The 72089-nt window shown below is 35.9% G+C and overlaps 3 protein-coding genes and 2 long non-coding RNA genes across 13 annotated transcripts in view; 4 read left to right on the top strand and 1 right to left on the bottom strand.

The window, feature by feature from the left end:
* The window catches only part of LOC107770330 (uncharacterized), a 4607-nt gene extending 3334 nt beyond the window's left edge, over positions 1–1273 (top strand). Inside the window, exon 2 of one of the 2 annotated variants that reach the window (XR_012695843.1) lies at positions 980–1273. This is a non-coding gene — a long non-coding RNA (uncharacterized LOC107770330). Of the gene's footprint in view, positions 1–976 lie in introns of both variants that reach the window. The other variant, XR_001644581.2, reaches the window with a different exon arrangement.
* Positions 1274–34352: 33079 nt separating this feature from the next.
* Positions 34353–38101, top strand: LOC107770331 (SNF1-related protein kinase regulatory subunit beta-2-like). Of its 4 annotated transcripts, none has more exons than XM_016589627.2 (5): positions 34353–34561; positions 34802–34986; positions 36339–36523; positions 36623–36791; positions 37589–38101. In XM_016589627.2, exons 2-5 carry the CDS (start codon positions 34804–34806, stop codon positions 37922–37924), a joined length of 873 nt encoding a protein of 290 aa, XP_016445113.2. In that variant the 5' UTR covers positions 34353–34561; positions 34802–34803; the 3' UTR covers positions 37925–38101. The 4 variants fall into 4 exon arrangements, with proteins under 4 accessions (XP_016445113.2, XP_016445111.2, XP_016445112.2 ...); XM_016589625.2 differs by having other exon boundaries at positions 34353–34635; XM_016589626.2 differs by having other exon boundaries at positions 34353–34676.
* A 2429-nt stretch (positions 38102–40530) lies between these two features.
* LOC142164800 (uncharacterized) lies at positions 40531–44257 on the bottom strand. The gene is made up of 2 exons (XR_012695842.1): positions 44132–44257; positions 40531–40751 (listed from the first exon to the last, which is right to left on the bottom strand). It is a non-coding gene; the product is annotated as an uncharacterized LOC142164800 (long non-coding RNA).
* LOC107770332 (mediator of RNA polymerase II transcription subunit 11-like) lies at positions 43973–46889 on the top strand. Of its 5 annotated transcripts, none has more exons than XM_075223441.1 (5): positions 43973–44263; positions 45031–45156; positions 45277–45471; positions 45629–45745; positions 46136–46889. In XM_075223441.1, exons 3-5 carry the CDS (start codon positions 45418–45420, stop codon positions 46331–46333), a joined length of 369 nt encoding a protein of 122 aa, XP_075079542.1. In that variant the 5' UTR covers positions 43973–44263; positions 45031–45156; positions 45277–45417; the 3' UTR covers positions 46334–46889. The 5 variants fall into 5 exon arrangements, with proteins under 5 accessions (XP_075079542.1, XP_016445115.1, XP_016445116.1 ...); XM_016589629.2 differs by having other exon boundaries at positions 44959–45156; XM_016589630.2 differs by lacking the exon at positions 45031–45156 and having other exon boundaries at positions 43973–44223.
* A 2078-nt stretch (positions 46890–48967) lies between these two features.
* Positions 48968–50953, top strand: LOC107770333 (alpha-1,6-mannosyl-glycoprotein 2-beta-N-acetylglucosaminyltransferase-like). Its single transcript, XM_016589631.2, has one exon. It carries the CDS (start codon positions 49483–49485, stop codon positions 50770–50772), a length of 1290 nt encoding a protein of 429 aa, XP_016445117.1. The 5' UTR covers positions 48968–49482; the 3' UTR covers positions 50773–50953.
* Positions 50954–72089: the final 21136 nt, after the last annotated feature.

Genomic DNA, 72089 nt, shown 5'->3' with positions numbered 1-72089 from the left:
GAGGCGCGCCATACTAATTAAAAAATAACGAAATCTTGGCCCTCGCTTTTAGTCAAAGTGTCGTTTAATCCTTAGAATTTGAGGTGTGCCATTTAGTAAATTTCATGGCCCTCGTAACTTGCAAACGTGTTAGTATCTTTAGGCGATTTTAATAATATTACTTTCCTAAACTTGGGTGCGCATTTATGCGACCTAAATCCAAATCTCAACGGAGTCGAAACGTATTAACAACCACGGGTGCATTGATTGTGACGTGGTTCGAGATGCGTTTTTACGACGTTGCAATTCTATTAAAAATAATAATAAAAGCGGTTTAAACTTAATAAAAGCACACAAGATATAACGTGTATAAAAATCAGATATTTAGCCATTACAACAATGTAAGCGACCGTGCTAGAACCACGGGATTCGGGGGTGCCTAACACCTTCCCTCGGGTCAACAGAATTCCTTACTTAGAATTTCTGGTTCGCAGACTTCATTCGGAAAGTCGAATATTTTCCCCGAATTGGGATTCAAGATAAACCGGTGACTTGGGACACTAAAAGCCAAACCTTTCCCAAGTGGCGACTCTGAAAAAAATAAATAATCTCATTTTAGAATAATGTCACTTAAATTGGAAAAACTCCCTTATATCACTCTCGGGTGTGTAAAAAGGAGGTTTCACAGTAACTACACTTGCCCAGGTTTGTGTATTTTTATTCTCCATTGGCAAACTTCCATTTCCTACTACCTTTTGAGTATCTTTCTTCTCCTTGTTGTTAGATTTGTTATTGTCAGAACCACTACTCTGAGTTTGCACATCTTTTACCCCAGAGGTACCCCCTGCTTGGCAATTAGTACTATCACTATTGTTAGCCTTCCTGCATGTGCTTGATTCATCCATATCCACAATTGATTTCCCCTTCCCAGCTATCGGCGTGACCAGTTCCTATTTGCTCGATTGATTTTCCTTATCCATTGTTGTATGCTTTGCAGCAGATCCATGGAGATTCCCTCCAGCTGGTGATTTTCCACTTCCTGTTCCGATCTTCAGTTCCTCGAGCAGCTTGGGATCCGTAAGCAGTACCTTATTCACCCGCTTCCGTGGTCTTCCTCGCCCTCCCATTCCGGTGAGCAGCGCACGTTAGTAGATTCACCTAATCGAGCGCTGAGAGAAACGGTTATAGAGAGAGAAAGTGAAATTTTTTTTTGCTATGTATAAATCAGATACAAAATATAAAAAAGACATATTGTATAAATTTTATATAAAATTTTGATTTAAGTTGTATGTTATTGTAGTTGTATTTAACTGGGGAGAAATAATGTGTGAAAGTTGTAGATAAGTTGTAGATAAGTTGTATAATATATAATTAGTTGTGTGAAATTTATTTTTACTATGTATAAATCAGATACAAAATATACAAAAAATATATTGTATAAAATTTATATAAATGCAAAAGACATTGTATAAATTTTGTATAAAATACAACTACATAAGTGGATAGCTGAATGTAACCTTGTAAGCGTCAGCCAATCTGCAAAAATCAAAACTGAGTACATGTAATATAGGTGTTTGCTTCTGTTATTTCAGGTATTAGAACTACAAGTGTGCAAGTTGTCAAAGGATTTTGCTTATTGTGCAAGTTTATTAGGATTTTTTTATGGGTGGCCGAATTTGTTCGTTTCTATGCAGTTTTATTCACTTTTAGAGTTCTTTTGTCATTTAATTAAGGTAATAATATACCTTTCGGCCACACAATGACAAGAGTGGAGTGTTATTTAATTTAGCTAATGTTCAGCGTCGGTATAATCATTACTTCGTTAATTCTTTTTGTTGTGTACCTCTGCAAGTATTTTTGGAGTATTCAACAGCTTTTATAGTGAAGTTAGTAAATTTACATCTGTTTTGTTTCGAAAACAGAAATTTTTTTTGGACAAAAAGAAATATGAATTGGTGTAAATGTACACTATGGGTGAAGTTGTTAATAATACTCATACCGAATAATCAGTATGGTAAGTTACGTTGAATAATCAGTAAAATTTCCCGGTAGTTGCTTTTCATCATATACCTGCAATACACAAAACAAGATAGATAGTTAATTAGCAAAAGAAACAAAAGGAAGAGACGACGATATATATCATAGTAAAATATACAAACAAAGAAAATCAACAGACAAAATATTAAAGAGGTAAAAAATGATTACAGTATCAGCAGGTATCAGCGGATTTAGTTGGGAAATTGTTTACTCGAGATATGGGGAGAAAGACAGAATCTGAAGAGAAGAGGGGAGAGAGGAGAGAAAAAAGGAAAAGGGTGTAACTAAATCCCGTGATTGAAGGCACAAATAATGGATTGAGAAACTTTTAAGGTGGATTGTATATATTTTGTAACAAAACTTATTTATACCGAGTAATTAGCTAAACATAGACATTAAAAATAATAAAGTTTCAAATAGTGTATTGGATTGAAAAAATCCCAAGTAATTTGGTGTGAGTCTATCGTAAAATATGTAAGGTTTTGTCTTCTGATGTTTAATTTTTCCTTTTTTCATCTAACAAAAGATAATCATATGCTAATGAAATTAACCACTCGCTAACATTAATTAGGAAATTCTTAAAAAAGGTTTTGGCTCATAAATATAACTCGTAATTAAAATTGACGTTCGTCTCCAATATTTCAAGAGCATTTTTGGTCTTTTTTCCGTTTTATTTACTCAAATTGTTCTTTTATTATATTATTTCTATAATAATTGTATGACTAATCTATTCTGACCTGGGGACTAATCAATCCTAAAGTAATTGACAATTGGTGCTATGGCCTATGCGCCTTTATAATAAAACTCTCTGTAAAATTTCCCTTTTGGTTGTTCCCCAAAAGAGAAGCAAGAAAACTGAGTCTTCTTTAATATGCCATTTTAAAAGCAGTGATGGGGAAAAAAACTGACTATTTGATTAAATACTACTAAGAAATATTAGGTACTGAACTTTCCTTTTCGGGATTCTTTCAGCTTTTAATATATTTTCGAGTGTGGGGTAGTTAGTAGTTACATATATATAGAACAAATATATATAAACAAAAAGTAGTGACCTGAAATTATTAATTAAACAGATTCACATGCATTGTAACCCTAGATATGGCCCATTTCATTTGAATTAAATATAAAACTTTACCATAAATCAACCTTTGATTGCGCAACAAATTTTTGTACTACTACCCCCTCTGGCCCCAACAATGCCATTTTTCTGTATTTTGTACGACTTAGATTAAGACAATGTATAATATTTGGAAAGAAACTATGAAATCTCTTCTTAAATGAGTAGGTCACACACACGCGGTACACATAGAGGAAAGGGTGGGGTGGGGTGGGGTGGGGATGATATTCAAAGGAATATACCTAGCATATATTAAATTTAAGTGCTTATACATAAATTTTATTTGGAAAAAATATTGAAGGTTTGAGTATCAAAATTATTTCTCCTATTTCATATGAGATTTTCTTTTACAAGTTATTCATCAGTATTTTAAATATTGAAGTTAGTTAACTGTAACACTCCTATCCGCTAGTGATATTATCAGTTGTAAAATGTGTCACTAGAGGTTAAGGCTGGTTTACAATTATATACCCAGATCGTTGAAGTTTGCCACATCGCTGTTCAAGGTTGCACGCGGAATGACTTCTCTACCATATGTAACAGCCCAGCCAACTAGTGATATTGTCCGTTTCGGGCCTAGGCTCGCACAAATTTAGAATGGGAGAAATTCAAAAATAGCTAGATTTACAAGTGGTCATTCAAAAATAGTCACAGTTTCAAAAGTAATCGAATTTTAACCACTTTTTATGTAAAGATAAATATGAACGAAAACATTGTTCAAAATCCGAAAAATACTCCAGCATATTATAATGGAGTTCTCGCATAAGTATACTGGAACTCCAGCATAATATACTGGAGTTCCAGTACAATATACCGGTCCAGCATAATATGCTGGAAGTTCATACACATGTGCTTCAATCTCCAGTATATTATGCTGGAACTTTCCGTGTGTTAAAGTTCCAGCATAATATGCTGGAAGTTCATACACAGATGCATCGATCTCCAGTATATTATGCTTGATCGATCCCTGTTACAGCAAAATAGTGGCTATTTTTCATTGACTTTGCAAATGCTGGCTATTTTTGAATGATCAGTCCGAAAACTGGCTAGCCCATGCTATGCGTCACTAGAGTCTAAGGCTTGTTTACTTGTATATCCAGTTTCTCTTTCGTGTTTCATCGATGTGAGATTTGATTGAGATATCACATTAATATTTACAATCAAATGAATATATAGAAATATTGAACTATTATTTATGGCCAAAAATTATTTTAAGTACTAAACACACCCTTGGTCCAATTTCATAATTATAACAAGAATATAAAATCAAGACAAATTAGTCCAAACTCATGAACAGTTTCACCCGAGTTAACTTGATAGACTTGAATGCTTTAAAGTTCCTAGTACATCAAATCTTGACATCAATAATATACAACAATAATTTTTTTTAGATGCTTGATTTGAAAGAACTTGCATGGTTACGTTGTATCCGAACCTAGAACTCAAATTCCTTTTGAAATTTTATATTAGTAGTTTATCTTATAAAAAAGAATAGGTAGGTCCTTCTTTTTTAGTCAAATTTCTTTATAATAGTAATTCCTATAATAGCATTTTATTATAACAACCAAGTTTTTTTTAAATTAATATTTTATATCATGTTATAATATTTGTTCTAACAGTCAAAAATATCCTAAACAAAGGAGCATATTATAGATATATTTAATTATATTTTTAAAGTAAGTGGAATCGAAGTTGGGGCTGGCCCCCAATGATTGACGTTGATCATATTCACTGAAATACTTTTGCCTCAGAAGAAATGATTCCCATAAAACAATAATTGGGAAAATGCATAAATACCCCTTATCTATATCCGAATTTTCAATTACACATTTTTTCTTTGCGGAAATCGTATTACCCCCTTAAACTTATTTTAAATGGAATTATTTGCACCCTTAACGCTGACGTGACAGAGTATGTGTATTTCACTCTTTCAAAGGAGAGTGAGAAGCAAGAAAAAACGATTTTCAGATTATTTTTTATTCTTTTTTACTATTTTTTTTCTTTTTCTTTTTCTTTTTCTTTTCCTTTTCCTTTTTCTTTGTCTTTTTTCTTTTACTTTTTTTTCGTTTTTTCTCTAATTTCGGCGAATATTCATTCACTGGCGATTTTGTCTAACTGTTTTTCTTCCAATTTTCTTTTCACACACAAATTAAACTCTCAAAAAGATCTATTCATAAGCAAAGCAAAATACACTCAGATTTGGGGGAAAAAATTAATCATCGGAAAACCTTCCCACGCGGGAAAAAAATGATGTATTGAAATTTTAACTGGAAAAAATTTTCTCAGCTTATATTCGTTTTTAATTCTTTTGCTCTTCCTCCCACTCATTAATTACACTTTCAAAAAAAAATCTATATATATAAAACAAAACACACTTAGATAGGGATAAAAATCTGTCGCCGGAGAAAAAAATTCGCCGGAAAAAATGATATTTGTAAAATTCTGACGACCACCATTTTATGTCGCCGGTGACCAAAACAAAACAAAAGAGAATGAAATAACCAAAAAAACGAGAATAATAAGAAATAATTAAGAAAAAGGATAAGAAAAAGAAGAAAGAATAAAAAAAGTACTAAAATACATGTGGGGACACGTGTAGTTCACCACTTGCCAAGAGTTTGGTTGTCTAGTTTTAGGTGAAAATAATTCCATTTAAAATAAGTTTAGGGGGGTAATAGGATTCTCTCAAAGAAAAAGTGTGTAGTTGGAAATTCGGGTATAGGTCAAGGTTATACTTATGTTTTTTCCCAACAACAATTCAATGATGCGAAATATTCTCTGTCTTAATTTACCCTTGTCTTCAACTAATTAATTAAATTAACTATTATTGTACTGCAATCTCAAATAAATTGAAATTGATTACTAGCATGTTTGAACAAACTTCTAAAATCAGCTTATTTTGATAAGTGTTCTTCTCAAAAGTACTTTTAAAAAAGTTCTTATAATGAGTTTGTGTTTGGCTAATTAATTTAAAAAGCACTTTTGAGCAGTAATTAGTGTTTGGCCAAACTTTTGAAAACTGCTTCTAAGTGTATTTTTCTCAAAATTGTTTCTCAGAAAAGTGCTTTTAGAGAGAAGCTATTTTTTTCTACTTCTCAAAAACGGTTTTTGTTTCTCCTCAAAAACATTTTTTTTTTCCTTCCAAAGCTTAGCCAAACACCTCATTTTTGGCCAAATATACTTTCGGCTAAAAAAGCACTTTTAACCCAAAAAAACTTGAACAAACAAGCTATACATATATCATGGGAAAGGATTGCGATAAATTAATATTAGTGCTAATTAATTTATGATGAATTCTCATTATACTGAATATTTTTCGTCTCCGACCAACAAAAGAACATACCATTACTCTGCATTCATTTCCCAAAAAGGGATATGATAGATTGGTAAGTGTTTGCAATAAATTATATTTGCACAGAAAAATAGAACTGCAACTACAAATAATTATAAAAAAAGATTTTATTAATAAATATTCTAGGTTATAACTTTATTTATCCCTTGACTATTGCCTCTGGTTTATTCTACCTGATTGGAGGGCTTTAGCGGCGTATTTATGCAAGACATATTTGACATGCATTTGATCTCTTAATGAATATTCCAAAAGTTTTATGAAATTTCGGAGATCTCATATTTGATCTCTTTGTGCATATTCCGAGAGTTTATAGAATTGCTGAGATCGCCTTTGAAGGACATATGTGACCTTATTTATAGGTATGAATTAGGGTTTGGGTGGAGTAGCCACCAAATAACCCTAATAGACTCCTAATATTTTAAGAGTAGTCTTAAATTTAGGATTTATCATGATCTGTTAAAATTTCAATGTCTACAGTAAGTACTTTTAACAAGAGATTTCAGATTCGAGCCTTGAGTATGGATGATGAGTTTTCAATGTCTTTGCCTTATGTTTTGATGATCTAACCAACTTATTGTCGAGAACCAAATAAGGAACCTGACACACTTGATACACATTACAAATGAACGAAGTCCAGCCTAAACTCCAGCTAATGTGAACTGCTGCAAATAAAGAGAAAAGAGGAACAAGACAGGGACCTAATCCCTAGGTGTTCTCTGACAGAAGTACAAGTCAACTATACAGCTGGAAAACAACTGCAGAAAGTAACTGCCTGCAACTGTGCACGCGACAGTGCAGCAGAAAGTGCAACAGTCACTTCCCATTGGGAAGAGGCATGCACCAACCAAGAATTGACATTATCCTTGGGATGTCTTTGGTAGTATAACAACATGGTGCAAGGCACAAGATATTCACGTGAGCATTTAGTGATATTCTCTCAAGAAATTAAAGATTTGATCTAGCATTAAAGTCACAAGTGTGTCAAGAACAAAAAGACAACTCCACTAAGGATTAGTTCCACAATGAGTCTATGTGTATCCGTAGTTGAGTTGTAATCTTGTTGTTTGTTCTTCATTGTAACTCCTATCTTGCTTTCTTAGAAGCTTTGTTTTAGGAAACTCAAAATCATAAACCTTCGGAATTTGTGTTGTGACAAGAGTTAGTCATAAGTTAAAGTCTTTGTAACTAGTGAGTGACAGGGTGACTTGTGATAAGTGTATTACAAGTTAGTTGAGTTGAAGTTTTTATAATAGAGTGAGTAGCCTCTATTAAGGAGTGTTTTGCTCCTTAATGCAGGACTTCTCGATATGAACTCGAATTTAGTCGGGCTCCGCAAGTACCGAACACGGACAAGAAAATCCTCCGCATTCACGTCAAATTTTAAATTGGGGACATACTTTTTATCATATTTTTATTTTGCCCATTGGAATATTAACTCGTTGCCATCAATGGTGGGGCTATGAAAGCAGACTAAAAAAAGATTCTCCTCCCACTGTCACAATTCCCCACTTTCTATATGCCGATGCAAACGTCTAACTACCAACTTATTTTTCAATTCTTTTATTAAAGCAAAAATTAATTTTACAGTTTTTTGGATTTACTACTTGTTTTTTAACAATTGTCCTTTCTTCTTGCCAATGCTCTTCTAATTTAATTTTATCTTTGTTCTTGGCATTGAGGAGCCGTAGAGCAATGGTTAATTTGTTTTTGTGTGATATATAGGTCATAATTTCGAACCGTGATTACTGATGCTTGCATTAAGGTAGACTGTCTACATCACAACCTTTTTGGGGTCAGGGGCAGATGCACTGTGGCAGTTATGTGTTCAATTGAATTCATAACCTTCGATGTGGAGTAAAAGATTATGTGTAAAAATTTATTAAAATTACAAAAATGATAGATATGAACCCATAACTTTAAAAATATAATGGGTTCAATATTAAAAAAATTTAAAATTAAATTTATAGAATTTAAATCCTGGATCCGCCTCAGCTTGGGGTGCACCGGACCCTAGGTGAAGGCATGATGCTCTGTGCACCGAGTTTTTTTTGGTATTGAGGAATTGAAAATATAAATAAATTCATATTCTATCTGTATCTTTTTTGCATCAAATTTAGATTACGTACGTCTCATGTGCGCACTTCTATATTAGAAGTCAGATTTTAATAGATATAATTTTAAAAAAAAATATGCAAAACAAGGAACGTAAAGTTACAATGCAGTTTATCGAAAGAATTACAAAAAAATACACATGACTTCACACCATAACAAAAAATGGCTCATGTTTTTAAGTTTTATTCGACCTAGCTTATATTATACATATTTAAAAGTACTAGTAAATTCAAAATTTGTGTTCTTACTAACCATTGCTTCTAAAAGCTATGGAGTTAAATATGTGTTTTCACAATCATTGATTCCACTCTCTCTTCCTCTCATCTTCTGCATATGCTTCAAGGGGTCGTATATTTTCTACTTCTCCTCTTATGTCACCTGGTTGCAATGTAAGAAAATTGAAGAGTAGAAGTCCACCATTGAAGACTATTCAAAGTTTTCCTTTCGAAAATGTGTTTTCTTGAGTTTGTTAGTTGTTTAAATTGGGTGTTGTTCTAATTGATTGAAAATATCAAAAGGAGTTCAAAATTTAAATTTGAAGTGATTTGGAGTAGATTTGAGCAAGATTTGAGTTAAATTTCAGAAAAGACGTAAGGAAGAAGATGAAGTTAGTTTTTTGTATAATTATGTACAATCTTGTATAATAGTGTATATGAGTGTAGAAACACACCTTATACACTATTATATATTTTTATTCACTTTTATACAAGCGTCTGCAGACGAACTTCGTCCACGATTTTTAGTTGCAATTCTTGTTCAAAATCAGTCCAAATCTCCATTAAATGACTTCAAATTTTATATACAACCTCCTTATACTATTTCTAACAAGTCTAAATAACACTCACTCCAAATTTCTCACAAAATCAGATTTGAAATTTAAACCCACATATTTAAGTTTGTTAAAAATCCACCCAAATGAATTTGGTTTGTTGAACTAATATTTGAGTCACAATTAGCGATTCGAATATTAACTTAAAAGCTTGAAGAATCTTTTTTAAAAATTAAATAGTAATTTTGAGAACCTATTGGAGTTGGATATTGAATCTTACTCTATTATTTTTGGGCTAATTAATTATAAATTGAAATGTGAGTTATAAAATTGAAAAGTATGAAGCTCAGTTGTTCTAATGTGAAATTTTCCCTTGAATTATTTAGATGTGTATAAGTAAAACAATTTGATTTTGCTAATTTAAGGGTTCAAAGAACAGCTTTGTCAAATGTCATTTAAGGCCAGAGGAAGAGGATGGCAGGCAAGTTGTGGTCACAACCTTAAAGCCCCGTCCTATTTTGCACATTGTTTTAGGCTCCAGCCCTAGGAGGTTTAGCTTGTTCTATTTTAAAATTAATGGATTTAACTTTGCAGTGTATTTATTGTGTTGCTAAAATTGTAGATCCAAATATAATATTAATTAGAAGTTAATAAGTCTGTATATATATATTTATATTTCATATAAAAAATTCTAAACTTATTACCAAAAGGCTATATTCGTCTTTGTTCATACCCTTTGGTGCGATAAAATAGGAATAACCTGAGTTAGCTAACTATGGTTAAAGTTAGTGGTTATATTGTTGTTAGGCAATTAGTAAGGTAATTAATTATAGTTAATAGTAGTCAGTAGTTTGGTTAGAGACTGAGAGCTGTCATTAGCTGTATTATTACAGTGTAAGTGTATAGTAACACAAAGATAGTGGAATAGAAAAGTAGTGTTCATTTTACACGTCCAGCTCCAGTTCTTCTTCTCTCATCTATGCTCTTCTACACTCATTCCTCCATTGATGAATGCTCGACCTAAAGTTGTTAACAACATTAACTTGATCCACTAATTTTGATATGGTATCAGAGCCACACGGCCAATAGTATGGTCTTATCATCTTCATTTCGTTTCCTCGAAGCTATTTTGGAAGCTCAGCAATGGCGGCCCTCGACAATACTGAATCGGAGAAGTTAGGTCACAATCATCCACTTTTTCTGAATTCAAATGATAATTCAAGAGCTATATTGATCTCTTTGCAATTGAAAGGACCGGAAAATTACTTCGCATGGAGCCGGGGAATGAGAATTGCAATCCTAGGCCGGAATAAGCTAGGGTTCATTGACGGCACATGCAAACGGGAGAATTACGGACCGAATCTCGTTGATCTCTAGGAGCGTTATAATGCAATCGTTTTGTCTTGGTTGATGAATTGTGTTTCACCGAAATTATTGAGTGGAATAGTGTATTCATCTAATGCTAATGTTGTTTGGGACGATCTGAAGGAACACTTTGATAAGGTAGATTGTTCTAGAATTTTTCAGATTCACAGAGAAATTTCCACTGCCAGGCAGGGCACTAGCTCAATTTCAGCCTATTTCTCAAAACTGAGAGTGATTTGGGCCTCGTAAATTTGCTGAGCGTCAAAAGCTTCTGCAATTTCTGATAGGACTCAATGAATTGTATGTGCAAGCTAGGAGTCGATTACTCATGATGGTGCTCGTGCCTACTGTTAACAAAGCATATTATATGCTTATGGAAAGGGAGAGCCAAAGGAACATGACAAACACTACATCTGCAACAGATAATGTAGATATTACAACACTTATGATGGCAAAAGGAGGTTTTAATCAGAAGCCTAAGAGAAACTACAATGTGTTTTGTGACTATTGCAAAATGAAAGGTCACACTCGTGAAGGTTGCTACAAAATCATAGAATACCCTGCTGATTTCAAGTATAAGAAGAGGTAGAATTTTGTTGCCGCTCATAATGCTTTTGCTAGAGATGACAGAAAACATGATGCAAAGGAGGGAAAACAGAGCAATCGTGATGAAAATGGAACAGAACAATTGATAGATCCTTGTTTCACACCTGAGCAGTACTCTCAGATCCTGAAGCTACTCAAACAGGACAACACTGGAGAATCATCAACTAACATGGCAGGTATTAATGAAGTATCAGCGAACAGGGCAGGTAATGATAATAACTTTTTAGTAGATATGCAAAAGAAGGATTGGATTGTTGACTCTGGAGCCACAAATCATATGATCTCAGACTTAAATGTGCTAGAAAACAAAACTAAACTAGAACCTCAGGAGCAACAAAGGGTACATTTACCAAATGGAGGAACCACTATTGTAACACACATTGGTTCATGTAGTTTCAATGGCATAGCGATTTTAGATAATGTCCTATATATACCAGACTTCAAATACAATTTGTTGTCTGTTCTAAGCTCACAAAGGCATTACAATGCTCAGTCACCTTGTTTTCACATTTTTGCATGTTCCAGGACCTTTACAGCGGGAAGGTCAAAGGGATTGGTAGAGAAAGATGTGACCTCTACTTATTTCCTCAAAACTATACTAAAAGGACCAATGCTGAAAGTAAAAGCTTGGCTGCAGTAAAGAAGAAAGTAGACATTGATATTTGGCATAGAAGATTGGGATATGCATCAGTTGGAGCAATAAAGCAAATGTTGGGACTGCCTCAAGAACAGTGTAAAAAGGCATTAGAAAATTGTGTAATCTGTCCATTAGCAAGACATGTTAGATTGCCTTTCAATAATAGCACAAGTAGAACTTCTGAAGTTTTTCATTTGTTGCACATTGATGTATGGGTCCCTACAGTATTCAAACTTACAATGGAGATAAATTTTTTCTAACAATTAGATGATCATTCTAGAATCACTTGGTTATATCTACTCAAGTTTAAGAGTGATGTGGTTGTGATTTTAAGGAATTTCTTTAATATGATAGAAACACAATTTAGGATATCTGTGAAAATAATTAGATCAGACAATGGTGGAGAGTTTGTTAATGCAAATTGCTCTCAGATCTTTCAAAATTCGGGGATCATACATCAAAGAACTTGTGTGCACACCCCCACAGCAAAATGAGGTGGCTGAAAGAAAACATAAATACATCCTGGAGATAGCCAGAGGAATTAGATTTAAGGGAGCAATTCTCTTAAGGTTTTGGGGATATCGTGTCATAGCAGCATCATATCTGATAAATAGAATGCCATTAGTGGCTTTACAGGGGAAGTCACCTTATGAAGTCTTTCACAAGAGCAAACCAAATCTAGAACATTTAAGGACAATAGGATGCTTATGTTTTGCAAAGAGAATGAATAATCATGATAAATTTGCTGCTAGAGCAATTGCAACTGTCATGATGGGATACTGAGAGTCTACAGAAGGATATATTTTGTATGATTTGGCTGCTCACACCTTCTTCATCAACAGAGATGTCAGTTTCAAAGAAACTTTATTTCCTTTCAAATTCAAGAAGGGTAGACCCTTCACCACTGTTTTCTGATGCTGGTTTGAGTTGTCCCATATTGCCTGATCATAATTTAGATGAAATGGAAGGAGAAATTGGCTTAGATGATTTGGAGATTGCTCAATTGGAGAATGATACTTCACCAGTTCAATCAGCTGGAGTTGATCATGAAGCAGATATACGTATCATTGCAGATGTTCCACTTACTTTTGAACCAAGCACAGAAGTAGTAATGGAAGATTCATCTGTGATTAAATTTGCACATAAGGAAGTCACTGAATCCACATATTTGAGAAGGTCATTTCGAAGAAAAGGGGCACCAGGTTGGTTAAAGGACTTTGTCACACCAGCCTCCAACTCTGCCTCACATGTATTATATCCTATTCAGAAATCAGTTGATTACACCAACATCAGTCCTGTATATAAACACTTCCTTACTACCTTTACTTCTCTAGCTGAACCAGGGTCCTTCAAGGAAGCTTCTATTGATCTAACGTGGATGGAGGCTATGAAGAATGAAATTGCAGCTTTGGAGGAGAACAAAACTTGGGAATTAGTACCTTTGCGTAAAGGAAAGATTCCCATTGGTTGCAAATGGGTATTCAAAGTGAAGTATAAAGCTAATGGAGACATTGAAAGTTTAAAGCATGCTTGGTTGCCAAAGGATACAATCAGCAAAAAGGTCTTAACTACATTGAAACATTCTCCCCAGTAGTTAAAATAGCAACTGTGAGAACAGTGGTATCTATAACTGCAGCAGAAGGTTGGCATATCCACCAAATGAATGTGTACAATGCTTTTTTACAAGGTGATCTTCATGATGAAGTATATATGCAACTACTTGAGCGCTTTGCAAGCCAGATGGAGCATCTTGTATACAGGCTTGTCAAATCCCTTTATGGATTGACGCACGCAATGGAATGTTAAATTGACTGAAGCTCTATTGGCTCAGGGGTTTACTCAAAACAGTCTAGATCATTCATTATTTACTCAAAAATAGGATAACAACATTATTGTTATCCTGGTATATGTGGATGACATGTTGATCACTGGAAACAGTCCAAAGTTGATAGAAACTACCAAAAATCAACTGAACAAAATGTTCAAAATGAAGGATCTTGGAGAGTTGAAATACTTTCTGGGGATTGAATTCAACAAATCCACCAAAGGTATTCTGATGAACCAGAGAAAGTATGTATTAGAATTAATTGATGATATAGGATTAAGTGCTGAAAACTTGTTTGGACTCCACTTGAATACAATCAGAAGTTCACTAGCAAAGAATTGGATGATATTACAAGGGTGCAAGATGATAATGAACTGGAAGACAAAGGGAAATATCAGAGACTCATTGGGAAGCTGTTGTACTTAACATTAACTAGACTTGATATAGCCTTTGTTGTTCAAACTCTCAGCCAATTCATGCAGCAGCCTAAAAGAAGTCATTGGGAAGCAGCCTTAAGAGTAGTAAGGTACATCAAGAGAGAACCTGGACTTGGAATATTGATGAGCAGCAGAAAAGGAAATTTCTTGAGTGCCTATTGTGATGCTGATTGGGCATCATGTCCTAATAAAAGGAAATCAGTCACTGGTTTTCTAGTTAACTATGGAGACTCACTCATCTCCTGGAAATCTAAGAAGCAAAACACATTATCAAGGAGTTCAACAGAAGATGAATACAGAAGCATGTCATGCACTGTAGTAGAATTGATATGGCTGGCAGGATTATTCAAAGAGCTAGGAGCAGATTTGAAGAAACCAATTGAGCTGTTTTGTGACAATAAGGCAGCACAACAAGTTGCAGCAAACCTAGTTTACCATCAGAGGACAAAGCATATAGAGATTGATTGTCACTTTATAAGAAAGAAGATTCAACAAGGATTAATCAAAACATGTCATGTTAGTTCTAAAGAGCAACAAGCAGACATTTTGACCAAGGCTCTTCTGAGGTCGCAACATGAATATCTACTATCCAAACTGGGAGTGATCAATATTTTTGCACTTACCAGTTTGAGGGGGAGTGATAAAATGGGAATAACCTGAGTTAGCTAATTATGGTTAAAGTTAGTGGTTATATTATTGTTAGGCAGTTAGTAAGGTAGTTAATTATTGTTAATAGCAGTCAGTAGTTTGGTTAGAGAATGACAGTTGTCATTAGCTATATTATTACAGTGTAAATATATATTAATACAAAGATAGTGGAATAGAAAAGTGGCGTTCATTTTACACATCCAGCTCCAGTTCTTCTTCTCTCATCTATGCTCTTCTACACCCTTTCCTCCATTGATGAATGCTCGACCTAAAGTTGTTAATAACATTAACTTGATCTACTGATTTGGACAAGGTGCATATAGTCGATATCGATAGTAAGTGATAGATTATGTGTTTATGTGCATTTATATGTGAAAATTATGAATTATGGATTATAATAGTGTTTGGATATGTTAGATTATGTGTTTATGTGCATTTATATATGAAAATTGTGAATTATGGATTATAATGGTGTTTGGATATGTCGGTTTGAGTGTTAAATAATACTCCCTTCGGTCTACTTTAAGTGATTTTTTTTGTTCTTTTCACATATATTAAGAAATTTACATTTTAGTATTAATTAATAATGAAGTTGACCATATTAACCTTAATTTGCTCATCGAAAATATAACAAACTCCTCTTAGGCTCTTTATTCCAAGGGTAACTTTGAAAAAAAAAAGTTAATTCCTTCTTGATTTCTGAAAAAATTAAATATTATAGATTACAAAAAAAAAAAATCAAAAAATCACTTAAAGTGGAGCGGAGGAAGTATTTGAAACTTCTTGGAAATGGTTTGCATTGGTTTTGAATTGAGCAAATTAGGCTCGAACATTGATGAAAAATTAGAAAATTTTGGTGCAGGAACTGCGATATTGATCTTAAGTCGAGAGTTTATTAAAAATAGTTTCTCCATCACACATGAGGTAAGAGTAAAGTTTATATATATTTATCCTTCTCTTACCGCACTTATAAAATCACATTAAGTATATTGTTGTTATTGAACAACGATAATAGTCAAAGGCAGCTTAGTCAAGTAAGTAACTTTAGAGGGATTAAAAAACATAATTTCCACCGTAACAAGTTTTAGATTCTTAGGTCATATAATTAGGCCCCATTAATAATGTGCATATGGACATGTGTAACCTTACTCTATGACTTTCTAGCATCTGATATTTGCTTCTTTTTTTTGAGCTTCTTGTTATGCTATGATTGGACTAGAAAAAGGAAGAGATTCCTCAACAACAAAAAAATTCCCTTAAGTTGCTTTATCTGTTTATAGGTTTCTTCGTGCAATTGGCACTTAAAAAACCTTTATAAGAAGTGGTAGATACGGATCGAAAAAGTATTAAAAAGAGGTGATTATGCCGAATATGACTCACCTTCAGTTTATCGAAAATATAACTCTGGGCAGGAGGGCACGGAGGTTGTGAATTAGGGTTATAGGTTAGGAGGTAGTCGAACGTTGAAGGGCGGAACTAAAATATGGACTACGGATTTAACCGAATTCAATAACTTTGATCCAAACTCTAAATTTATTTTTAATAAATTAAATATGTTGAATAAACTTCAAATACTGACTCCGTCTCTACCACTAACCCCTTCCTTTTCTTTTCTTGAGTTATATAGTAAATATTCTTTTAACACGCAACTTTTTTAACATGTAGTTATTGTTTGCACACATGTTTCAACCCATGTTGCATCAATTAATTATGATATCTTCCAATTCGATTTAGTTTTGAAACTTATTTTTGTCGTGATTATTTATGCAAATTTACATTACCATACTTGCAAGGTGCCAAAGTCTTATATCTTCCCAATCTTATCATTCACAGGCACATCTCTATTTCAAAAACATTCCAACATAAAAGAATCTACTAATTATATCTATAATTATTTTATTATTGGGTCTTTTCATCTTGTACTCATGAAACACAAGATATACACATAGCTAGGCTAGACAAAGTGGAGGGCAAATCGCATGAATAGAGGGATTTTGAGCAGTAATTTATCCAAGAGAGGGGGACATGGTAAATTTGGCGGTGATGCTAATTGAAAATATGTAGTGCCCATTTGGACATAAAATTTGATGGAAGATTTTTCTAAAAAAAATTCACTTTTTTTTCGAAATCAGCGTTTGTTCATAAAATTTTCAATTTTCACTTGAAGATATATTTTGGAAATTTTCGAAAATTTGAAAAACTACAAAAAGTTATTTTTCAAAATTTTCACTCAAATCACTCACAAAACTTCAAAAACAACCCAAACTGAAATTTATGTCCAAACAGAACTCTAATTTCAAATACCATTTTCACTTGAAAAAAATTTTCATATTTTTTTCGAATTTTACAATTCTTATGTCCAAACGCCTACATAGTGTATTAAAAAATCGGAGGCAGAATTTGAGTTTTATAGGTTTGGGTTCGGAATTCTACAATATCATATTTAATATATTAGGTTTGAAATCTATTATTGGTACACTTACATATCTAGTGAAAAACTTTCTCGTATACAAGGTTGAAGCCAAAGCGTTATTGGGTTCGTTCAAACTCATAATTCCGAAGCTAAATCAACTTCTAAGGGGTCGTTTGGTAGGGTGCATAAGAATAATGCTGAATATGGTGTATTAGTAATGTTGGTATTAGTTATGCCTGCATTAGTTATGCTGGTATTAATTATGTTGACATATTTCTTATCCATTGTTTGGTTTGATATATTAAAGTATTGCACAATTTCTAAAAGAATTGTTTGTTTACAAAAATACCCTCAAAACCAATCCATCACTCTAAAACTTTTTAAAAGAAACATATGTTGAGAAATATTTTATATGAAAAAGTTTAAAAAAATTATTTGATTTGTCTACCTATATTGTAATATAGAACTAAATATTTATTTATAAAAAAGGAAATATGCTAAGTATTTATTTATTTACTAGAGATATAATTTTATTTATCACTATTTGAATTATTTTAAACTTGCATTAATATAATAACTAGCATATTTTAATCAAGCAAAAATTTTGAAGGACAATTTTGTCTTCAACTAAGCTAATGCATGCATTAAAACTCATTGCATTGCTAATACCATGGTTTTCTATGCATTAGTTATGCATAGGATGATACCAAATAGGATGTATAATTAATGCTTGCATAACTAATGCATAAGTTCAAAATGTCTACCAAACAAGGTATTATTAATATACAAAGCTAATGCAAGCATTATTTTATCTAATGCATTCTACCAAATGACCCCTAAGTGTATTAATCTCTAACTAGAAGTTGATAAAAGAGTATCAAGATGTGTGGCTGCACGGTTAGAATTCTTGAATCCTTAATCAGATATTTCATGTTCTGAGCATTGAGTAGTGAAAAACTTGTTGGGGTTGAAGTGTGATAGCGTGAATGGGAAATGAGGAAAGAAGGTGAAAAGCAACTTTGACTTTTGCACTTTGCCCTCATTGGTTAAAGACAAGTATTTTGTTGGGTTTAAATATAGAAGCACTTCCTTAAGCTCTTAAAAAGAGCTAAGAGGAAGGGGCATCGCGCCATCGTCGTCGCTTGGCTCGGCTTCATATGATTGATTGACTTAATTTTTTGGACCAACAAAATGAAATTAATTAATTAAAAATTAATATTTTATATTAATATTTTGAGTGACCGTTATTTGTAACGATAAATTAATTAATTTTCGTATTTAATTTTATTTAATATTCCCGCGTTAAACAGCCACCAGAGAGGCTATTTCACGAATAGCCACCTGCAGTGTGAACAACCACTTTCACACCCTTTCAATCTAGAAATTCGTTGGCTATAAATAAGCAGTCATTCCTTCAGAATTTTTTATCCTGAAATCTTCTGCTTCATCTCCTTCTTCTTTCTGCATCATTACTTTCAAAACAAAGTAAGTCGATCGTGTGATTTACACCATTATTTTGAGTTCGCTGATAACTTAGTGGTTTGAAATGCCGCTACCGCTAAGTTGAAAGTTCTGTTCTATCCTGGGAAGAATTTATCCGTGAACCTTGGGCAACAATGAGGGGATAAGATTCTTTAAGGACATACAAGGAATTTGTGGGCTCGGGACATAATACTGCCAATTTCTGTTCATTTATTTTTCCTGTTTTAGTCACTTATAAATTCAGAATATCTAACTAACAAGCTGAAAGAATTTTATTTATATATATATCCTTGCTGTTCTGATTTTCAAAGTGACTGAGGAGACTAAAACCTTCGTGGTTTTCTACTCCTAATCAGTTTGAAGAATAATCTCTTCACTGTGTTAAAATTGGGTTGAATGATTAAACACTTCACCATTTACTGAATCTGTTTGTGTCATATTGACAGAAATGACTAACGGAGAGGAACAAATTGATCCTGCTGTGACTGTTACTGCTAACACAGTTTTGGGGATGCCTATCTGTCCTACTGCACCTGCAACGGCTATGCCACCAGCGGAAAAGCCGGGGAAATTTTCTGGCGTTGACTTTAAGAGATGGCAGCAAAAGATGTTCTTTTATCTGACCACTCTAAGTCTGCAAAGGTTCATTCAAAAGGATGTTCCAGTCGTGCCTGAAGGAACCCCTGACAATAAGCGCTTCCTTGTTACTGAGGCTTTGAAGCACTCTGATTTTCAGTGCAAAAATTACATTTAAGTGGACTGGAAGATGGCTTGTACAACGTTTATAGCGTCATAAAAACATCAAGAGAATTATGAAATGCTCTTGAAAAGAAGTACAAGACTGAATATGTTGGACTAAAGAAGTTTGTGGCCGCCAAATTTCTGGATTTCAAAATGATTGACGGTAAATCTGTCATAGCGCAAGTCCAAGAATTGCAAGTTATTGTTCATGACCTCATTGCTGAAGATATGCACCGAGTCAATATTTTTATTCAAGAAATAAATAATTGTACTAATTATAAATTTATGATTGAAGGTATGGCCATAAATGAAGCGTTTCAAGTTGCGACATTTATTGAAAAGCTGCCTCCGTTGTGGAAGGATTTTAAGAATTACTTGAAACATAAGCGCAAGGAGATGACGCTTGAAGATCTTATTGTTCGTCTACGGATTGAAGAGGACAACAAGGCTGCTGAGAAGAAATCTCGTGGAATTTCAACAATAATGGGTGCAAATATTGTTGAGGAAGCTTCAACGAGTAAAAAGAGAAAGAAGCCATCTGGATCAAAGAATTATCCAAGCAAGAAGAGGTTTAAAGGTAATTGCCACAACTGTGGAAAGGATGGACACAAAGCTACTGAATGTCGTGCACCAAAGAAGGGCAAGAAGAAAAGTCAAGCAAATATGATTGAGAAGAATGATGAAATAAACGACCTATGTGCCATGTTTTCAGAATGCAACCTAGTCGAAAATCCTAGAGAATGGTGGATTGATTCAGGAGAAACTCGACATGTTTGTGCTAACAAGGAGTTGTTTACTTTTTATGCTCCCGCTGGACCCAACGAGACAATGTTTATGGCAAACTCCGCTACTGCAAAATTTGAATGAACGGGCAAGGTGACTTTGAAGATGACTTCGGGAAAGATTGTGACTCTAAAAGATATTCTTCATGTTCCTGAAATGCGGAAGAATTTAGTCTCGATATCACTTCTAGTCAAGAATGGCTTTAAGTGTGTTTTTGTTTCCGACAAGGTTGTAGTTAGTAAGAATGAAATGTATGTAGGAAAAGGTTACCTGACTGAGGGCCTTTTTAAACTCAATGTAATTCCCATTGATATGATAAAATTTAAGCTTCTTCTTATTTGCTTGAGTCAAATAATTTATGGCATGAACGTTTAGGCCACGTCAACTTCAAAACTTTGCGAAAAATGATTAATTTGGAAGTATTACTTAAGTTTGAATGCAATAACTCGAAATGTCAAATATGTGTGGAATCAAAGTATGTTAAGCATCCTTATAAGTCAGTTGAAAGGAATTCAAATCCTTTAGACTTAATTCACACGGATATTTGCGACATGAAGTCAATACTATCTCGCAGTGAGAAAAAGTATTTCATAACTTTCATTGACGACAGTACTAGATATTGCTATATTTACTTACTTAATAGTAAAGAAGAAGCAATAGACGCATTCAAGTAATACAAAAATAAAGTTGAAATGCAATTAAATAAAAGAAAGAATAAAGGCGGCGAATATGAATCTCCTTTTGAAGAAATATGTTTGGAAAATGGCATTATTCACCAAACAACTGCCCCTTACTCACCGCAATCTAATGAAATTGCGGAAAGAAAGAATAAAACATTAAAGGAGATGATGAACGCCTTATTAATAAGTTCTGGTTTACCTCAGAACTTGTGGGGGAAAGCTATTCTTACATCTAATCGAATACTGAATCGAGTTCCCCATAGCAAAACACAATCCATTCCATATGAAAAATGGAAAGGAAGGAAACCCAACTTAAAATATTTTAAAGTGTGGGGGTGTTTGGCTAAAGTGCAAGTTCTTAAACCCAAAAGGGTAAAAATTAAACCAAAAATCGTTAATTGCGTTTTCGTAAGATATACAACAAATAGTAAGGCATATCAGTTTCTAGTTCATAAATCAGAAAATCCCGATATTCATAATAATATGGTAATTGAATCGGATAATGCTGAATTTTTTGAGAATATTTATCCGTCTAAAATGGAATGTGAGTCGTCTAATGAAAAATCTAAGCGACCTCGGGAAGAAGCAAAGGAAAGTATGTTTGATGAGGAAAATCCAAGATATAGTAAACGTCAAAGGGCATCTACTTCCTTTGGAACAGATTTTGTGGCATTCTTATTGGAAAATGAGCCTCAAACGTTCAAAGAAACAATGTCTTCCTCGGAAGCACAATATTGGAAAGAGACAGTCAGTAGTGAGATAGAATCCATATTAAGTAATTATACTTGGGAATTGGTTGACCTACCTCCGGGAAATAAACCTTTGGGTTCTAAATGGATTTTCAAAAGGAAAATAAAAGTCGATGGTACTATTGACAAATATAAGGCAAGATTAGTTGTCAAAGGGTTTAGACAACGAGAAGGTTTTGATTACTTTGACACATACTCGCCTGTAACAAGGATTACATCTATCCCGGTGTTAATAGCGTTAGACGCCATGTATGGCCTTCAAATCCATCAGATGGATGTAAAGACGACCTTCTTAAATGGGGATTTAGAGGAAGAAATCTATATGGAACAACCTAAAGGGTTTATAGTTCCCGGAAAAGAAAAGAAGGTTGTGGACTTGTTAAGTCACTTTACGGACTAAAACAAGCACCCAAATAATGGCATGCAAAATTTGACCAAACAATGTTGTCAAATGGTTTCAAGATCAATGAGTGTGACAAATGTGTTTACATTAAGAATACTCCAAATCAAATAGTCATTGTTTGTTTATATGTGGATGATATGTTGATAATTAGTAACGATATTGCTAACATAAATGCTACTAAGCGCATGCTTACTAGTAAGTTTGATATGAAAGACTTAGGAGTTGCCGATTTAATTTTAGGAATCAAGATCCTACAGACTCCTCAAGGTCTAGCTTTGTCTCAGTCTCATTATATTAAAATGGTTCTTGAAAAGTTCAAATATTTGGACTTTAAAGAAGCAAAAACGCCAATTGATTTAAACCATATTCTTGTAAAGAATAAAGGTGAAAGCAAATCTCAATTGGAATATGCTCGAGTGTTGGGAAGTTTGTTGTACATTATGAATTGTACACGACCTGATATAGCTTGTGCAATAAGCATGCTTAGTCGATACACAAGTAATCTCAACCATGCTCGTTGGATAACAATGAAACGAGTTTTGGGATATTTGAAATATACTCAAGACTATGCATTGCATTATAATAATTATCCCGCCGTTATTGAGGGGTATAGTGATGCAAATTGGATCACCATATCAACGGAAACAAAATACACAAGTAGATACGTTTTTACCATTGGTGGAGGAGCACTGTCTTGGAAGTCGTCCAAACAGACATGCATCGCTCGCTCTACAATGGAGTCTGAGTTTATAGCTTTAGACAAGGCCGGTGAAGAAGCTGAATGGCTCCGGAATTTCTTAGAAGACATTCTTTTTTGGCCCAAACCTTTGGCACTTGTATGCATACATTGCGACAGTCAAGCAGCAATAGGAAGGGCTGGGAGCGTTATGTATAACGGGAAATCTCGTCACATTCGACGAAGGCATAATACCGTTAGACAACTACTCTCTAGTGGAATTATTACAATTGACTATGTAAAGTCAAAAATAATGTATCGGATCCGCTTACAAAAGGCCTATCTAGAGAGGCGGTTGAGAAGTCATCAAAGGAAATGGGACTATGGCCTAGGACAAGTCACCATAGCGGTAACTCTACCTAGAAGACTGAAGATCCCAAGATCTAGGTTCAAGGAGATCAAACAAAGTCATTAGTGACAGTCCAACATTATCAAATAAAATTTTGGTCCATTCTCATGACGCAGACAATGTTCAGTACCAAGGATAAAACGTTAGGACTTTTTAATGATTTCTAAGTTTGATATGGGGTATATTAAATAGTGTATCTATGGGATAACACGTTTAGGAATCACCTATATAAGTGTGAAGTGTAAGTCGCTTCAAAGAGAATGTTGTAAGGCCAGTTCTCTATGCACTTATGAAACCAGACGGTGTTCATGGCTAAAACGAACACAACAATGAGAACCAAAAGATGGATAAGGATTAGTTGTGTGACATATGTTGTCTACGTATACACTAAAGATCGACCATTCAAAGATATCAAATCTACCGATTGACCGAGTATATCCGATATATGCTCACTATGGAAAGTTCAAAGGGAAACCTACTTATCCCGATGCAATTAGTCCTTAGTTGCGAATCACACAAAATTTTTCATGCAAGTTCATCATTCCCCATTCATGTGAGGGATTGTTGGAGTTGAAGTGTAGTAGTGTGAATGGGAAATGAGGAAAGAAGGTGAAAAGGCAACTTTGGCTTTTGCACTTTGTCCCTCAGTGGTTAAACACAAGTATTTTGTTGGGTTTAAATATAGAAGCACTTCCTTAAGCTCTTAAAAGGAGCTAAGAGGAAGGGGCCTCGCGTCGTCGTCGTTGTCGCTCGCTCGGCTCGGCTTCAGATTCGAATTCGGTCAATTGATATGATTGATTGACTTAATTTTTTGGACCAATAAAATGAAATTAATTAATTAAATATTAATATTTTATATTAATATTTTGAGTGACCATTATTTGTAACGATAAATTAATTAATTTCCGTCTTTAATTTTATTTAATATTCCCGCGTTAAACAGCCACCAGAGAGGCTGCATTTCACGAATAGTCGCCTGTAGTGTGAACAACCACTTTCACACCCTTTCAATCCAGAAATTCGTTGGCTATAAATAAGCAGTCATTCCTTCATAATTTTTGATCCTGAAATCTTCTGCTTCATCTCCTTCTTCTTTCTGCGTCATTACTTTCAAAACAAAGTAAGTCGGTCGTGTGATTTACACCATAATTTTGAGTTCGCTGATAACTTAGTGGTTTGAAGTGCCGCTACCGCTAAGTTGAAAGTTCTGTTCTATCCTGGGAAGAATTTATCCATGAACCTTGGGCAACAGTGAAGGGATAAGATTCTTTAAGGATACACAAGAAATTTGTAGGCTCGGGACATAATATTGTCAATTTCTGTTCATTTATTTTTCCTGTTTTAGTCACTTATAAATTCAGAATATCTAACAAAACTTCTTAGTATGTGACACTTTAATTTCTTAATAATCTTATATAATGCAAATTTAAATTATTCATACCAATAAATTTCGACTACGTAATGATCATCAAATTTAAAAGAAAATTGGTAAAAGCTGTCCTTTTCAGCACCCTAGCATTTCACATTTAGACTTGTGATGCTTAAAATGTCATGGTTGGCATTAGTAATATCACACTACTCAATTCTAAACACTATTTTTGGATATTTCAGCTTGGCTATCTTGTCATAGATTTTGTAGGTAGGTAAGCACTCTTGTCCTTATAGAATCGTAGACTACCTCTTCCAAGACTTAGTAGGCGTTTGAACATAAATTTCAAGATTTTTTTATAAAATTGGAATTTCGCTAAAATTTGATTTGAAGATAAAGTTGTGTTTGATTATAACTTTTGGAATATATTTGGGTTTACTTTTTTCAAAACTATGAAACATGATTTATACCCCATAATTTATAAAAAAATATCAAAACCATCTCGACTTGATTATCATACTTGAAACAAACAATCAGATATTCTAATTGTTTAACTGTACGAACAATATCTAATAGAAGTTGTAGTGGCTCCTTCAGGTAAAAGTACAAATTGTAGATCTCAACAGTGGATGTCAAAATATAGTCCAAGGCCACTCAACCAGATGGTGGGTGGTTATAAGTGCTACCTAGGTTTAGTAACTGATTGGAGTCCTTTTATAAATTTTAAAAATATAGGGTAAATTTGTAAAACTTAAAAATACCAACTTTCCAATTTTCAATTGAAAAATCGGTTCTCAGCATTTTTTCAAATTCGAAAAGGCACTTTCAAGTTGAATCTGAAAAAATGTAAAATTTTCATAACCAAACACTGTTTTGAAATTTATTTTTGAAAGAAAAAAGAAAAAAATTCTTATGTCCAAACGGGCTCTTAAACTTTTAATTTAGTTTCCTTTTCCAAGACTTGCAGATTAATATATTTAAAATGTGTTTTTCCATCAACAAATGAACTTCTCGTTTGGCCATAAATTTTGACGGATTTTTTTCAGTTTTTTTTTAAAATATTATTTATTCATGAAATATAATTAACAACAACGACAACAAATCCAATGTATTTTCATAAATAGGGTTTGAGGAGAGTAGTATATACGCAGACCTTACCCCTACCTTATAGAGGTAGAAAGGTTATTTCTGATAGACTCGCGGCTCAAGGAACAGTGGAGATAAAGCAACAAGTAGCATTAGCAACAATAGTAACAACAATGTATCATGGTAATGTGCGCAAATGACACATCATATAATAGTAATGAACCATGAATAAGATAATACAAAAATAGTCCTAGGATAGTTCATGGAATACCATCAGTTTTTGAAAGAAAAAAAATAATAAAAATTCAAGTTCCCAAAAACTAGTTTAGGATAGTTTTTGGATGAAATTTTTTCTTCCACTCACAAAAATTTAATTTTATTTCAAATACAATGCATGTCTAAACACAACCTCAACTTCCAAAAGTCATTTTTCAATACAACTTTAATTTTTTTTTTTGAAGTTTCAACCAAATCTATGTCCAAATCCAGCTAAATGTCACATAAATTCAATAGATCATAAATTGGCACAAGCCTATTAGAACTATAGGGTGGGTGAAAAGTTTGCTTTTTCCTTAGATTTGGGAAATTGCGATGTAGTGGTTAAGATTATTAAGCTAAGTAATTAATCTTGTTAAGGAGTGTAATAATTAGAAGTGGGAAGCCACCATAATACCGTCAAAATCAACGTAAGACTAATCTTGCTTAGTACGATAGCCTAATAATTGTATGAGATTAATTTGTGATCACTCATTTTAAGGCAATAAAAAGGGAAGAAACAGTAATTAAGGAGAACCGACACAGTCTCTTTCAGTAAATACGTGAAAAGAAGCTCAATTTAGCAAGAATAGCAAATTCTAAAAATGGATCTAAGTTATATGCACAATAGTGTAAAGTTCTTTTTATACTGTTAATGCAATTCAACATGAGATAACGTATTAATTAGTATTATTTTATGAGATAATAAATTTAATATTAAAATTTTTGAAAATTAAACCCGTCAAATATACACTTAAAATATGTCCTTATCGAGGAAGCGCATAACGTCCATTTATTATTACATAAATAATATTCTATGCATGCTTAGGAACTAACATAAATCGCTAATCATGGAGTTAAAGTACCTTTCTAAACTAATTTCAATAGTTAACTATTAGAGCCCATTTGGATATAAGAGTTTTTTTTTTACTTTTTTTTCGAAATATTTTCACTTTTTTAAAAAAAAAATCAGTGTTTGGTCATAAAATTTTCAATTTTCACTTAAAGATAAATTTTGGAATTTTTCAAAATTTAAAAAACTCAAAAGTTGTTTTTCAAAATTTTCGCTCAGATCACTCACAAAACTGTTAGTATACTGTATTTGTAAAATAATTCTAGAGAAAATAAAATAACATATAAACAGAAATATAAACGAAATAGAAGTGAATCCGAGCCCACTAAATTCACAGTATTTCCTTAAAGAATTTAATCCCCCTCCATGTACCAAAGGTTGTGGATTATTTCCTCATAGGATAGAACGAATTACACACTAGTGTAGTGGTACTTCAAACCCCAGTGTTTCAACGAACACAAAGATCGGTAGCAAATCACACTTATTGTTGCTTTCTTTGAAGTTAAAACAATGCAGAAGAAAGGAGGAGAACTCAGAAAATCGTAGGAAAAATCTGAGAGAATGGACTTGTATTTATAGCCAATGTTGAGCTCAAAAATGAAGAGGTGCTCTTCAGAATGGTTGTTTATGTAAAACGGCCATAACATAAATGGCTATTTACGCAACAATAAATCGGGAATTGAAGAGGGAGGTTAATTTTCAGTTACAAAACTGAAAAACTGAAAACGGATAACGGAAACATTTAATATTTTCGTTGGATTTAATATTAATATTTCGTTGGATTTCTGTTAATATTTGCTATTAACAAATAAATTTGGTCCAAAAAATTAATCATCAATCGATCATTTGATCAAAGCCGAGCCGAGTGAGCGACGGCGGCGGCGCGAGACTTACTTTCTTCTTAACTCTTTAAGAGCTACAAGAAGAGCAATTATATATATATCCATCAAAAACCTTTTCCTCTTCCAATATGAGACAATGTCCCTTTGTCAAGGAGGGAATCTCAAATGAAACTCAAAATATTTTATTTTCCCTCCATTTTCCATTCACCCTCTTTTAAGCCTAATTTAGCTTAAAACCTCAACAAGCCCCCACATGAATGGGGAATGGCTATATCACTGAAATATGCATGAAAAACCGTGTGATTCGCAAGCAGAGATTAATTGTATCTAGATAAGTAGCTTTCCCTTTGAACTTTCCGTAGTGAACTTATGTCGAATATACTCGGTTAATCGGTAGATTTGATATCTTTGAACCGTCGAACTTTGGTGTATACCTAGACAACCATAAGTCACACAACCAACCCTTAACCGTCTTTGGTTCTTATTGTTGTGTTCGTTTCAGCTATGAACATCGCCTGGTTTCATAAGTGCGTCGAGAACTGGCCGTACAAAATTCTCCTTGAAGCGGCGAACACTTCATACTTACATGGGTGATTTCTAAACGTGTCATCCCGTAGATACACTATTTTATATATCTCATACCAAATTTAGAAATTATTAAAAAGCCTTAATGCTTTATCCTTGGTACTGAACATTGTCTCATCATGAGAATGAACCAAAATTTTAATTGATAATGTTGAACCGTCATTAATGACTTTGTTTGATCTGGTTGAACCTAGATATTGGGATCTCCAGTCTTTTACGTAGAGTTACCGCCACAATGACTTGTTCTCGGCCATAGTCTCATTCCCCTCGATGATTTCTCAACTACCTCTCTAGTTAGGCCTTTTGTAAGTGGATCCGACACATTATCGCTTGACTTTACATAGCCAATCGTGATAATTCCTCTAGAGAGTAATTGCCTAACGGTTTTATGTCTTCATCGTATATGACGAGGTTTACCGTTATACATAACGGTCCCGGCCCTTCCAATTGCCGCTTGACTATCGTAATATATGCATATTGGTGCCAAAAGTTTGGGCCAAAATGGAATGTCTTCTAAGAAATTCCGGAGCCATTCAACTTCTTTACCGGTTTTATCTAAGGCTATGAATTTAGCCTCTATTGTGGAGCGAGCAATACAAGTTTGTTTGGACGACCTCCAGGATACTGCTCCTCTACCAATAGTGAATACATATCCACTTGTGGACTTAGATTCAGTTGAACTGGTGATCCAATTTGCATCACAGTATCCTTCAATTACCGTAGGATATTTACTGTAGTGCAAAGCAAACCCCAGTGTATGCTCTAAATATCCCAAAACTCGTTTCATTGCCATCCAATGAGATTGACCTGAATTGCTTGTGTATCGACTCAATTTACTTATAGCACAAGTTATATCTGGTCGTGTACAACTCATGATATACATTAATCATCCCAACACACAAGCATAATCCAATTGTGATGTGTTTTGGCCTTTGTTCTTTGCTAATGCAAGATTCACGTCAATTGGAGTCTTTGCAACTTTAAACCCTAAGTGTTTGAATTTTTCAAGTACTGTCTTAATATAATGAGATTGTGACAATGTCAGACCTTGAGGAGTCTTATGGATCTTAATCCCCAGAATTAAATCAGCAACTCCCAAGTCCTTCATATCAAACTTGCTAGTTAACATACACATAGTCACATTTATGTTGGCAGTGTTATTACTCATTATCAGCATATCATCCACATATAAGCAAACAATGACTATGTGATTTAGAACATTTTTAATGTACACATATTTATCACATTCATTTATCTTAAAACCATTTGACAATATTGTTTGGTCAAATTTCACATGCCATTGTTTGGGTGTTTGTTTTAGTCCGTAAAGGGACTTAACAAATCTACATACCTTCTTTTTTTTACCTGGAACCACAAACCCTTCAGGTTGTTCCATATAGACTTCTTCCTCCAAATCTCCATTCAAGAAGGCCATCTTAACGTCCATTTGATGAATTTCAAGACCATAAACTGCAGCTAACGCTATTAACGTTCGTATGGACGTAATTCTTGTAACTGGAGAGTATGTATCGAAATAGTCAAGACCTTCTCATTGTCTATACCCTTTGACCACAAGTCTTGCCTTAAATTTGTCGATAGTGCCATCATCTTTCATTTTTCTCTTAAAAATCCATTTAGAACCTAATGGTTTATTTCCACGAGGAAGATCAACCAATTCCCATGTATGGTTGTTCAATATGGATTCTATTTCACTATTGACTGTCTCTTTCCAAAACAATGATTCCGAAGAAGACATAGCTTCTTTAAATGTTCGATGCTCATTTTTCAATAAGAAAGTCACAAAATCTGGTCCAAATGAAGTAGATGTTCTTTGATGTTTACTACATCTTGGATCCTCCTGATTAAATGTACTTTCTTTTATTTCTTCCTGATGTCGTTTAGATCCTTCACCAATCGACTCACATTCCTTTTTATATGGATATATAGTTAAAAGGAACTCAACATTATTTGATTCTATAACCATATTATTATGAATGTCAAGATTTTCTGATTTATGAACCAGAAATCGATATGCTTTACTATTAGTCGCATATCATATAAAAATACAATCAACCGTTTTTGGTCCTATTTTTATCCTTTTGGGTTTAGGAACTTGCATTTTTGCCAAACACCCCCACACTTTAAAGTAATTCAAGTTGGACTTCCTTTGTTTCCATTTTTCATATGGAATGGATTGTGTTTTGCTATAGGATACTCGATTTAGTATTCGGTTAGCCGTAAGAACGACTTATGCCCACAAGTTCTGTGGCAAACCATAACTTATCAATAATGCGTTCATCATCTCCTTTAATGAACGATTATTTCTTTCTGTAATCCCATTGGAGTGGGGTGTGTAAGGGGCCGTTGTTTGATGGATAATCCCATATTCTAAACATATTTCTTCAAAAGGAGATTCATAGTCACCACTCCTATCACGTCTTATCATTTTGATTTTCTTGTTAAGTTGCGTTTTAACTTCATTTATGTATTGGTTGAATGCGTCTTTTGCTTCATCTTTACTATTAAGTAAGTAAACATATCAATATTGAGTAATATCGTAAATAAAAGTTATGAAATACTTCTTTCCACTGCAAGATGGTATTGACTTCATGTCGCAAATATCTGTGTGAATTAAGTCTAAAGGATTTGAATTCCTTTCAACTAACTTATAAGGATGTTTAACATACTTAGATTCCACACATATTTGACATTTTAATTTGTCTCATTCAAACTTAGGCAAAACTTCCAAGTTAATTATTTTTCGCAAGGTTTTATAATTGATATGACCCAAACGTATATGGCATAATTCATTTGACTCAAGTAAGTAAGACAAAGTTGAAATTTTATTATTATTCTCAACAACCATTACACTCAGCTTGAAAAGGCCTTCAGTGAGATAACCTTTTTCCTACAAATATTTCATTCTTACTTATTACAATATTATCGGATACAAAAACACACTTAAAACCGTTCTTAACAAGAAGTCCAACATAGACTAAATTCTTCCTAATCTCGGGAACATGAAGGACGTTGTTCAAAGTCACCACCTTGCCAGAAGTTATTTTCAGAAATATCTTCCCACATCCTTCAATTTTGGCCGTTGCAGCATTTCCCATAGAAAGCGTCTCTTCGGGTCCAACAGGAGCATATGTAGTAAACGTTTTCCTAACAACACAAATATGGCGAGTGGCTCCAGAATCAATCCATCATTCCTTAGGATTTTCCACCAGGTTGCATTCAGAAAGCATAACACACAAGTCATCAACATCTTCGTGATTTTCAACCAAGTTTGCTTGACCTTTCTTTTTGTCTTACTTTGGAGCACGACAATCTGTAGATTTGTGTCCAGCTTTCCTACAGTTGTAGAAATTTCTGTTGAACCATTTCTTGCTTGGGCTGCTTTTCGATCCAGAAGCATGCTTCCTCTTTCTCTTATTTTGAGAAGTATCCTCAACAATGTTTGCTCTCATTATTGTTGAGTTTCCACGGCCTCTCTTTTCAACAGCTTTGTTGTCTCTTCGATTCTTAACCGAACAATGAGATCTTCAAGGAACATCTCCTTCCGTTTGTATTTCAAGTAGTTTTTGAAGTCCTTCCACAAAGGAGGCAACTTCTCAATCATTGCTGGTACTTGGAATGCTTCATTGATGACAAGACCTTCAATGAAAATTCTGTTAGTAAAAATACTAAAATTACTACTTTCAACATCAGTATTAATTCGATTTATAACTTCAACAAGGATATCGTGAATAATCACTTGCAGTTCCTGGACTTGGTAATAACAGACTTGTTGTTTACCATTTTGTAGTCCAAAAATTTAGCGACAATGAATTTCTTCAACCCGACATCTTCAGTTTTGTATTTCTTTTCAAGTGCAGTCCACAATTCTTTTGACGTCTCCACACCACTATAGAAGTTATACAGATCGTCCTCCATACCGCTAAGAATATAATTCTTGCAAAGAAAATTAGAATGTTTCCACACCTCAATCACAAGAAAGTGTTCATTCTTTGGAGTTTCATTAGGCAGAACATGAACATATTCCTTAATGAACTCCTGTAGACTTAAAGTAGTCAAGTAGAAGAACATCTTCTGTTTCCACCGCTTGAAATTAATCTCGAAATATTTTTCGAGTTTTTCTGCCGCTACCAATGCCGGTGTTCGACTTGTCGATGCATTGGCAGTCACCATCGGAACAGCTTGATTCCCGTTGTCATTAGTCATTTCTGTAAAAGAATGACACAAATAAATGTTAAAATCACGTAAATTTTAATCTCCAACAGAGTAGAAAACCACAAAGGTTTTAATCTCCAGAACAGTGAATATAACACAAATACAGAAAATAAATTAAATTCCTTAAGCTTGTTAGTATATTGTATTTGTAAAATAATTCTGGAGAGAAAATAAAATAACATATAAACAGAAATATAAACGAAACAGAAGTTAATCCGAGCCCACTGAATTCACAGTGTTTCCTTAAAGAATTTAACCCCCTCATACTACAAAATGTTGTGGATTATTTCCTCCTACGATAGAACGAATTATATACTGGTGTAGTGGTACTTCAAATCTCAGTGTTTCAGCGAACACAAAGATCGGTAGCAAATCACACTTACGGTTGCTTTCTTTGAAGTTAAAACAATACAGAAGAAAGAAGGAGAACTCAGAAAATCATATTAAAAATCTGAGAGAATGGACTTGTATTTATAGCCAATGTTGAGCTCAAAACTGAAGAGGTGCAACTCTTCAGAATGACTGTTTATGTAAAACGGCCATAACATAAATGCGATAACAAAAATGACTATTTACACAACAATAAACCGGGAATTGAAGAGGGAGGTTAATTTTCAGTTACAAAACCAAAAAACTAAAAATGGATAACGGAAATAAAACGTTTAATATTTTCATTGGATTTAATATTAATATTCCGTTGGATTTCTGTTAATATTTGCTATTAACAAATAAATTTGGTCCAAAAAATTAATCAATCAATTGACCAAATTCGAAGCCGAGCGAGCGAGCGACGAAGACGGCGCGAGACTTGCCTGCTTCTTAACTCTTTAAGAGCTATAAGAAGAGCAATCATATATATACCCATCAAAAACCTTTTCCTCTTCCAATACGGGACAATGTCCCTTTGTCAAGGAGGGAATCTCAAATGAAACTTAAAATATTTTATTTTCCCTCCATTTCTCATTCACCCTCTTTAAAGCGTAATTTAGCTTAAAACCTCAACAAAAACTTCAAAAATAACCCAAAATTATATTTATGTCCAAACACAACTCTAATTTTCAAATACCATTTTCACTTGATTTTTTTCTTTACTTTTTTAGAATTTTACAATTCTTATGTCCAAACGCCCACTAAAACTAGCGAAAGTAGCTAGGGGCTATACAATTCGAATATGAATATGCGATATCACCATCCATCACCCAAACAGAAGTGGAATTAGAATTTAAAGTTTATGGATTCAGAATTTCAATGTTTGAACTAAAATTTCTAGGTTCGACCGAATCAGTAAGTTGTACTAAGGGGCGAAGCTATGTGTGACGAAGTGTGGTCCACTGAACACCCTTCACCTAATAGTTATATTGTGTATATGGCAAAATATTACTTATTATTTATTGAAAAATAGACTTCAATACCCTTCCATAGCCCACTAGCAAAGAGTGTTCAAATTTCTGGCGTCACCACTAATTAGACTCTAGTTCCGTCCCTGCACCCAAGTGTTAGCCACGGGGAGGAGCTAGAAGCCCGACTACAGATTCGACCGAACCCAGTAACTTTTGCTTAAACAACATATTTGTGTTAGAAAATTTATTAAATATTGTACAGATATTAAATTAAGAACCCACTTATTAACACGTAAAGTTATTCTAAAATTTAGAACTTATAAAGCTGAAATTACTCCCCCTCTATACTTACCCACTGCCCACAGCAATTGCTCAATAAGGCTATTTTCGAACTTTAATATGTAAGGTTCAAGGAGAAAAAAGTAATTTAACAAAAGCTATTGTGGGCAGTTTGCAAGATGTGATTGGGGAAGCTGCATGAACTGTAATAACAAACAACCTGAGATGAAACTTTTACCAAGATAATGGAACATTCCTTTATTTAAACAAAACATCATTAGTTCACTAAAGTATCTTCCAAACTCATTGGAGAATAAAAACACTTTCTTTCTTCAGTTGCCTATCTTTTTTTCTTTTCTTTATTCAGAGAGAGAGAGAAGAGTAGCAGTTGAAGTTAAAGAAAGAAGAGAGAGAAAAATGACAAAAAAAGCTTTCTATCAATCAATTATACACAAAGCTGCAGAAATCATGTTACCTTCCCTTTGAGTTAAAATTCTTGGTTTGCTTTCTGAGGCTGCTCTTAGCATACCCCTCTATTCATATATATAACCAGAATAATAATACTACTAATGAGTCAGTTACCAAATCTCTCAAACTCTCTGAATAATATCTAGGTTTATCACTTTTTTTTTTTTTAAATACATGTAGGAATTTCTGGGTTTTTTTGTGTGTAAAATTTTAGACATGGTTTTTAGGTGACTGTGAATGAAATATGAAGTGGGGTTTTTGTATTATGCAGTAATGGGAAATGTGAGTGGGAAAAAAGAAGAAGGTGAGACATCAGGATTAATCAAGAATCAAGAAGATGAAGAGGAGGAATATATGGAGTATGCTCATGGTCATGGTCAGTTTTCAGATTCTATGGTTCAGTCCCCTCCTCATAGCCCTAAAGCTTATCAGTCTCCTTTGATTTTCACTCCACAGGTGAGCTCAAAAAACAAGTCACTAGTATATTTTTATGTTGGCATTATCAAGATACAATTTTTTGTTTCCTTTGACCATATGTTTATGGTGTATATTATTATTGGTATTCTTTTATTTGGGGTGAAGTATCTTGTATGTGTCTATGTTTCAAGAAAATCTCTCCTCTTTTTTTTTATGACACTGGTGTCCGAACAGGCACAAGTATTGGGAACTCTGCCAACCAATATTTAGATAGATTGAAAAAAATCACCTAGTATTGTTTACCTCCTCTCTGTAAAATCCTACTTTATAAACCACCGTGCCTGTTTCAAGAAAATCATGTCTTCTAAAGAATGTTTTATTTCCAGCCATAGTGAGCTAAAATTAGAACCTAAAAGATCAGTCTCTTTAAAATCTTTTACTATTTGTTTTATATGATATTCAAAAGGGAAATAACCTATTGCAGAAATATAGGGTAAGATTGCGTACAATAAACTTTTGTGGTCCGGTCCTTCCTCGAATCCTGTGCATAGCGGAAACTTAGTGCACCGAGTTATACCTTTACTTAAAAAGGGAATGCTTAATTAAATTGTTAAAGCTCTTCTTGAACTTTAATTGTGTGTGAAGAATGTATATGGAAGCTGGTTTTTTGCCTGAAATGGAGGAAGCTGTACATTTACATTCCTGTTGTTGTACAAATTTTGTGGGGTTAATATGTTGTGTTTGGTACGTTAAAGGACACACAAGAAGATTTTTTGGCCATTTGTTAGTCACAAAAAAAATTGAGGGGACCAACTAACACATTAAATGTGTTGCATAAATCTATGCCCTTTATTTACAGCTCACTTATTTAAGTTCTTTCCGTGGAATTTTGGTAGTTTCGTGATGTTAGTCTTGTATTTTCTTATTATTTGATTTTTGTTATTACTTATTGTTTCTTTTGCTTCGGTTTTCTGTTTGGTTTGCTAGTATTGTTGCTTGCTGTTACTCCTTCCTCTCTATCTTTCTCAGCCAAGGGTCTTCCGTAAACAACCTATCCACCTTCTTAAGGTAAGGATAAGGTTTACGTATAATACTCTACCCTCCCAGACCCCACTAGTGTAATTGTGCTGAGTTTGTTGTTGCTGTAGTGGAATTTTGGTAGAATTCAGGCACTGAAACTTCAATTATGTTGAGTTACCCCACACATCGGGGGGTTTGAGGTCTCCTTATATGGTCTTGAGCAATCTTCACCTCATAAGCTAGCTTTTAGGGTTGAGTTAGGCTCAAAGTCCATTTATCAAATTAGAAAACTAATACTTCACTGTTTTACAAAGTAAAAGATTTTCAGTAAGATTCCAACTATTCATTTTTGTAGAAACTTTATTCTGCAGATTCCAATTTTCCCTTTACAAAGGCCTGATGAAATGTTAATGCAAAATCAAAGTGGAAACTCAGTGCAAAAGACAATGGAATATGGGGAAGTGCCTTGTGAAAATGGGATACCAATAATGATTACATGGAGTCATGGGGGAGTTGAAGTTGCTATTGAGGGATCATGGGATGGTTGGAAGACAAGGTATGTTGATTGATTCTTGTTTCTTTTGTTGCATTTTCAGTCCCTTGAAAAACTTAAGATTGTTAACAAAGTGATTTAATTTAACTTTTTTTGCAATAGAGATATCCTACAAAGAACAGACATGGACTTCAGTGTCATGAAGGTGTTGCCGTCAGGCGTGTATCATTACCGGTTTGTTGTTGATGGACAATGGAGATATGCTCCTGATTTGCTATTTGAACGCGATGATATGGGAAATGTGTTCAATGTCTTGGACTTGCAGTTGCAGGTAATCTTCATGGAACCATTCTGATTTTAACTCAACACCGGTTTATCAGTGATCCATTTGGTAGTAAAGCTATCTAGCCGAGGGTATATTGGAAACAACCTCTCTGACCTTCCAAGATAGGAGCAAGGCTGCGTATATCTTACCTTCTCCTGACCTACTCGTGGGAATTAATTGGGTTGTTGTTGTTGGTAGTAAAGCTATCCTACATTGCATGTGTGGATATGACTGAAGAGATAGGTTAGTTCTGAAAGCATAAATTCTTATATGTTAAAATATTTAAGGGAAAAAAATAGTAAAATATTTCATGTCAGGCAGTGACAAGATTGAAATACTGGGATAGTGTCTGAAAATAAAACCAGTAGCTGAAGATAAGGTTGCAGTTCTGCTTCCTGAAAATAAAATACTTTTTCCTCTGTGGGTTGCCTTATGTTCTTTGTATAAACAAGTTTCTCGATAGCTACTATGTCTTAAAGTGCATAGTTCTTGACAAATTCAGCATAAGTAAAATGCAGCTCCCGCTATGCGCGGGATTCGGAAAAGGACCAGATCACAAGGGTCTGTTGTACGCAATCTTACCCTGCATTTCTGCAAGAGGTTGTTTTCACGGCTTGAACTCGTGACCTGCTGGTCGCATGGCAGCAACTTTACCAGTTACGCATAAGTATTCTTGTTAAATACTGTGGCCTCATACAGTCAATTCTCCACTTTGATGGTCTCTCGCGATTGCTCTGTCATTATCATTTTCCTATAATATAATCAAACACAATGATTATACTTACAACTAATGTGATATGCAGGATAGTGTTCCAGAGGTCCTAAATAACACGAGTTGTTCAGAAGCACCTCTTTCCCCTGAATCAAGCTACAACAGTGTCCCTTTCAGTTCAGAAGATTTTAACGAAAAACTACCCGATTTGCCTCCTCTGCTACAACAGACACCTCTCGACCTACCATCTTCATCTCGGAGTAGTATGGAGACATTGCAGAAGCCATTACCGGCAGTTTTGAACCATCTTTACATACAGAAAACGCGCAGCAGTCAATCAATGGTAGTACTAAGTTCAACACATAGATTTCGCACTAAATTTGTGACAGCAGTACTTTATAAGTCCTTGAAAAACTTAAAAAAGTGAAATGCTTTCAAAAAGAAGGAAACTACCAATTGGTTTATATCGAATAGGAAAAAGTGTCTGTAAGGAAAAGTAGCAAAGGTCTACTAAATTTTGCAAGTGTTTTCTTTTTTTCTTTTGACACTCATTTTCAGAAGTAAGCATCTGAATCTTATCAAAGTTTTGCAGATATTTTTGTTACTGCAAATTGTATCTTGATGTGATATTTACTGATATGTTGCTTCTGTGTATCTGTATGACAACTATGGCCGTGCTCGATTGATGAGAAAGGTTGCATCTTTACCAAATTTGCCTGTGTATTAAAATTTCCAGTAAACATTTTTTTTGCAAAATTTGCTAGTGTATTAAGATTTCCAGAAAACATCTTATTTGTATTGAGGTTTCTAGCAATCTATTCTTATGATTTGATTTACAAGTGCTGCTTTCTGTTTCCACTAGAAAGGGTGAAGGGATAACTTCTTACATATGTTGCAGGCTTCTTTATAACATACCTATATAACAATCATTCACTATAAAAGCTACTTTTTCTCAAAACCGATTTTTTATATTATATTTCACCTCTCTATAAAGGCTTTCTACCTATAACAACAACCATCTTTATGAAATTACACTCTTTGTAATATAGATTTTCTAAGATTTTACTAATAACAATATTAAATATTTTTATAACTTTAACGTACAACCTATAATAAAAATATATTATCTTGAGAATGGCAGTACGTTCCATGAATATATGCACACCATATATATTTTTTTATTTTGAAGCTCTACAAATGATATATTTTGCATTAGAAAAATGGTAAAAGATATTTGAAAGATTTATTTATACTTTTAGAAGATATGTACAACGTTCTTTTTAGTTGAAGTTCTTTTCCTGAAAGTTTGGACGCAAATCTTCGCCAATTCAAGCGTTATACTGCTAGTAAGAGACTGAAATCTATGAAACAAGCTACAATTAAGGAGTTCTTCCATCAACATTGAAAGATTTAATTGTGTGCCTTAGACTTTTTGTGCATTTAGTTGTGAATTTTTAATGTATTAGATTTCTCTAGCATTTACTTCGTGAAATATTCATATCTTTTGAGATTTTAATTTTAAATATCTTTTTAATATTTTATAAGAAAAAAATTAATTTGTGGATAATTTTTATCTATAACAGCCAAAATATATTTAAACGTCCAATGCTGTTATAGGTGTATGTCACACCTCCTTTTTGCGCGCCTACCCCGAAGGATAAATGCGCGAGGGGAGTTTTTCCAATTTAAGTGACAATATTCGAAATGAGATTATTTATTTAATTCAGAGTCGCCACTTGGGAAAGGTTTGACTTTTGGTGTCCCAAGTCACCGGTTTATCTTGAATCCCAATTCGAGGAAAATATTCGACTTTCCAAATGAAGTCTGCGAACCAGAAATTCTAAGTAAGAAATTCTGTTGACCCGAGGGAAGGTATTAGGCACCCCCGAATCCCGTGGTTCTAGCACAGTCGCTTAAATTGTTATAATGGCTAAATATCTGATTTAATACATGTTATAACTTGTGTGCTTTTATTAGGTTTAAAACCGCTTTTATTATTATTTATTTTTTATGGAATTGCAACGTCGTGAAAATGCATTTCGAACCACGTCACAATCAATGCGCCCGTGGTCGTTAATACATTCCGACTCCGTTGAGATTTGGATTTGGGTCACATAAATGCGCATCCGAATTTAAGAATGTAATTTAATTAAATCGCGCCTAAAGAGTATAACACGTTATTATCTTTGGGAAAAAGCCGTGAAATTCGCTAAACGGACCCTCCCAAATTCTAAGTATTTAATATATACATTTACGAGGGCCCCGCGATTTATGCGTTTTATTTGGCAAGGCTCGTCTCATTTATTTTTAAGGATATCCTAAAGCGACTACATTTCTATTAAATTCGTTTCTAAAATAAATGAGAGAAAATCCTAACCCGTTACAGGCTTAAAAGAGGCGTAACATATTAAATGCTAGATTGAGACGAACGTTAACGGAAAGGAACATTACTAGGAATTATAAACAAAATCGAGAACGATAAAATAATATATTCGAACGTGATTAATTATCCTATAGCTAGATTAACTCCTCATAATTATATGAACAAACGAATAATTGTTCGCGACTATTAGCGCTGAAATTAACCTTAAGTATTAATGCTTATTCGGGAGTTTATTAGATCTAAACGCCAAACCATCTTACCAAACTCATGCCTATTAGATTAGTGTTCTTAAAATTGTTGCGTTGTTTCGTGCTTCAAAATATGTAAAAACCTGCTGATCCTATTAATAGCCACTTCGTTTAAATGATGGGCCGATGCCAATATTAATTATTAATCTACCTTATTAAACCTATGTTGAAACAAGGAATCCAACAAGAGAGTTGACATACATGGCTAACCCGTTGGTACTAACATAACACAATATGAAAAATTGTTTGGGATACGTTTTTCTTGAAATCAAATTGGACCGGATATAACAAGTTTGACAGTTCAAAGATCCAAACAGGAGTACATACAGATGCTTGCCATGATTCTACGTTATACTGTCATCACTAAATCAGACTAAATTGTTATGCACATGGAGATACGTCTGATCTAACAGCATACTATTTAACAGTCCATATTAGTTAGGGTACGTTCCAATTCATACAGAATAAATGCAGTCGGAATGAGCTTAAACAAATACAGGCTAACTATCATTCAACCTATTGCTATATTTTGAACACAAGTACTATGAAGCAGGCGACGTTCATTTCTTTATTTTTACTTCAACTTCAAGCTTTCAACAACACATGGTTTCAGAAGTATGTACCTGGAAGTGCTTACAATTGAAGAAGAAGAAGGGTCAGTAGAGTAAAAGTGGCAAACGAACAGCAACACAGCAATTTCAACCGTACAAATACCCCAGAAATACACTCAAAGGCAGCCTGGAATGTTTTGTTAAAACCCAACAGCACAATCAACACCCAAAAGACTCAACTGAACTTGAACTTAAACCAAAGTTGAACTAATAGATCGCAGAAGAAGTTCATGCAAATTGAAATCAAACTGAGATGTCGACTTCAACTACTAAACTCGAAACTGAATCAAAAAATTCAATGGAATAGTCTTTCTGTTGTTTTTTGTTGTCAACTATTTTTAAAACTCTTTTAAGTCTCAAGTGATATCTCTAGTATATCTCCTCTCCCCAGTTCTCCCTGCGCTCTCTCTATATCCTCTTGGTCTCCTTAAAAACTAGTTCTTCTCCTCCCTCATTTTTAAACTCTTGGTTGTCTACCTTTAGTTCTGAAAACCCTTCCCTTTTATAGCCCAAGAAACTGCCTTTATTCCACAGCCTGTTAAAACCAATTAAAAATGACCTCCCCCCATCTTCTCTTTTCTGTTTTTCCACTCACAATTTAAAAGAAAGGTATTCCCCATGAGATTCCCCCTGACAGCCCTCTTTTCATTGTTAAAAATGGTTTATCCTTTATTAAATTAAGCAAGTATGGGCACCATGAGTATGTCCTGACAGCACATGCTGTCCATTCTACTTTAATTCATTAAAAACTACAATGCACATGCTGCCCAAGGTCTAAAATGAGTAAACATGCCAGCAATTTCATATCAATTCAAAACTGAACTCTGGGATCTATATCAAAACTACAGCTATAACCAATCCTAAGTGATTTTTGATTCAACTAACAGACTAACACACAGTGATAATCAATTCTCAGCTGATTCAACAATGCCTCAGTAAATCAAATTAAATAGCATGAGTCAGATTATTACCATTTCAAACTGAAACTAATTGACGACATATATCAAATCGACTATGCGAATTACAACACATACAATCAAAGCCAATGATCAGAATCTAACAGTATTAACAAGTGATTCAAGTTGTACTGACCAAAACAAAAAGTTGCCCTGGAAACTAACTAATCGACCAAATTCATTTCAATCGATTATATAGTTTAAAACACATACACTCAATCAGTGAATAGAGAAAAGATTCGACCAAATAAAAGGTCCGGGCAAGGTGGACAGAATAGTCGACACAAAAATGAAAACAAATCAACTGACATTTAAACACATAAACAAACATCAACAGAAAACAACATGGAACTGACAAGAAAAAGGAAAAATACCTTAAGAAAATGAAAATCAGACGAACCCGCCTTGGATTCTGACTCAGACTTCTTTTGGGGTTGAACGGACTTTAATCGAAGTGTTCTCAACTGAGAACACTTCGATTAAGGTCTATTAGACCCCAACCCTTTCGTTTAATTGGACAAAACCCTCAGATTCTGGATTTCTAGGGTTCTTGGGGCTGATTTGGGACTTGAAGTTTTCTGGTTAGATTCGGACCAAACCAAGCTTGGTTTGGTCATGAGGGAGGTCAGGAGGGTAACTGGTATGGATTTGGGGTGATTTGGCATAGTTTGGGGTTTGGCTCGAATCTTCAAATGAAGATTCGAGACGATGGGGGAGGATTCGAGACCAACGATTTGCAGATCCGTGTCCAGGGGGTAGAGGTGCACTAGGGGTGTTAGTCTGGTGGTCACTGGCATCGTTGCCGTCGGGCTTATGGTGAGGGAAAGGAGGGGCGGCGCTAGGGTTCTTGAGGGGGTTTGGGAAGGAGACGATGATGGGGGAGGGGGGTCTGGCTTAGGGGGCGTGGGGGTAAGGGATTGGGTTTATATAGTTAGGGAGAAATTTAATCCAGGCCGTTAGATCATCAAAAATCAATGGCCTGGATTGATCAGCTTAAATGGAAACGACGCCGTATGGATTAAGTGAGACCGGTGGGTCTCTGGGTGAGACGGGTCGGGTTGAAACGTGGGTATGGAGATGTGATCTTGGTCGTTGATCATTCTGAGATCAACGGCCCAGATCAAGCATGATCAAAACGACGTCGTCTAGACGTCCCTGGGGTCAGCTGATCTGGATCGGGCAAGACACTGCTTTGGGCCTGATTTGGGTCCAATTTGAATGGCTCATTTCCGATTTAGTCCACTTTCAAACTCTTTTCTTTTCTATTTTTAATTTAAAAAAATCCGAATTTACAAAAACTCCTAAAAATAAATTATAAAAAATATAAAATTAAAATTATATCACAAGACATTAATTGATTTTTAGTAATGACTAACACACAATATCGTATATTAATTAAACAAAAATCAACCTTTAAACGATAGAATGACAAAATTACCAACGATAATATTTTTTGTGATTTTTTATTCATTCAAAACCAAATACGATTTGATTAATTCCTAATAGTAGAACGAGATCCTAAACTTACACGCGACATATATTTTTTGTATTTTTCATTGACAAAACTACAAATAACTACCAAAAAATGCCACGCAAAAAATTCTAAAATTGTACAACAAGATAATTTGTTTTATTTTTCGATTTCTTTTGGAGTAATTGTCGTGTAAACAAAAATCACGTGCTCACAGTGTATAACAGTTATTCATTATAAAAGTCAAAAAATATCGGAACAAACGATACTATTATAGAGAGATTTGATTGTATACAAATATGTTATTTTGGTATAATAAAGAAGTTTTAGACTAATCATCTGCATATAGACATGTCAACATTCAAGGCTCTTCTGTTTTCTACTACTAAAGAACAACATAGATTCTGATTTTATCTCCTCATTATGATGACATTCTCCGTAATGGTCTTATCAAAATTTCGCGGAACTAAATCAAGGCTTTACTAGTCTTCCGCTTGAATCATTTATTTATCCTTGACATTCTCAATATTATGATAAGATAATACTGACAAATGACAAAGAATATTAAAGGTATTATTCGGTTATCAAACGTGAATGAAGTTGATTGAACATCACGTTCATGCGATATTGATATCAACGGAATTGAAGGCCTAAAACCAAAATATATTAAAAGAAAAATTCATGTAATAGTAAGACACAAGAAAAGCCTATATGGCTTTGATCTAGTAATGAGCACGCCTGTTATGTTATTGAACTTTCCTCTATATAAAAATATGGTATTAAGTGAAAATGTAAAGGAGTGAACGGATTATTCATCCAGTTTTCAACACTTACTTGGGGATTTCTTAATAAAAAGATAAGACTTTTGATATATGGATCAATTAAATGTGATTGTGAGATATATTATTTAATTTAATAGAATTTTGTATTAATAATTATGTAAATATAATATTTGGGGCGTTCACCTGCCTTACCCTAGGGCGGCCCTTGATCACTAGCTGCGACGAGGACGGACGATTGCTGTTCTTCTGCCACCTACTAATCGCCGCGACGCAAGGTGTGGAATGATTGGCTTCTCACTTGTATATGCCTGAACGGTAAACAGACGAATTGTCGGCTAGGTTCTTTTTCAGTTCTTTCGTTTTCTTTTCCAGCTAGTTATTTCAAATTTCTCTTTTCCGGGAACAAAATTATGAAAAGTTATTGAGATGATCACTTGGAATAGGGGGGAGCGAGAGAGAGAGAAGAGAGGGGTGATTTTCCAGTTAAGCAGTGAATGAGTGATGAACCACAAAAAATAATACGAAGTGATTCGGTAAAAGGAATATGCAATTATAGATTTTAGGCATCTGTATCGACAAATTGGAAATTTGTAAGTGGAAAACACAATAATTAGGATACACACTTTAAAAAAATATATCTCTTTCTGTCAGTGCACCCAGATGAGGGCCTCATTTGGTGACCTGCAGTCCTAGCATTTCTCAGGGAACAGTGGAAACAGTCTTTTTGCAAGAATGCAAGGGGAAGACTGTGTAGATTATTCGCGCACTCTTTCCCCTTTTACGCCCTAGCTGGGGAGCCTTTCGTGCATGAGATATATCTTTTTAGTTTAACCACTAGTTGCTTATTGGCATATTTAGTTGAGATATCATTAAAACCGATAAATTGTACAACAGAGGAGCATGAAAGAGCGCCTATGATAATTTAGAAGAGAAATAAATTTTCCTGCTTCACTGATGAATAAGACGTGTGCTAGCATTTGGTCTATGGAATTTGTCTGTGTTACATGCAGAAACGATATTTCTAATATGAAGCATGAGAGATCCTAAAGCTAGGCATTTGTGTCTTGTCTTAATGTGACAAGTGGAGAGCGTCTCTAGCAGCAATGGCATAGCCAGCAATCTTGCCAAGGGTGTTCAAACTTTAATGAAGTACAATCAATAATATTGTTATGATGAGTGGGTGCACCGAAAAATTAAGCAATATTTAGGTAACCAATAACTTTTTGGACTAGTTAGTAGCGCACTTATTAGAGGAAGTTTTCTCTTCTATTTTTCCCATTGCTTATGGAAGGTTCCTCTGATCGTCCCTTAATTATTTTTGTCTGCAGAGAGTTATGAACCAAAATACCCTGTGAACTGCACTGAACCGGGTTTCCTAGATCCTGTTTCGTTTCTCCACATCTAGCTCGATCTGTGTTGTTAATTCACTTAATTTTAGCACCTGTCTCGACAGCTCCACTCAGAATACTATGGATTCACAAAGCCAGAATACTTCATTGCAGCGGCTGCAAAATGTTGAGAAGGTAAATGTTTTAGAGAACTATTGACTTAAAATTGGCTGATTTCAGTAACCACTACATTTGCATCTTTGTCTTCAAAATACTTCGAGTTCTAATTTCAGTAACTGCTACATTATTGACATATACCAGCTGATTTTGTATCTTTTTCTGATGTTTGTAGAGGATAGTTAGAGTTCTGGAGCTAGCAGGAGGTGTAATGGATGAAATGGCAAATCCAAGCGGTCCCAGGAAGGAGCTTATTAACAACCATTGCAGGGAGTTTATGCAATTAATCAAGGTTTGGACATTCTTTACTACTTTGCACCTGGATGTTTTAGAACCTTTATATCTGGTAACAGCACCTTGTTATGTGTAATAAGAAGCCGTCAAGCTTTCGTGCTGTTACTCCTGGCGTTTGAATGTATGAGTCTGATAATTCTCTTGTTTGCTTACTGTTTGTTGTCCTTTTTGAATTGCATTTATTTGCCATTTGGTATTGAATGTGAAATTTCTTACGAGGTAAAAATGGAAACTTATTGTTCATAACTTCTACATCGGGAACTAGTTTACTGTTGTCATGGGCAATTACCATTATTTTTGTCTGGAACAACTGAGTCTGTTCTTGAGTTCTGATTGAACTAAGATCAGTTTGAGAACTAAATGGATGATATTTTACCAATTACAACAGGACATCCAGGTCACACTGCGAGAAGAAATCAAAAGTGCATGTGAATATCGTCCTTTTGAGAAGTGTGACTATGTACCAAGAATATCAAACGAGATCTGTTACAAGAAACTAGAATATGTCATTTCTCAGTTTGATGATATGAAGCGAACAATTGAGGGTTATCATGCTGCAGCGGTAGACCTTATGGCCCTAGACTAGTAATAATTTACTCAGTGTTGCTTCATGTTCATGTGGCAACATAAATATCTACTTTAACAACAATGCCTCAATTCCAAGCAAGTTGGGGTCGGCTTATCTGTTAAGGTTTATTTATTTAAAGAGTTGGAATGAGTGCTTCCGTATCACTACTTTTGTATGAGTATGATAGCTGATGGATCTCTACTGATTGCTTAAAATCTTGTTGCAGTTGAAAATTTCTTCAAGCTGATGTTACATAGGTCTGTAAAAAACTTAGGCTTTTCTTTATTTGGAAGAGATGATAAGGAATGGATATCCCAAAAAGCAAGAGGTACTTGAAATGTCAGTGAGAAGCTGTTATTTAAAATTTTGTTTAGCTTACCATGGTCTTGATCATTCGGTAAGCAATGATGAGTTTGAAGTACTTGTGCCGAGGGTTTATTAGTTTCAGCCTTTCTACCTCCTCAAAGTAGGGGTATGGTTGTGTACGTACTACCCTTCTCAGATTACACTGGTTTGGTGGTGTTGTTGTTAACTTGTTATTGGGTTCATGGATCAAGACTTCTCTTCGAAATCATTCTTATATGTCCCCTTAATGCCGGATCCATATCTTATTCAATCAAAACTAAGTTCAATATGTGCGGTTGAAATGTAGGCATGAAACATTGGTGCGCACTTGTTTTTTGTTTATGTTGCAAAATTGCTCTATTTGGCTGTGTGCGTTTTCTACTGTAACTTGAAATTATACTTGGTAGGAGCAGTGGCGGAGGCAATATTTTTGCTAAGGGGTAAAAAAAAGAAAAGGTTAAAAATTTAAAAGAGACTGTGGCCAGTGGGAACTGTATCAACGACCTCACAGAGGTTTTGAACCCCTTGACTACTAAGCTATGCTTTTAGACTGTCTCAAGGGGATTATATATATATATATATATATAGTATATTTCCCGGCGAACCCCCTTCCGGGTTCCGGCCCCCTAAATCTGCCCTTAGGTAGGAGAATGGTTATTGGTTATGACTGAAGTGCTGTGAAACTAAAAGAGCATGGGATGAATACAATGAGTTGGCAAATACATTTGACTTTGGATCTCAGTATTAATTAAAGTTTACTTTCTGTAAAGTGTGTTGTTCTGGGCAGAAAAAATGACCATCTATTGCGTAGGGGTTGGGCTATTTTGGTCCTTGATGTATACCCTTACCAGAATGTATACAAAAAGTGGACACTTTTGGTCCGAAACCTAAAATTAATGGTAGATGTTAAAAAGGTAACAACAAGAAAAAATATTATTTCCAATTTAACGAATAATAAAATTAAACAAATGTGATAATCTGATTTCCAGTTTAATTTTTTTTCCCACTTCAAGCATTCGATGTTCGAAATTTACTAGCTCGATGCCATAGAAAGCTCATTATGAGAGATTTTAACATTTCCAATAGAAGAGAACTCTATAATCAGAACTCGACCCAAAGATCTCTAATTAACAATAAAGGACCCTTCTACGTTATTGAGAAGGGCAGAGAGATTATTGAGATTAATCTTTATATACCATAAAGTTGGGGTCCCATACTTCTCATGAGACTGTCTCTGTTTACTTAGTTCAATCAGAATAACTAAATTTTCTAACTCAGATTGATTCCTCAATCTTTCTCAAAATCAGCCACGTAACCAGCACGTCAAGATGACTTTTTGTGAAGTGATGTCACTTCTATCCTATATGTAAAGTTCTGCATAATATTAATACATATACTTAGTAGTAATATTACTATTTTTCGACGAACCAGCATCACGTCGGTCAATGTGCATTTGCCCTTGGGAGGGACGATCTCTCTTTCGGTCTAGTCTTAGAAGGGAGTATATTTGCTATCCATTTGGAGGGATTTAAGTGCCACTCTCTTTATTAATCATAGTCATTACTTGATAATGACATATATTAACATAAACAATTGAAACATAATCGATTTAAGAAATGACAGATAAAACTTATTACAGGTTCTTAGAAATTGTAATCAATTGGCAAATGTGCGGGGATTCTTTAGTAATTGTAAACGAGTATTAACTTTTGTGAAATAGCATGTAACATTTAGAAAAATTGAGTTGTCAATTATATCAACCAACGTAAAGTGGAATATGAACTGCTTTTACTTGTTTTTAACGCAAAGTCTAAACCGTAATTTCTTCTTAATTTTTGCTCAATACAACACAATTTACCTGTTCTTGCTTCTATATTAGAAAGCATCCTTTAATTTCTTTTTCATAATAAAAATAAACTCTACATTAAATGATAATATTAGCGAGCAGATATATTCAGGGGCGGAGCTAGTGTATCATCTACCAGTTTAGCCGAACTCAATAGCTTTGTCTATACCTTATATTTTATTAAAAATCAATTAAATATATATATAAATATTTAATTACGAACCTACGAACTCCGCTTATAAATATATTAATTGTCTTAGTCACAGCTCACAAAGTTGTTGTTGAGCTAGAACAATCACTTTTGGATCAATTAGGTGATCTTTTAGTTAACTTCAAAAATACTTTAATTTATCCCATCATTTTATTCCAGTCGTAGGTCACGTGACCGACCTAATCCCTTTGTACTTTTGTTGAAGTTTCCATTTTCGACATGAAAAATCAAAGTCATTGTAATTTTTCGTTATTTCTAGATTCCCCCCCTAAAGATCTAGTTCTTTTACTTCTGTCTCCTGACGACTTTTCCTACTGATAATTTTTAGTCATTTCTGGACTGCACTCTACACCCTTTGACTGTTCCTGAACATTTTGATAAATCTGAGCCTCCAAATTTCGATTTTTCTTATTCCCCACTCAAAAAATCGAATCTTTCCTTAGTGGGTTTTAATTTCAAATTGTTTTGATCAATTTTTTATCCCATTATTTGCTTTTGGAATTGGTCAAAATTCAACACCCTTGTAGTTTTATGTTCTTATTTTGAAGGGTTTTGGTTATTTTGACCTGAAATTGGTGAAGTTCAGTTTATAATCCAACTTTGAAGACCATATTGTAGGTTCTTGATCCTCCTTTTGATCTGTAAGCTACTGTTTTTATGTCAGTTTTTTTTTAATTAACTGTTAGATTTAACAAGTTGGATTCATTTCTTGTTTTTGATAGAGTTGTTGTGTTATAGAAATAGTACTGTTATAGTAACTTAGTTATGGCTTCATGTAAAAAAGCAAGAATAAAAGATGCTGCTTTTAGGCGTTTAGTATCTTTAGCACTGATAACTGTATCTGGAGTAGTTTTGCTGTTAATTCTTCTTAGGACCAATACAGTTTCTAATTTGATTAACAGTTATACTAATGAGAGTAGTGAAAGTTTTGAAAGTATTGAAGAAGCTAAGGTTAGTAATACACATCTCACTAGGATTCCGAAACTCCCCTTGCAAAATGAGCTGTCAATTCTTTTGAGCAAGAGAAATCAGATGCCGCCAAGGAACTTGAATTTGTATTCAAAGTTAGCTAAGGATCATGTTGTTATTGTTTTGTATGTTCATAACCGGCCCCAGTATCTTCAAATCGTGATCGACAGCCTTTCTCGCGTAGAAGGAATCAGTGAAACTTTGCTTATTGTTAGTCATGATGGATACTTTGAAGAGATGAACAAGATTGTGGAAAGCATTAAGTTTTGCCAAGTGAAACAAATATTTGCCCCTTACTCGCCACACATCTTTTCCGATAGCTTTCCTGGTGTATCTCCTAAAGATTGCAAAGAAAAAGATGATCCAGTTGAGAAACATTGTGAGGGAATGCCTGATCAGTATGGGAACCACCGGTCGCCAAAAATTGTCTCGTTGAAACATCATTGGTGGTGGATGATGAATACTGTCTGGGATGGACTAGAGGTGACTCGTCACCACTCGGGTCATATTCTCTTCATAGAAGAAGACCATTTCATTTATCCCAACGCGTATCGCAATATGCAGTTACTTGCAGAGTTGAAGTCAAAAAAGTGCCCCGACTGTTATGCTGCCAATCTTGCGCCATCTGAAGTGAAGTTGAGGGGAGAAGGATGGGAATGTTTGGTAGCTGAAAGGATGGGGAATGTGGGTTATGCATTTAACCGGACAGTGTGGAGGAAAATTCATAAAAAGGCAGCAGAGTTTTGCTCATTTGATGATTACAATTGGGATATAACAATGTGGTCGACAGTTTATCCTTCATTTGGTTCTCCAGTTTACACACTACGAGGGTCTAGGACCAGTGCGGTTCATTTCGGGAAATGTGGTTTGCATCAAGGTCACAATCGTAATGTAGCTTGTATGGACAATGGTGGTGTGAATATTGTTGTTGATGAAATTGATAAAGTTGCAAATATCAAACCAGAGTGGGAAGTTCGTAAATATGAGCACCAAGCAGGATATAAGGCTGGTTTCAAGGGCTGGGGAGGCTGGGGAGATGTACGGGATCGTGAATTGTGTATGGAATTTGCAAAAATGTATATCTGAGGGTGGTCATCCGCTTTCTGAAGAATGGCACTCTGAGCTTCATGATCGTACTACTTTTAAGGTTTGGATCTTTGGGTTTCCCACGGAAATCATTCTTAATGTAACACGTGTGTAAAATTTTAGGAATTACTTACATTATGTTTCACATTCACAGGCTAGCTTTTCTTGAATGCACGCAAAATTTTGTTCTATATTGTTCTGTGTTAAAGTTTGCACCTTTGCTGAAGAGAAACTTTTTTCCCTTTAAGGTTCTTCTTTAGTTTAGGTCGGCAGGTAGTGCTAGTCTGCTAGAACACACACACACACATATTGTGTACGTACTAAAGAGCAGAGATCCTTGTTGCAGAAATTAAAGAGATATTTTCATATAGGACCAAGCATTTACAGGGTTCTTTAGGTGATTTACTGTTCTGTGAAGCATCTAAACTAAATTCTGTTCACAAAGCTAACTGTGCCTTTTCTTTCCATATACGTTAGCTAAGGTTGTCTTAGTGCTATTAAATCATCTCATTGAACAATAAACACCATTCTCTTGAAATTTGGATATATTTTTTTCTATAGAAGTTCCACAGAATCTCATGTTTTTTTTTTATAAGATAATGGATTTTATACAAGGCATCAAGAAGATGCAAAATGTACAGTGCATTAAAAAACATTGTTAGCTCTATTACAAAAGGCCTAGTCTAAAGTTAAGGAGCTAACAAAGTCCAAAAAGGCTTCTGGGGAATTTACAGGTGAAAGGTTACTCCAGCTACATAAACTTGCTAAACATCTAGCCTTAAATATGTAATTTGGAGTAGAAATGCCTTCAAAACATCTTGTGTTTCTCTCAGTCCATATATACCAGAAGATACAAGCTGGGATCATCTTCCAAACTTCCCTGATGGATTTTCTGACCTTCCATGAACTCCAGCTAATCAATGCATCTCATGTTAACCATTGCATCGTCATCCGTTAGGTTGATACCGCTCTGTTTCCCTTCTTCGTTATCTGTTCATGTATTTACCTAGGTGTTTGATGGTGAGCTTTATATTCTGCTATTTGTAGTAAGTTCCTTAACTACAATGAGTAAATAGTATCACCAATATTTTTGAACTGATTCTAGAATTAAAATGGCAGCAAATGTTGAGGATACAATGTGATCTCTTAAGAACCGGTGGAAGTGCGTCAGGTTGCAGTCACTTTTTCCCATCAGAATTGCAAGTAGTTCTCTGAAACAGATTTGGCTAAATGTATTAGGTTTCTAAAGGAAGAAAGTTTAAAACAAGCTAATTCTCACCTTGTTTCTTGTTGTACATGCTTAAATGCTTAGTTTTGTTCAATGTTAACAGCTTTCAATAGTTGAAGTAGAGTCTGTTATCTATGCTCCTAGCTGGATATAATGACTGCTTTAACTCTTAAGGATGGATGCGACAGCATTGATTGATTCTCGCTTTTCCTCCTATGAGAACAAAAGGGACATCTAATATGTGCTTCTGGGGTAACAATCTTGGGAACCAAGGTTCAAATCCTAGTAGAGACGACACTAGGTGAATTCTTCCCATTTGCCTAGACATTGGTAGTTGCCTAGTACTTGTGCTGTGGATGGTAGCAGGTATCCAGTTAATTAGTCAAGATACGTGCAAATTGATCCGGAAGCCACTGTGACAGAAAAGGTCATTAGAATATGAAGCTGTGCCTGGAAATTGTAACAAAAGTGCATGACTTTATGCATGTCACAGAATTGAGAAGGATTTTAACATCTAATAAGGGGGTGAATAGAGTTCAATCATGGTGTACCCGAAAGAACTAGAGCAGTCATTCGGTTATTTCATTTCCACAAGATGGATTACCTTGAAATCACTTTTAGTTAGTGGTGATCCAACTGGACAGTGAATATTGAATTTCTGTGCCTGTCAGATAAAACCTCTCTTTTTCTGTTTATTTCCACTGCTCGATGATCTGCTGAAATTCCTTCTATTTTCCAGCTGTGGCATCTCTGTGAATTCTGTCCATTTGACATGGAGCAGATCAACGTTGAATGTTCCTCTGTGCATTCAGTGGTTGTCTTCGACTCTTCGTGAATCTTTGATCTTGGAAATGTCTTCCATGTTACTGTTATCATTTTTTCAAGATAATAACCTAATATTTCTCATGTCAACTGGAATTAGATACACGTTCACTCTTCTCACTTGAAGGTTATCGTCTTTCTTAGTTTCTTTCGTTCTAATGCCAATTGAGCCAACTGTTTCTTTAAGCCGACAGTTTGTTTATTACGGCAGCTTTTGGTTTTCATTGCGCATGGGGTCCAAAAATTCTGTTGTTTGTGAATTTATTTCCATGTATGGCTTCTCAAAAGTAGCAGGACATAGTGTGGTTGCATACAAACATTTCCAGTATGTATATGAGCTCATATCCTCCCACATTTGTTGTTGTTGCATTCTTGTTAGGGATGCTTGGATTGATGGTTGGAGTTTCATTGTTTGGTAGTAGAGTCTATTTTTTTTATTTATTGCAAAAGGATGGAGCAGTTTTTAATCCAAAAGGCGTTACTTTTCATTGAAAATGGTGATCGGGTATGCAAAAACCCGTTTTTTCGTTGTTCTTTTATGTTTTTGTTTGTTGAGGAGAGATGGTGATTTCAGCCTTTTCTTTGTTTAGAGGAACCAAGTTGTACTATATATAGTCTTGTGCTCTCCTAGTTGGTTTCCCACTTTCTTATGTAAATCAAACAACCCTAAAGAAAAGTAAGCGCCATGTATAATAGTTTCCTACTATCATGATAAGAATAGATCGGCTTAGGGGTGTCAAATGAGCAGGTTGGATTGATTTTGGACGGTCAAAAAATAGGCTGGCGCTAAGGGTGTCAAATGGGTGGGTTGGGCTAATTTGGGGCGGGTCAAAGAATAGGTTGGAGGTAGGGGTGTCAAATGGGCGGGTTTGACTGATTTTGGATCGGATCAAAAGTTACTTGAGTTGATATGGGCTAAATTTTGGGTCTTGTTCAACATGCCTAACTTTTATCAAGCTTTAATTAAAGTGTGTTATTTTCTTGAATTGAAATTAACAAATAAGTTTTTTTTTTCTTTTCTTATGTTATATATAACATAGGGATTTTTTCATTCCTATATACTATTTGAAACTGTTTTTTTTTTTGGTAATTAAATGATTTTATTTACCAACAACAAATAGTACGATGTCAAAAATTTGAAACTGGACGTTCCCAGTTTCACACAACTTCTACTACAAGTCTTATATATCAAACTAAGGATAGAAATTCATTTCTGCCATTTCTCTTCTCTACCTTACTGTTTCTTGATCCCCCTATTTGCAACTTCTTGTACGATTTGTCTTACTATCACTTCCATTGTCTTCTGTTGTTCTTGAAATACTCTCCTGTTTCTTTCATTCAATATATGGTATACTACACATGCCAAAGTCGGTCTATATACTTGAGCATTTGTATTGTTTCCTGTTGCTTTGTCTTCAGCTCATTGTACCTCCCTTTGCCACTCCATCGAAGGTATGTTGCAACTTGCTCTATATACTTCCAGCAATTCTACATTTAAACAACAAATGATCTAATGGTCTCATCTGCTTCATTACACAAGGGGCATCTTACTTCATCTGCAATTCCCCAAGCATGAAGTCTACTTCTTGTAAGGAGTCTGTTTTGCAGAGATAGATTCAGCACAAAGATCCACTTTGGAGCCCCTAAATTATTGCACGTTAATCTCTTCCATGATACTTTTTGATACTGTCCTCGCATGCCTTTATACCATTTCTTGACAGAGAAGTATTTCCATTATGTCAGTTCCTTCATATTGACCCCTGCTGCCTCTACATATCTCTTTGCCATCAATGATTTTTTGAACTATCCATGATGCATTACTTAGATTGGTTTCCCACACTTCTTGCTTATTCCCATAATACAAATGAATCCACTGAACCCACAATTTGTCTTTCTTCTTACACATATTTCATAGTAGTTTGCAAATTGCAGCTTTATTCCATGTATGCACATCCAGTATATTATATCCACCAGCAGTCTTTGGAGAGCACACTTTGTCCCATGATAACAAAGCTTTTTTTGAAGCATCTACTCCTCCTGTCCATAGAAAGGTTCTACAGACTGTTTCTATCTTCTTCTTCATCTTCTTAGGAATTACAAATATCTGCGACCAGTATATTTGGATGGAGAACAACACTATTTGAAACTTTATTACCCTTAATGTTCATGTTTAGTTAATTACCCGGCATAAACAAGTTTAAAAGGGTTCAAAATGCCCCTAAACTATTGGAAAAGGTTTTAAAATATCCTTCATTCACAGGCTAAAAATACCCCTTCATCCACTTTTTTGATTCACTTATGTCATTTAACCATTAGGTCAATGCTAAATTAAAAATAATTATTATTCTTTTTGTAAAACTTAAAAAAACTATTATGCAAAATATTTTATTTTTTTAAACTAATGCACCAATAGTCCACTAATTTAGTAAAGTCTACTTATTTATTTATTTTCAGTTTTTACAAAAAAATGTTTTTGTTTTTTATTTTTTTCAGTTTTTTAAAGCATTTTTGTGTAAAAACTGAAAAAGAAATTGTAAAAACAGAAGAAAAAAAATTTTAATAAAATATTTTCGTTTTTTAAAAATTGAAAAAAATATTTTGTTTTTGAAAAATATTTTTTTCCAGTTTTTTCAATATTTTTAAACCATTTCGTTTTATTTTCGTTTTCAGTTTTTTTTAAAGAAAAAATATTTTTGCTTTTTTAAAAAAACTGAAAAAAAATATTTTTTAAAAACGAAGATATTTTTTTAAAAATAATTTTTTCAGTGTTTGTAAAACGAATATATTTTGTTAAAAACATTTTCTTTTTCTGTTTTTACAATTTTTTCAGTTTTAAAAAAACATGCTTTAAAAAAACTGGAAAAAATGAAAAAAAAAATATTTTTTGGTAAAAACTGGAAAAGAAGAAGACTTTACTAAATTAGCAGACTACTAGTGCATTAATTTAAAAAAATGAAAATATTTTGTAAAATATTTTTTTTTAAAGTTTTACAAAAAGAATAATAATTATTTTTAATTCAGTATTGACCTAACGGTCAAAGGGCATAAGTAAATCAAAAAGGAGGATGGAGGGGTATTTTTAGCCCAATAGATGGATGAAGGGTATTTTTAAACCTTTTCCAATAGTTTAGGGGCATTTTGAACCCTTTTCCATATATACAATCCACCTTAAAAAGCTCTCAATCCATTATTTGTGCCTTCAATCAAGGGTGTAAAATATTGCAATTCAACTTCTCAATACACAAGAATATGTTTTTAGGAGTGAAGTAACATAATACGAGTAATAGCATTTAAGTTAATCACCCACGGGTATAAACAAGTAAGCAGTTATAGTTAAATCCAGAGCAAACCAAAACAATTAGTGATCAGATATTGGTGTCACACCTCCTTTTTACCTACACCTGCAGGGGCGTAAAGGGAGTTTTTCCAATTAAGGGACAATAGAAAATGAGATTTATTATTTAATTTAGAGTCGTCACTTAGGAGATTTATGGTGTCCCAAGTCACCGGTTGAATCCCGAATCGAGGAAAAGATTGACTCTATATTACAATCCGCGAACCAGAAATCCAAGTAAGGAATTCTGTTAACCCGGGAGAAGGTGTTAGGCATTCCCGAGTTCCGTGGTTCTAGCATGGTCGCTCAACTGTCATATTCGGGTTGTTTATCTGATTTTAGTACATGTTGAACCTATGTGCCAATTTTAAGTCTTTAACCACTCTTATTATTATTATTATTATTATAGAGAATTGCAACGTTGTGAAAATGTATCTCGAACCACGTCACAATCAATGCACCCGTGGTCGTCGACACACATCGACTTCGTTGAGATTTGGATTTGGGTCACATCAATGTACACTCGTGTTTAAGAAAGTAAATTATTAAATGGCTCTCCTAAAGCGACTAGCACATTATTATTTTTTGAGAAGGCCGTGAAATCTTGCTAAAACGGCCCATCCGAAGTCTAATTAATTATTAACCATTTATTGAGGCGAGGCGAGGCTCATTTATTTAAAGGGCAATCCTAAAGCGACTACATTTCTATTAAATTTGTCTCTAAAAGAAACGAGAAAAGTTTTAATTAATTACATGCTTGACAAGTAGTTATTGGATTAGGATAGATGATAACGGTAATTTACACTCGAACTTGTAAAAATGGAGAAATGTTTCGTGCCTTTATTCTATAAGCGAACTACTAAAGCTGAAATTACCAAATGCATACAAAATTGTCAAGATACAACAAACTAACCTTTCTCCAAATTGATTTAAACTAACATTCCTAAAATTGATTTATATTATTGGAATTAACGGCTAGGGAATGTTATCAACATGGATTCGAATATTGGCCTATATGTTACCTAACGGAATCAAACACTGCCTATTTAAAATCTGCCTTAAATACAAAAGAAAGCTGGAGATGAAATATGGCCACTAATCCCTTAACTTATTTGTTCATTCTACAAATTACATATTTAACTACATGGAATCTGTAATTGACAACTACAAACTATAGTTTGAAAACCAAACAGTTCCAGTTAAATACAAGACTACGCCATGCATTCCAGTTGAGTTATAAAACTAAACTATATAAATACTTGTCACATATCTCATTAAACTATAGGTACAACAATAATTCATCCAATAACCTAGCATTGCATTTCATTTTTCACATCTCACAGCCACATCAGTATTGATTCGAAAATGTACCTGATATTGGAAGCAAAGAAAAAGAAGATCAACAGAAATGTAGTAGCATACAACAACAGCAACAGCAACCCAGAAACAGATTAAAACCAGCAGAAATCCAGCAGACAACCAATGGAACAGTTTTAACCAACAGCAAATTCAGGACCACAAGTTGCAATTTCAGAAGTACCAAACAGCAACACAGATATACCAGAAACCCAGAAATAAAACTAGAAATACCACCAGCAATCACATGCAGAAACAGAATGTATTCAGAAATGCAATAGAACAGTAGATTTTCTGATTTTCAAACACTCAAAGAAAATAAGCTTGAAGCTTCAAGGATACAGTAGCAAACTGGCACTGATTTTTAACAGTGGAAGAAAGACTTCACTTTTCAGTTTTGTTTTTATCTTTCAACCCTCTTTTTTAACTTTCTCCAATTACTGAACTTCTAGCTGTTTAAAATTCAGCCTATTCAACTCTAAAATTACTGAATTTTGATGATAAAATCCAGCAGGTTTTTAACTTAAACTATGAATGTTTTCTCTTTCTTCAAAGTTCAGCTTTCATTCACTCTTAAACTCTCCAAAATTCCTCTCTAGTATTATTTAGAAGATAGCTTTTCATTCTTCTTCCCTCTTTTTTTCTTAGTTCTCTTTCTGCCCTCTTTTTTCTTCGCTTTAAAAATCAGTCCCCAACACCCTTTTATACAAATCTGCCCCCCTCTCAAACATACTGCCCGACCCTTTTCCTTATTCAAATCAGAATTTTCCACTAAAATCTGATTTTTTTCACTTTAAATCCCACTAAGGAAGCTTTTCCTTATTTTCAGCGCCCCCCCTTCCCTTTTGTTCCCCATTAGTGTATTAATTAATACCCCACTAACAAAGCACTAATACTAAAATATAATCCTAACTATTTCATTCCTAAATCATCCCTGAAAACCCCTTAATATTACTGCCTCCTAACACAATTATTTAACTGTATTAAAACCTTAATTCTGAAATCTGTTTAACTAACAATTAACCAAAACTAATTTGATTAACAGCTATAACCAATTCTCTTAACAAACTGAATGATTAAGGTTGAGTTACCCTTGAATCTCATGGACTGAATTTGAATCACAACATAAAACTCAACATAATCATTATAACTGAAATTGAAACTAAACCAAAAATGAGCATGAATGCAGGTAACATGAATGCAGGTTCATTGTCAGCCTATTGACAATGCCCTGAAGCTAAATGTCCATAGATCAAACACACACAACATTCGACCTTAAATCATTTTACGAAACTACTGATAAAACTAGACTTAATCGATGAGAACTGATTAAATGATTGCCTACAACAATTGACAACAATTACTCAGAAATAGATAATCAGGCCATTCAAGTAGCAGTGACAAGAACAAGGATTTATAATAAAGCTAAACTAATCGACGAATTTATTCGAATCGACTACACAGCCTATAATTAACAACGAACAGAAACAAATTCGACCAAATAAAAGGTCTGAGGGAGAGGAACTGGACAATCGACAAAAGAAATTGAAAAACCAAAAAAACTAAACTAAACAGATAAACAAAATAAACAAACACAAACTTCTGCCAAATAAGAAATGGAAAATACCTCTAGAACTCGGGACATGGACAACCCTGAATCGAACTCAAACTCGAACTTTTTGAGGTCGAACTGACCTTAATCGAGTTTTCTCGACTGAGAACACTTCGACTAAGGTCTATTAGATCCCAACCCTTCATTTAATTGGACAGACCCCAAGGTTCTGAATTTCTAGGGTTCATATAGTCGATTTGGGGCTTGAAGGTTTCTGGTTAGATTCGAACCAAGCCAAGCTTGGTTTGGTTACAAGTGAGGTCAGGGGAATAACTGGTATGAATTTGGGGTGGTTTGGCATGGATTGGGTTTTGGCTCGAATCTTCAAATGAAGATTCGAGAAGATGGGGATTGATTCGAGCCAAGGGAGTAGTGGATTCGTAACCAGGGTGTTAAGGTGGATCTATGGTGTTAAGGAGGTGGCCGGCGGCGTAGTTGCCACCGGGTTTCAGGCGAAGGGGAGCTATGGCGGCTATGGTTTGGGGGAAGGGTTTCGTCTCTGAGACGATGATGAACAGGGCAAAAGGGGGGGTGTTTGGTTTGGGGGGCTGGGGTAGGATATTAAGTTTATATAGGGGAGGGGTGGTTTGATCTTGACCGTTGGATCAATCACGATCCACGGCTTGGATCAATTCACTTAAAGGGGACGACACTGTTTGGTCTTATTCAGAGACTGGGTCAACCCAGATCGAAATGGACCGGGTTGTGAGGGAAGCTTGGGACCGTTGGATCAATGGAGATGGATGGTTTAGATTGACATGCCTGAAACGGCACCGTTTCAATTATGCAGGGGCTAAACTGGATCGTTCGATCCAGTTTGATCAACGACTCAGATTTGAGACGCCAATACGGCGTCGTTTGGGGTTATCTGAGATTAACTGGACCGGGCACCATCAAAACGACGTAGCTCTTGCCCTATACTACGTCATTTGGTGGTCTTTGGGTTGACAGACCTGGGCCAGGGCGTGTGACTTTTGGGCCTGAACTCTCTTTTAAAAACTGGCCCAGTCCGAATTTTGTTCATTTTTTCAACTCTTTTCCTTTTCCTTCTTTAATTTAATTTAAAAACAATTCCTAATTAAATTATAAAATCAAAAATAAAACTACACAAATATTAATTAACACTTACAACAATTAACACACAAATTAAAACCTTAAAATAAAAATCAACCAATGACAACAAATAGAAATAAACACATATTTTTGTGATTTTCCTTTTAGAGCCAAATGATGGTTTAATTAATTCCTAAATGCATAATTAAATCCTAAATATGCATGCAACATGTATTTTTGTATTTTTTAATTAACTACAACAAGGTAAATATTTACGGGCAAAACACAAATAATTATCAAAAATGCCACGCAAATCCTAACAATTGTACACCAAGAGAATTTTGCTTTATTTTTGATTTCTTTTGGAGTAGTTTTCATGAACCAAAAATCACGTGCTCACAGCTGCCCCTCTTTGTTCGAAAACACTTCGTGTTTTCGTGCAAAGATAAAGTGAGCGGATACGAGCGATTTTTGCCCGTGGGAATACTCCGTGTGAAGCATTTTTTGAAAAAGATTTAACCGAACCTTTGCTTCAAAGGTTTCCTAGATATCCCTGGATAGAAGGGAATCAGGTTAATGTAGTTCGGGAAATTTTTGGCAGCTGGGACTACCATGGGACTGCTTTTTGCTGTTACTGCAGTCGCATATTGTTACTACTGCTTACCGATCTCCTTGTTACATTGTGCTCAAAAGAAAACTAGAGGCTAGACTAAACTAGGAATTACAAAATCTTATCTATCTTTCACGCGCTCTGGTTGCTTTGCTTTCTTGTCAGCTTGTGTTTCCTTTGGAGCCTTTCTTTCGAAAACTGCTGAGGATGACACTGGCCTTTTGCTTTTCTGAACACAAGTTTTATTATTCCGCTCTGTCTGCTGGGGACACTGCTTCCTACATTAAAGCTTGTTATGCTAGGGATTTTTGTTGTAACCCTCCTCATTACTGACTTCTGATTTGATCTTGAAATGTATTCCTCTGTTCTGCAGGCGGGGACGCTCCTGACTCCAACTTGACTTTTGAAAGATGACACAACCTCCATTCTCCAGGCGGGGTCCTGACCTCAACAGATTCTTGAAAATAATTCAGACTCCATTCTCCAGGCGGACTCCTGACCTCAACAGCTTCTTAAAAATAATTCAGCCTCCATTCTCCAGGCGGGCTCCTGACTTCTTTTAAATATAACAACCTCCGTTCTACAGGCGGGCTCCTGACTCCAACTTAAAATTTAACAACCTCCGTTCTACAGGCGGGCTCCTGACTTCTCCAACTTAAAATTTAACAACCTCCGTTCTACAGGCGGGCTCCTGACTTAAAATTTAACAACCTCCGTTCTACAGGCGGGCTCCTGACTCCAACTTAAAATTTAACAACCTCCGTTGTACAGGCGGGCTCCTGACTTCTCCAACTTAAAATAAACAAGCTCCGTTCTACAGGCGGGCTCCTGACTTCTCCAACTTAAAATAAACAAGCTCCGTTCTACAGGCGGGCTCCTGACTTCTTCAACTTTTTTAAAATAAACAACCCCCGTTCTACAGGCGGGCTCCTGACTCCAAATTAAAATTTAACAACCTCCATTCTACAGGCGGGCTCCTGACTTCAACAACTTTCTCAAAATAATTCAGCCTCCATTCTCCAGGCGGGCTCCTGACTTCAACAACTTTGAAAATAATTCGGCCTCCATTCTCCAGGCGGGCTCTGACTTCTCCAACTTTTTAAATGTAACACATCCATTCTCCAGGCGGGCTCCTGATTTCAACAACTTCTTAAAAATGTCACCCTCCATTCTCCAGGCGGGCTCCTGATTTCCATAGCAACTTTGAAAATAAATCAGCCTCCATTCTCCAGGTGGGCTCCTGACTTCAACAACAACTTAAATGTAACACCTCCATTCTCCAGGCGGGCTCCTGACTTCTTCAACTGCTTCCTTCAAAACTGGTGTTTTATTCCTCTGAAAACTGCTGGGGATAACACCGATATTTTATTTCACTAATAAGTCATTTTCCTTCTTCAAAGACTATTTCCTTTAAAGCTGGTGCTTTCACTTCCCTGAAACCTGTCGGGAATAACACTGTTGGGGAATTAACTTCCTCCCTTTAACAATGGTGGGGATGATATTGATTCAAAGGCCATTAATTTTAAAACATTAGGTTATCTTGCTTCTTCCAAGATTGCTTTTCTTTTAAAACTTGTATCTCCCTTTTCGTATATTGTTGGGGATTTTACTTCCCTCAAAACTTTTGTTATCTTCTCTATTTCCCAAATGGCTATCCGATTTCAAGAAAATTTTCGTAATGAGAGAAAATTTTCTACCCCAGTTTGATAATCTTCCTTGTGACCATGTCTTCCTACTGTCAATAATATTTCCTTTCCCTGCTTCAAATCAAAGAAAAATTTGTTAGTTTAAAACGTGGTGAGTGGTCGTGCCACTTCTGCTGGGGATGGTTTTTCCCTTTTCTTTTCCCTGCTTTGCTATAAAACTTGTTGGGGATGATACTGTTTGCTGGGGCTGATATTCCTGCTGGGGATGGTTTTTCGTTTCTCTTCCTTCCCCGCTCTGTGTTGTCTGACCATTGCGGAACTTGGTCGAGAATCTGTCGGAGTTGTTCTTGTATCTTGCAAATCTGCTGGGGATACTCTTGGAATTTGATCCATAACTTTTCAACTGTTGTTCTTTCCTTTTTTCTCCAACTTCCCCTGGAAATTTGGTCCTCTTGGGGTCTAGACTCATTCATCATTTGGCCTTGCGACCAACTTCTTTTCGCTTTGACGTCTTATCTTTGGCCTGTCCTATTCGCATTTTGTTTTGCACCATTTTGCCACTGGTAGTAAGCTCTAAAAATTCTTTTCAAAAACAAACTGCTGGGAGGTAAAGTCTTTTAAACCAAGAAATGAAAAAGTGATACTTTCAAAAGATAGAAAAAAAAGAAGTCTTTCTGGACAAATGCTGGGAAAAAGGAAAGAAAAGAACTTATCTGAATGATATAACCAATCCCAACGATCATGTCGTGCATTCCGGATTGATCAACCCAGTCTATTCGTATCAATCAATCTTTCAGATGGCCTTGTCTTGTTGGGGATAAATAAACACTCAACTCTTTGACAAATGTGGACCCTTTCCGCCAACCTTGCCTTGTCGCCTCATAGTGCCCTTCGAGGGGTTTTCACTAATAAGACTCTCTCATTTCTCTCAACTCCCGTCGCCTCATGGTGCCTGTGAAGGTTTTCACCGATGAGACTCTCTCATTTTATTTTATTTTTCAGCTGAGGATTGGAGTGTTGTCGACATGACTCTCTTTGCTGGGGATTCTTTCGGCTATCAATTCATTTCCGGCTTATGATCTTCTTCTTTGTTGGGTATTAGAGTGTTATTCCCGAATTCCATTTGCATTGACTTGGCACTTCTCAGATACTGATCGGGAGGTTCTTTTTGGACATCAATATGTTTTTTTAAAAAAAAAAGGAAAAGGGGTATCAAAAGTTCAAAATAATTTTGATTGGTAAAATAGTACAACTCTTGGAATCAAACTTTCTTACCAAGATTACAAACGCAACTTGTGCCCTAGTTTTTCTTGCTTGGGGATTTTTATTTTTTGTTACACTATGACCGAGCCATGAGGCGCCTACGTATCCTTCTTTGAGGAATCAGGTCAAACGTAGTTCCCAATTCCTTTGTTTTTTTCTTGTGACTTTTCTTTTGTCTTTATTATCATTATATTTTTTTTCATTTTAATTACTGATTCCAAAAGAGGGATATGAAAGAATAAATAAGGCTCAAAAGGGGAAGAAAAGGTTAAAGTATTTGGATAGAAGAAAGAATTGCCTCCGTCATTTCATTCTTCGATAAATGCCAACCACAAACAAACAACAATTACAATCAAAAGAGATCATACATAATATCTCTTAACTGCGTCGAAATTGATAGCCATGTCGACGCATTTCCCTTCGATAATTGTTAAACATAAAGCGCCATTGGACAACACTCTAGTTACAATGAATGGTCCTTGCCAATTCGGGGCGAACTTGCCCTTTGCTTCTGCCTGATGGGGCAGGATTCGTTTCAACACTTGTTGCCCCACTTCAAATTTTCTGGGGCGCACCCTCTTGTTGTAGGCTCTCGCCATTCTCTTTTGATATAATTGGCCATGACACACAGCTGCCAATCTCTTTTTATCAATCAAGTTCAACTGCTCCAAACGGGTTTTGACCCACTCGTCATCATCAATCTCAGCCTCAGCGACGATCCAAAGGGATGGAATTTCAACTTCCGCCGGTATTACCGCTTCAGTTCCATATACCAACAAATAAGGAGTTGCACCTACTGAAGTCAGAACGGTAGTGCGATAACCTAACAATGCAAATGGTAATTTCTCATGCCATTGTCTGGACCCTTCTATCATCTTCCTCAGTATCTTCTTTATGTTTTTGTTGGTCGCCCCAACTGCTCCATTCGCCTTGGGACGATATGGGGTGGAATTACGGTGTGTAATATTAAATTGTTGACATACCTCTTTCATCAAATTGTTGTTAAGATTAGCACCATTATCCGTGATGATCATTTTTGGGACCCCAAATCTACAGATGATATGGGAGTGAACAAAATCCACCACTGCCTTCTTGGTTACCGACTTGAAAGTTTTAGTTTCAACCTACTTAGTAAAATAATCGATGGCTACCAGAATGAACCTATGACCGTTGGTAGCTGCCGACTCAATAGGTCCAATGACATTCATGCCCCAGGCAACAAACGGCCATGGCGCTGACATTGTATGTAATTCTGTCGGCGGAGAATGAATCAAATCTCCGTGTATCTGACATTGATGGCATTTCCGCACGAAGTTGATACAATCACGCTCCATAGTGAGCCAATGGTACTCTGCTCGAAGAATCTTCTTCGCCAATATATATCCGCTCATATGCGGCCCACAAACTCCAGCATGTACCTCTGTCATAACTGTCGTGGCTTGACTGGCATCCATACATCTCAGCAATCCCAAATCTGGGGTTCTTTTGTACAACACTCCTCCACTGTGGAAGAATCCACTTGATAATCGCCGAATGGCTCTTTTTTGATCTCCGGTGACCTGCTACGGTATATCCCCATCCTGAGGTACTCTTTGACATCATAAAACCATGGCTCGCCATCCACTTCTTCGTCTATCATGTTGCAATAAGCATGTTGATCACGAATCTGGATGTGCAACGGGTCAACATGAATTTTGTCTGGGTGGTGCAACATCGATGCTAAAGTGGCCAATGCATCGGCAACCTCATTGTGAACTCTTGGGATGTGTCTGAACTCCACTGATCGAAATCGCTTGCTCAGATCGTGCAAACATTGTCGATATGGTATGAGCTTCAAATCACGTGTTTCCCATTCACCCTGAATCTGATGCACCAGGAGGTCCGAGTCTCCCAAGACCAAAATGTCCTGGACATCCATGTCTGCAGCTAGTCGCGGACCCAAAATGCATGCCTCATACTCAACCATGCTGTTGGTACAATAGAAACACAGCTGAGCTGTAACAGGATAATGACGTCCTGTTTCAGAAACAAGTACCGCTCATATTCCAACTCCCTTCGCATTTGTGGCTCCATCAAAGAAAAGCTTCCAACCTGGTTCCTCAGGTAATTCCAACTCATCTATATGCATTACCTCCTCGTCAGGAAAATACGTCCTCAATGGCTTATATTCTTCATCAACAGGATTCTCAGCCAAGTGATCGGCCAGTGCTTGGGCTTTTATGGTTGTCCTCGTCACATAGACGATGTCAAACTCCGTGAGTAATATTTGCCATTTCGCCAACCTCCCTGTGGGCATAGGCTTCTGGAAAATATACTTTATTGGATCCAAGCGGGAAATGAGATAAGTAGTATATGAGGACAAATAATGCTTCAATTTCTGGGCCACCCAAGTTAGGGCGCAACATGTCTTCTCAAGTTGAGTGTACTTAACCTCATATACTGTGAACTTCTTGCTGAGATAATAGATGGCTTGCTCCTTCCTTCCTGTAATGTCGTGTTGCCCCAACACGCAGCCAAACGAATTCTCCAGGACCTTTAGATAAAGAATTAACGGTCTCCCCGGCTCAGGTGGAACCAACACAGGTGGATTTGATAAATATCCTTTGATCTGGTCAAATGCCTCCTGACATTCTGCCGTCCATTCTACCGCGGCATCCTTCTTCAGTAGCCGAAAGATGGGTTCACAAGTTGCTGTGATTTGAGCAATAAATCTGCTGATGTAATATAACCTTCCCAACAGACTTATTACTTCTGTCTTGTTCTTCGGCGGTGGAAAATCTTGGATAGATTTGATCTTTGATGGGTCCAGTTCAATATCTCGCCGACTGACGATGAATCCCAACAACTTTCCAGATGGTACACCAAAGGCACATTTGGCCGGGTTGAGCTTAATATCATACCTTCGAAGTCTTTGAAAAAACTTCCTTAGGTCTGCTACGTGGTCTTCCTGATGCTTGGATTTTATGATCACATCGTCTACGTACACCTCAATCTCTTTGTGTATTATGTCATGAAACACAGTGGTCATTGCTCTCATGTACGTTGCCCCAGCATTTTTCAAACCAAATGGCATTACCCGGTAGCAATAAGTTCCCCACGGCATAATGAATACCGTCTTTTTCGCATCTTCTTCATCCATCAGAATCTGATGATACCCAGCATAGCAATCTAAAAAAGATTCGATCTCAGGTCCGGCACAATTGTCGATCAAGATATGGATGTTGGGTAAAGGAAAGTTGTCCTTTGGGCTTTCCCTATTTAGATTGCAGTAATCGACACACACCCTGATCTTCCCATCTTTCTTCGGCACTGGCACCACATTAGCCAACCAATCAGGATATCGAGTGACACGAATAACCTTTGCTTGCAGCTGCTTGGTTACTTCCTCTTTAATCTTCATACTCATATCCGTCTTGAACTTCCTCAACTTCTATTTGACGGGAGGGCATGCCGGGTCAGTGGGCAATTTATGAACCACTAAATCTGTGCTTAACCCCGGCATGTCATCGTACGACCATGCAAAAACATCTTTGAACTCAATAAGTGTTTTGATTAATTCTTCCCTAATATTTGGTGCAATGTGGATACTTATTTTATTTTCCCTGATATCGACTGCATCCCCTAAATTGATGGCTTTTGTGTCATTTAAGTTGGGCCTGAGTTTTTCTTCAAACTGGCTTAACTCTCTATTTATCTCTTCGAAGGCTTCATCCTCATCGTATTCCGATTCATTATCATAATCGACCTCTTGTATGATTAGTTCGGAATCAGATTGATCTTTTAGACTAGGTTGAAGATCCGTTGTGCATGCCATGTCGTTAAGACCAGTATGAAAAGAACTGTTCAGAAAAAGAAAAGAAGGAAACAAAAATTAAAAATAAAAATAAGGAATGAAGAAGAAACTTTTCATTTTATTGAATTATGGGATAACAAGGTTTCACACTTTGTTGAGCAATAATAAAATAAAAAGGAATCTGGATTACAACCCTGGAATAATCCAGAAAACAAGAAGGAAAATCAGAGTCAACTACCAGGACTCCCTCCGAGTAGGAAGAGGAGTAGCTGTCCAATTGTTGACATTGGCCCTAGTCCCCACAAACTGTATGTCTGCCTTACTGGAACCCTCTCCAGCTTCTATCATGTTGACATCAGCGAACATTCTTTCAAAGCGCTCATTCAAATCTCCATCTGGCCCGATCAGAGGTCCGAGAACTTCCGGGACCGGCAACTTTCTGAACCCTGCTCCGACAAATGATCTGGACAGGCGTGGGATTGGCTTAGGAAGGACCCAGACTCTTTTCTTCAACTTACGGGCCCACTTTACATCCGCTGCAGTAGGCTTGAATCCCAACCCAAAAGTATCCAGGTTCTTGGGCAAAGAAACTGGTTGGATCATTCCCTGCAGATCAATCCCCAGACCTTTTCCTGGTACAAACCAGCTGTTCAACATCTCTGAGGCTATCATGAAGGTTGCAGCTGTGATTCTGGGAAGTGGAAGGCCCCCACCCTCAGGAATTTTGTCTACTGAGACTGTGTCAAAAACCTGATAAACCCATGGGCCCTTGTCATCATCGGTTTCTATGAAGGGTACAATGGCATCACTGACGGCATGTATGCCGTCATCCCCGTGTACCGCAATCTCTTGTCTATCCAATCAAATTTGACCATTTGATATAGTGTAGAAGGCACTACTTTGGCTGCGTGGATCCAAGTTTGTCCCGATAGAAGATTATACGACACCGCCACATCTATCACTTGAAATTCCATGGTGAACTCGACTGGACCAATGGTCAATTCCAGTACGATATCACCCACTGTATCAGTACCGCCCCCATCAAAACCTCGGACGCAGACGCTGTTCTTGTGGATCCTATCATCAGCAACCTTTAGTTTGTTTAGAGTGGCCAAAGGACAGATATTGGCACTTGACCCATTATCAATTAGTACTCGAGTGACCACCGAGTCTTCACATTTCACAGTCAGGTAGAGTGCTCTATTGTGTTCTGTACCCTCTACCGGTAACTCATCATCAGAGAATGTCACTCGATTTACTTCGAAGATTTTGTGCGCTATTTTCTCCAAATGGTTCACTGAGAGCTTGTCCGGGACATGGGCTTCGTTCAGAATCTTCATTAAGGCCTGCCAATGATCATTTGAATGGATCAATAAGGATAGCAACGAAATCTGGGCTGGGGTCTTCCTCAACTGCTCTATAATTGAGTAGTCATGTGCCTTCATCTTCTTCAAAAACTCCTCTGCTTCTTCCTCCGTCACTGGCTTCTTTATTGTTACAGGATTGGTCCTTCTCAATTCTGCGGGAACAAAACACCTTCCCGAACTAGTTAACCCCTGGGCCTCGCATACTTCTTCCACAACCTACTTCCCCTTATGCATCACTGTTACTTGACTGTAGCTCCACGACACAGCTTTCTCACTTGTTATCGGCAACTGCATTACTGTCCTGATAACAACTGGTTCTACGTGGACCCCCTTTACCACCAATACTGGTGTGCTTGATACTCCCTGTAGCACTGCCTTGACTGACTCTGGCTTCTTCGCAACAACAGACGAACCTTTCCCCACTACCACAAATGGCTTGTCATCTACCTTTCCTAACTGTACCACTGCCTTTCCACTTGTCGATTTTTCATTTGGACTGGCACGAATCATTATTACCGTTTGTGAAGGTGTTTTAAGTTTCCCTCCTTCGTGCACTAGTTCGATCATGTGGGCCTCATGGTGCACCGGTAATGGGTTTTCATTGATGTTGGGTGCCTCTAGTGCCTGAACCTCGATCCTATTTGTGTCAATAAGATCTTGTATGGCAGTCTTCAACTTCCAACACTTCTCAGTATCATGTCCGGGAGCCCCCGAACAATATTCACAGCTTACTGAGTAGTCCAGATTTTTGGGAAGGGGATTTGGCAATTTGGGTTCAACGGGACTTAATAGGCCTATCTGCCTTAACTTGTGGAACAGAGTAGTATAGGTTTCTCCCAACGGAGTGAATGTTCTCGGCCTCTGCATCCTTTCGTTCCTGAAAGCCTGATTTCCGCGGAAGCTTGGCCCTGAAGGACTCTTGTAGGCCCTTGGTGGTGGATATGTGTTTTGTGGAGGTGGATATGTGTGTTGGGGAGGTGGATATGTATGTTGGGGAGCCGGCGCACGCCATTGTGGGTGAGTCGGAGGCTGGGTGTAAGTTTGGGCGTGATGGACGGAGAAATATGGCTCTTGCGGTGGATAATAGGGTTGTGGAGGGTTGTATGGAGTGTGTGGATAGTTTGGGTAATGGGGTCTTGGTTGGTAGCGAGGGGAAGGTCCTCTTGATCTGGACCAAGTACCTGCTTCGACTGTTGCGACCTCCTCTCTCTTCTTTTTCCCGAGCGCACCTCCCGTGCCACTTTGGATAGCCTAAGTTGTAGCCTTGATCGCCGAATAACTCATTATCTTGTTGGATCTGAGTCCTTCTTCAACCATACCGCCCATTTTTACTACTTCATTGAAAGATTTACCAACTGATGTCACTAGGTGACCAAAGTAAGTTGGCTCCAACGTTTGTAAGAAGTAGTCCACCATTTCACCTTCCCTCATTAGCGGATCGACTCTTGCTGTTTGTTCTCTCCAACGGAATCCGAATCCCTGAAGCTCTCTCCAGGCTTTTTCTCAAGTTTTAACAGTGTGAGTCGGCCAGGGACGATCTCAAGGTTATACTGGAAATGACCTGCAAATGCTTGTGCTAGATCGTCCCAGGTATACCACCTGCTAGGATCCTGCCTCGTGTACCATTCTAATGCGGACCCGCTTAAACTTTGACCGAAATAAGCTATCAGCAGCTCATCCTTTCCACCTGCCCCTCTCATCTTACTACAGAAACCTCGTAGATGCGCCATGGGATCACCATGTCCCTCATATAGATCAAACTTTGGCATCTTAAAACCTGTCGGCAATTGAACATCGGGGAAGGGACACAGATCTTTATAGGACACACTGACTTGGCTGCCCAATCCATGCATATTCCTGAAGAATTGCTCCAGGCTTTTCACTTTATGGAGCACCTCGTCCTGCTCCGGATTCTTAGCTGGCCTCTCAGTTTCTGTCGGGAGCTGAATGTGAGGGGTGTAAGTGTATGGCTCGGGTGGTTTGAAGGTGAGTTCAGGAGGATAGTATTGGTTGTCGTGAACCTGAAACACTGGTTCCTCGGGTGATTTTTGCAATGTGGCGGGTGGCGGTGCCATGAAAACAGGAACAGCTGGTGGAGGAGGGTTTTGTTTGGGTGGTGAAGCTTGGGGGTTATAGAAAGTTTCCCCTTGATAGTATTGGGCAATGGGGAAGCTCGTTGATGGACTAGTGGAAGGGTGTTTCGGAGTCCGAGCTGGTGAAAGGGTAGGAGTAGGGGGAAGTATTGGTGGTGTTTGTCCCTTAGCCCAGGCTAGGTGCATCCCAGCTATCTCTTGTCTCAACTTGTCTACTTAATCCTTCATCATTTGCATCTCTGTCTTTTCCTCCTCAACACTTTTGTCCGAACCAGACATACATTCCGGAATGGGCCCTTTTGATCTTGTGTGGTAATGGTAATCTGCCAGAACATTCTAACGAGCTAACTATTTTGAAATCTCTTTCTCTGATATAAACAACAAACTTGTTAGCGTTAGAGTTTTAACACATATTGCAATTTCACATTGGGGAATGCAATGTTCCTAGGAAGTTTAACCATTTCTAACATGTCTTTGCTTCGATTGCATACGTCATTCCGGCTTATGTCCTTTCTTTTATTCATTTTGCCTTTTCCCCTTTTTTTCTTTTTAGTGGTGGTTGAATCTTATGTGGATTGCCTACGTATCAGTCCCTGCATGAATCAGACCGGGCGTAGTTCTGCCACAAGTAAAAATAAAGACACAATTTTTCATTTTTCTCTATTTTTTTCCATTTTATTACCAAAATATGCTATTACAAGCTACCTATTAAACAAAATACAGACTCCACACTATTAACATTGTTTGATATGAAAAGAGAACAAAAGGGTAGACAACAGACTCTTAAAAACAAACAAGTGCAGACTTGAACTAGGGATACATTAAGGCCTTGACTTTTGGTGCCCGCGAGGCATCGTTTGGCCTTTCCGCGGGCTTTGGCGCCAGGCCTCTTTGCAATATTTTTAATTCCTCCATGATCCGGTGGACATAACCCATGACTGAGGCAAAAAGGGTATCACGGGGCATTTCCTTACATGTTAGGCACTTCGTGGTGATGTAGCGCCCAATCTCATTGATCCTACCCCTGATTCTATCCCTTTCCATACATAGCTGTTCTATTCGTTGATTCTTTAATCCCAATACTTGAGTGTTGTTAACGGGCTGATCTTGGAACCTCTTTATTTGTTCTTCCATTCGGGC

The sequence above is a fragment of the Nicotiana tabacum genome, chromosome 10 (genome assembly GCF_000715075.1).
Source record: "Nicotiana tabacum cultivar K326 chromosome 10, ASM71507v2, whole genome shotgun sequence".
Classification (NCBI taxonomy): Eukaryota; Viridiplantae; Streptophyta; class Magnoliopsida; order Solanales; family Solanaceae; genus Nicotiana; species Nicotiana tabacum.
This window is presented reverse-complemented; position numbering and strand designations above follow the sequence as displayed.

What these genes read in the sequence shown, in the direction of transcription:
- LOC107770331 (XM_016589624.2), top strand. Translation starts at nt 34,768, where the DNA reads ATGAAATATGAAGTGGGGTTTTTGTATTATGCAGTAATGGGAAATGTG. An exon ending in CTTTGATTTTCACTCCACAG is followed by an intron (nt 34,987 to 36,338) that starts GTGAGCTCAAAA and finishes TTTATTCTGCAG; the next exon opens with ATTCCAATTTTCCCTTTACA. An exon ending in TCTTGGACTTGCAGTTGCAG is followed by an intron (nt 36,792 to 37,588) that starts GTAATCTTCATG and finishes TGTGATATGCAG; the next exon opens with GATAGTGTTCCAGAGGTCCT.
- LOC107770332 (XM_016589630.2), top strand. Translation starts at nt 45,418, where the DNA reads ATGGATTCACAAAGCCAGAATACTTCATTGCAGCGGCTGCAAAATGTT. An exon ending in GGCTGCAAAATGTTGAGAAG is followed by an intron (nt 45,472 to 45,628) that starts GTAAATGTTTTA and finishes TGATGTTTGTAG; the next exon opens with AGGATAGTTAGAGTTCTGGA. An exon ending in AGTTTATGCAATTAATCAAG is followed by an intron (nt 45,746 to 46,135) that starts GTTTGGACATTC and finishes CAATTACAACAG; the next exon opens with GACATCCAGGTCACACTGCG.
- LOC107770333 (XM_016589631.2), top strand. Translation starts at nt 49,483, where the DNA reads ATGGCTTCATGTAAAAAAGCAAGAATAAAAGATGCTGCTTTTAGGCGT.